Genomic DNA, 71,014 nt, shown 5'->3' with positions numbered 1-71,014 from the left:
AGGCACCCACTCTACCAACTGCACTGCATCTCTGAGATGATAGCTTTTACATAATATTCTTACTTATACTTTGAGAATTTTATACATACATACTAATAAGTTATTTCTCCACCAATGACATGAGCTAATTCAAGGCAGGTTTATTGGGAAACTGCCCTCAGGTGAGTTCACTGATCCCAAGGAACAAGGCCAGGGAAGTCTCCGTGGGGAGGAAGACAGAGAGGAGGGGGAAAGAAAGAGCGAAAAGCTCAAAAGCAAAGAGAGGTGGGGGGGGGAACCAAAATGTCTGAATTATATAGGAAAAAGCCCCTGAAAGAGGGGAAGCCCAGCCCCTGGGATGGAAATTTTAGGGTACAGGGTCAGGTATGCCAGGTAAGGACTGGTTGCTGGGAGAACCTGGAGGCCAGGTCCACTTTGGGATGTTAAATATGGACCTCGGCTGTTTGTCTGGTGTCTAGAATCCAACACATACAATGTATTGTGATCATATTCGCCTCTTCCATTCCTTCCCTTACTTCCCAGGTCCTCCCACCTCCCTACTCCCTCCCATTGTCATGGCCGCTGGACCTTAACAATCTTTCTGGTCCCTGTTTATGGTGGTTTGAGTGTGCTTGGCCCAGGGAGTGGCATTATTAGGAGCTGCTTGTTGGAAAAGGTGTGGTCTTGTTGGAGAAAGTGTGTCATTGTGAACAAGCTCCACCCAGTTTGGAATGAGAGCCTTCTCCTGGCTACTTTTAGATCAAGATGTAGAACTCTCAGCTCCTCCAGCACTGTGTCTTCCTCATGATAACGGACTGAACCTCTGAAACTGTAAGCCAGCCCCAATTAAATGTTTGCTTTTATGAGTTGACTTGGTCATGGTGTCTCTTCACAGTAATGAAACCCAAAATAAGAGACTCTTCTAAAATGGTTCTGCACCTTGCAGAGAATGAATGTGGCAAAAATGCTCCCTTTGTGGCTGCACTCCACAGACACTTATTGCTCACACTTTTATCGATTGTGAGCTTCTGTGTTAGCTGCCATCCAGTGTAGTGGAAGAAACCCTTCAGATGAGGTCTGAGAGCTACACCTATCTATGGTGTCTTAGGGTTTCACCATTGCAAGCAGATGCCATGACCAAGGCAACTCTTATAAGGACAGCATTTAATTGGGGCTGGCTTAGAGATTCTGAGGTTCAGTCCATTATCATCAAGGTGGGAGCATGGCAGTGTCCAGGCAGGCATGGTGCAGGAAGAAGTGAGAGTTCTGCATCTTGTTCCAAAGGCAAATAGATGAAGACTGACTTCCAGGCAGCTAGGATGAGGGTCTTAAAGCCTATGCCCACAGTGACACACCTACTACAACAAAGCCACATCTCCTAATAGTGCCACTCCCTGGGCCAAGCATATTCAAATCACATATTGGTATAGAAATATGAATTTAGACAGCAGTTTGACACTATGCTCGTTTAGCAAAATAATAGTAAGTTTGCCCTTGTAGGGGGCTTATGAACTCCCTACCACTGGGTTCTTGGGTAGATATACAGTACCAGGCATATGTGTCTTGTGAGATAGGCCTTAAATCCAATCAGAAAGCAGTTGGTTACCCCTACAGGTCTTGTCATGACAGTCATTATTGTGACTCACAGTATTCACCCTGGGGCTAGACTGCTGATTACTCCCTCACTCCTGAAACTTGAAGGGCTATAAAATCTAGCCAGCAAGGAGGAAGCCTCCTGGTTGGTACCAACTTGATTTCCCAATGGCCTGTGACCAAAGTGTGTGGTGTCTTTAGCAAGAGGGTCCTACTATCAAGTGAGAAAAAAATATGTTTTAAAGTCATTTACTTATACTATAAGACTATTAAAACAATGATCTTCAAAGAGTTAAAATTTCCATAAAAATCTCATGCTGGAAGAAAGGAAAGCTGAAACTTTGGTGCCAGCCAGAGGAGAAATTAGTGATGGTCTTAGACATTGTTTTATTGCTCTGAAGAGACACCACGACCTAGGTAACTCCTGTTTAAAAAACATTTGCTTGGGAACTTGTGTAGGGTTTCAGAGACTTAGTCCATTGTCATCACGGCAGAGAGCATGATGGCATGAAGGCAAGCGTTGGAGCCGTAGCTGAGAGCTACATCTTGATCTGTAGGCAGAGAGTGGTAAACAGTGAACCTAGCATGGGCTTTTGAAACCCCAAAGCCAGTAACACACTTCCTCCAACAAGGTCACATCTCCTAATCCTTTAATCCTGTCAAATAGTGTCTCTTCCTGATGGTAACACATTCAAGTATGTGAGCCTATGGGGGCTTTTCGCACAGTAAGTAAACAAGACAGGAACTTTCAGGGACACATTCTTTGCTGATACAACCTTTAAATCCCTCTATTTTCAACTAAGACTTTATGGAACAGACTGAGCACACTCAGGAATATACTTGTGACATTGTCCCATCCCACGTGAATATGCTGAGACCACCAAAACAAAACCCCACCCCTCATTTCTTCTAAGAAAATACTGCTTTAGAAATGCCTTCCATGTTCTTCTTGCCTGTTTTCTTCACTCTTTTGTGTCTCGACTGTGCTTGTTTTAGCTGTGCACCCACCAAGATATGAAGCCACTGTGTGGTTATAGGACTTTTCCTGGGAAGAGGTTTCACACTGTTCTGTCAACTCCTCAGACCACCTTATAGGACAGATTGGAACTAACACATTGACCAGTGATGTGTAAAGACCACACCTGATCAGGAGTGTTTGATTATGTTTGTCCCTCACTCTCTATTTAAAGCCACTCCTCATATCAGTACCCAAAGATGGTGGACTTATGTGGGGGCATCACTGGGTCTCCATTTGTCCTTCATCCCAACATGACCGTGCTGAATAAAGCTTTCTCTGCTTGTCACTGTTATTTATCTTTATAATTGACACAATAGGGGCAGTTGGCTTGTAGGGGCTGATAAAACCCAGGCTTTGACCCTAAAAACTCACAGAATCAACTGTGTTTCTTGAATGGCTACATTGTTGTTGCCCTAGGGATCCTGTATCCTGGATGAAAAATCCTTTTAGTTAGCTCTGACTTTGGCTAAGACTAGTCAGATGCTGTGGTTTGGTGTTGCAAGTTATTTGATCACATTGTGAACTCTGAGGTTATGAACTGGAAAAAAACCTGTTTCTTGTTGTGGTGTGGCTCAGCCCTAGCACACAACTTTAACTCAAAAGCTTTCTGTAAACAAGAGCTAAATAAAGTCAATGATGGGTCAAGAGGTGGAGCAAGCAAACAGTTGACAGAGAGTGAACATAAGAAAATCCAGGAAAGAGAAAGGAGGATCTTTGAGTTGAAGGGTATTTAAGACAGTGTGGAGGAGAAGGACCTCTTTCCTTCTAGGATGTCAGTGGAGTAGGAAGGTCAACTCGGTGCTTTCTCAACCTCTCTGAGGTAGCAGGCTTTCACCTCAGCATCTGGCTCCTGAATCTTCATTGGTAAATCAAGTATTTGGGATTTTATTTTCTAATACAAGTTTGCTTTCAAGCCAACTTTGCCTTGTTGGACTCCATTCAAATTTGGGTTAAGATTTGTACATATGCCAGACTGGGAATGTAACAATGCCAGATCATGTTAGCAGTTACAGAGCAGTGTCCACGGGAAGTCTTATTCTCTGGTGGCAAACGTCTCCCTAATGGGGTTACCTTGAAGGGTGTAGAAGGGAGGGGGCTGCACGTTTCCTCTGTGCAGTTATGGTTTCACAGATGCATTTAACAGATATTCACGGAAGTTTCCATTGCATGCTTGGGCTGTTGAGACATCTCAGATGTCGTCTGGTTAGCTCTCAAACTCTTCACATAATTCTAGCCTGTTTGTTTATATATATGCTGGGACTCAACATCAACAGTGGAGGCATTGGCCCCTTCTGCAGAGGCTGTGTCCTGCAGTGTCCCCACCTCCTCCTTATGTCCTACTTCTTTGCTCTTTAGAACTATGAGCCTGAGAGTTGTTTGTAGCTGCTTCTCAATCTGCTATGTATTCAATATTGGCTATAGTTTGTGTTTCATAAATATGGATTTTGTTGTATTTTCAGCATTTAAAATCACTAGCTAGAACCTCCTATAGAAGTACTTAATAAGTTTCTGTTGAAAGAAGGCATGTGGGATTATCAGAATTTTAAAATGTATTGACCAGCAGCCCTACCTTTACAAGTCCTTCACATCTCTTTTAAATTACGGGTGTGCATGAGTATGCCTGACTACATCACAGCTGTGGAAGTCAGAGGACAGTTGTTAGGTTAGCTGTTAGGTTCTTCTCTTCCAACTTGTGGGTTCCAGGGATCAAACTCTGGTCATTAGGCTTGGAGGCAAGCTCCTTTATGCACTGAGCCATCTCACCAGCCCCCAAATCTAATTTTTTAAAAAGAGATTCATTTACTTTATTTGTGTAAGTACACTGTAGCTGTCTTCAGACACACTAGAAGAGGGCATTGGATCCAATTACAGATGGTTGTGGGATCCAATTACCATGTGGTTGCTGGGAATTGAACTCAGAACTTCTGGAAGAGCAGTCAGTGCTCTTAACCTCTGAGCCATCTTTCCAGGCTCAGTTTAGATTTCATCAGTTTTCTCTCAGATGTCCCTTTCCTGTGTCAGGATCTATTCTAGCATACCACACAGATACCACACTGCCTTTAGTCACCATGACTTCCATCTGGGACACTATCTAGAGCTGGCTTTGGTTCTTAAGATTGGGATAGTTTTCAAGAATGCCCATCAAGTATTCTCTAACTGTCCCTCAGGTGGCTCTTCTGATGTTCTCAAGACTAAAGTGCAACATTTTCCCTTTTCCTTTGGTGGTAAGAGGGAATGTGTATAAATGCTCATTCCTTTGGTCATAGCAAGGCTACATAATATCTTCCTAGCTGATGGTGTTAACCTTGGTCATTTGCCTAAAGGTACACCTTGCCAGGTTTAGGCACTCTAAAGCCCTTCCTCATTTCCTCTTCTGGTGTGTCTGAAGAGAGCAATAGTGTACTCATGTACATAAAATAAATAAATAAATCTTAAAAAAAAAAGATGGGCCAGAGTTGGTTCCACTTTTGACAAGGACATGATACAGGATGTCACTCTCAGGGAAACTGGGTAAGCGGTATACGGGGACCTGTCTCTGCAATCTTCCTTCTTTTCTTCCCCTCCTTTCCTTTCTTCCTTCGTAGTGATGTTTGTTTGTTGTTTTATTGTTTGTTTGTTTTTGAGGTACAATCTCCGGAATGACAGGCTGGTCTTAAGTCAAAGTCAGCCAAGTGTGATCTTCCCTTCTCCCTAGGACCCTTGGCCCAAGAGGACAAAGGGAACAGAATCAACCAACAGAGTTTCAGGCGGCTGATGACTATGACAGAGATGACAGACTTATCTCCAGGATCATCTTCAGAGAGGCAGCTCAACTTTTTTCAAGGTGAATCAAGGGTTATATAGTTTTGGGGGAGTGGGTAGGGATTTCTAAGGTGCATAAGTGGCATTGGCTACAGCTTAGGGTACCAAATGCCTCATTTGCATGGAGCAGCATTCCAGGAATTCCAGGTGCTTGCTGGAGAGGAAGCAGAACCTATAATCTCACCAAGGCTATGTGACATTCCCCAGGTAGAGGGTGTAGGGTTTTTGAGCTTCCCAGACAAGGTCAGAGAAGGAGATGCCCTGCTGGTAAGGGGAGTCCTTCATTTTTCCCAGAATTCTTCATATTGCGCTGAATCCAAAAGAGATGTCTGGACATAGGTAGACTACGACCTTAATTAGCAGGGTTTTTCTACAGCCAAGGATAGCCTTCAACTTCTAATACTCTTCCCTTCCCCTCCCAAGTACCTGAGTTACAGGCGTATGCCACCATGAGGGACTTTATGCAGCATTAGGGATAGAGGCAGAAGGGTTTCATGTACGGTTGGCAAGCACGTCACCAACTAGGTCTCATCCCTAGCCACTTTCTTTGTAACTTTCCTACAAATATTATAAGATTATTTCAAAGTAAAAGCCTCTTGAAAGAATAAAAGAGAGGACAGAAGTTTGGCTCTGCAGTAGATCACATGCTTAGTATGTCTGAGGCCAAGCACCAGTAATATTTTTTAAACCATAAGTAGTAATATAATACATAATAAATAATATAACATTTATATCACAGTCACTTTATTCAAAGATAATAGCTGCTGGGGGTTTGGTGCCTAATGTTCCTCATCTTTTTTGTGTTTAAAAATCTTATCATTTTTGATATTATATCTTTTTTTTTTTCTTAGGACTAAAAATAAAATTTAAAAATAAAATTTTGCCTGGCCTACATGAAGCCCTGAGTTTGTTCCCCAGCACTGCCAAAATAAAATAAAATATTTTAAAAATTAAAAAAATATATCATTTTAACAGCCACAGTGTAGTGCCCCTCCACAACCACTATTCTGCAGCTTGTGATGTTTTCCCATACAGTGTACCTGGGTGGTGGTGGGGGGCTTTCCTTGTCTCTATGCTCCTTTGATTTCTCTTTCCGATGGCTACACCGTGCTCCATGGTGTACATCTTATAGTCAGGACTTGTAGCAGGATATTTATTCTGCTACCTTGTATTCGCAGTGGAGCTTGGTGATTAGGCAGTAGAAGAGGAGGTGGAGCTGGGAGAAGAAGAGAGGAAGAGGAGGGGAGAAAAAGAGGAAGGGGAGGGGAGACAGGGGAGAAGGGGAGGGGAGAAAGAGAGGAAAGAGAGGAAGGGGAGGAGAAGAAGGAGATGATGGACCATGGAGAACCACGAATGAGTCGAAAGCTGTCCTGGGTAGCTAGTTCTATCAAAAGGTTAGACATTGGGAAACCACTGATTGTATGGGAATCTTGTTGATTGAGCATTTCTAAATATATAAATCCTTTAGACAAACATTAAGCTTTAAGAGTCTTCATTCTACTGGGTACCGTGAGGATGGCAGATATTGTCTGGGGTTTAGCCGAGCTTTGTGGATGCAGCATGGTGGATGGCAGAGCCATTGCTACGCTGGCGTCTCATAGATGCCAGGACCTGCACATCTAGCTAGCTAGAGCCCTGGTCAGAGCCGAGGAGCAGCGAGAACAAGGCAGCTGCCCGGGAACAAGCAGGACCAGGCTCCGTTTTCTAAATATCTCCCCCTACAAGGACTTGTTTGGTAGTAAGAAACTCAATGCCAGCTAGAATTAGTCTAGACAAGAAGGAGGTCTGGGTATAAAAATGAATGGGAAGGCAGCTGGCTGGGCCTGGGGGTCAACTGAGGCAGGGCGGGATTCCCATGTTGTTTATCTGCAGGTCTCCTCTGCCTCTTGGCCTCACCGCTATCTGTTCTGCGGGCAGCTCGGCCAGCTGTTTGTCTGAGTCCACAGGGCAGACATCGTGGCCTCTGGACCCACGTTACCCCTTTAGATCGACTCTCTCAATTCTAGTTGCAAATTTTGAGAAAGGCTCTGAGTATCCCACTGTGGCACCAGTGGGCACACTGACTCGATCAACTGTGTGTCAGGAAGGTCGCTTCCAACAAGAGCCATGCGAAGAGGGTTTCGAGCTGGATAGAGCTTTGGCTACGTGGAAGATGTGCACCCCGCCCACCCATTTTTAAAACGATCCATCATGGTAACTGAGTGTACTTGTCTTTCAGCTCTCAGCCACTCATACCTCCTTTTTGTGATTTCTCTACCCCATGTGTAATGGTTTTCAATGAGATCCCTTTTCTTCTCATCGCTCGTACGTAGAATCCTCAACTTCTGGGGATCTTTTTTAATCCCTTCTCTTTTTTTATAAGTTGCAAATGTTTTTTTCCTAGCCAGTGATTTGATACAAAAGTTTAAAATTGTGTGTGTGTGTGTGTCTGTGTGTGTGTTGCTGGGTGTCAAACCTGGGGCCTCTCTGTATGTATAGGTGTGTGTAGCCATGGACATGTCTGTTGCAGGGTAGTGAGGATCCAGGACTTTATTCTCATCAGTCAGGAAGCAGAGGCAGGAGGATCTCTCTGAGTTTAAGGCCAAACTGATCTACAGAGTGAGTTCCAGGCCAGCCAGGGCTACACAGGGGAACCCTGTCTCAAACAACAACAAATATGTAAGTACCTATATAGGCCAGAGGTTGTTACCAATTGTCTTGCTCTATCATTCTTTAGCTTATTTTGTGTATGTGTGTATGTGTGTTGTGTGCGAGTGTGTACACTTGGGTGTATAAGGAGTGTGCAGTGGAGCCCAGAGGAGGATGTCCAGAGGAGGATGCTGGGTATTGCTCTCTCCTGCATTCCTTTGCGGCAGGGTCTCCCACTGAACCTGAAACGTACCGTCTCCCCCGTCTCCCGCTAGGCTGTCACCTGCTTCTCCTTCCGCCCCTGATTAATTTTGCTTGTTTTCTCCTTTGGAATCAACTGGTCAAGTTTTTCTTCCTTATCTTCTTTCTTCCATGTTGTACTGAATTCTAGATAAATAGAGTGGAGGAAATCTATCTTTTATAATTTTGGCTTTCTTTCTAGGCTAGCATATCACCTTAATCATGCTTTCCGAGAAAAGAGAGCTTTCTTTATAACGACTCTATATTTAATTTATTTACTTATTTATTTGGGGTTTTGTTTGCTTTTTTTGACAGCTGAAGAATGATAGAGCAAGAAAATTGGTATCAACCTACACAGGTACGTACATGTTTGGTGGTGCTGGAGGGTTTTTGAGGCAGGGTTCCCCTGTGTAGCCCTGGCTGTCTTGGACTCACTCTGTAGACCAGTTTGGCCTTAAACTCAGAGGTCCACCTGCCTCTGCGCCCCAGTTGTTGGGACTACAGGAGTGCATCGCCACCCACCGGCCCTACATTTTACTTTATCATTTAGTTTTTAATTTATAATAATAAACTTAACTCTGCAATCCAGATAGACTTGGAGCCCTCCCGAGCTCCTGTAGGAAGGGTCTGCTGATGGTGACACACACGCAGAGGCACTAGAGCTGCCCACAGTCAGCGGTGGTGGCCTTCGTGCTGGTCTTGCTGTTCCTGTGTTTCACGGCTTCCACAAAGCTGCTGCCGTGGTTCATCTTCCCAAAAGACCCAGGATTGTCATCCAACCACTCAGGCTTGGCAGAGTGGACAAAAAGCTAGGAAGCGTTTGTGTTTGGTCCAGCTTTTAATGTGGACAAGATACCAGAACCTGGATGCTTCAGGATGAAGGTCTCATCCTTCTATTTCTCCCTGCAGATGGACTTGCCACCACACTCATCAGACTCTCTGGTCTCTATCGGCTCCTCTAGTTTGAGCACTGGCCTGGGCTGCAGCCTCCTTCCAGCTGTCAGCTGGCATCCACTTCCTGAGTCAGGGCATTTTAAAGTGATTTGTCTTTGTCCAAGTTGCAAGCCTCCTTCAGAGCTGCGGGAGAGGAAGTCTCAACAGCCACCCTCTGATGATCTGGCCCTGCCCTCTTCTCTTTGTTCCTCTGCAGTGCTGGTTGCGGTGAGGGGCCGTGGGGGGCGGGGCTGGACCAGGCGGTTGGATGTGTGGAGTTGAGGGGAGGGCGTTTGGTGAGTAGAAAAAAGAGAGGAAGAGGAAAGTGTTGTGTTTTATAAAAAGACACGAAGAAGGAATATGTTTGATGGCTGTGTAGTCAGGTGTCGGGGAAGGGGGAGCCTCCACAGGCCCATGCTGAGGCATCCTTTCCTCCTGAGGGACACTCATGGGGAGGGGATTTGAGGGAGTAGAGACAGAGAAAGGCAGAGGGAGAGGGAAAAGGACAGGGAGAGGGAGAGGGAGAGGGAGAGGGGAGAGACGGAGAGGAGTAGAGACAGGCCTTGAGCACGTGGAGAGAGAGGGGGGAGGCGATGGGGAGAAAGGGTAAGGGGCACGTGGGAGCAAGAGCAGAAGAGCAAGAGAGAGAGGAGGGGCAAGCAGCCCCCTTTACAGTGAGTCAGGGACACCTGGCTGTTGCCAGGTAACTGTGGGGCGGAGCCTAGACTAATGCCAACAGAAAGAACTTCTGAGTAAAATGACGGATGCAGAGCTGATGATGAAAGAGAGAGGACACTAAAACAAGCATTCTTTTTCTTTGAGATTGTCTTTCCCTCTTTATGCGAGTTAATATATTGGAGTCTGGGGGATGCTTGGGACACAGTTCAAAACGTCTCATCCGTGGCTGAGACCTGACTTTTTGAGACCACCTGGCATCTTAAACTTTTAGGTATTTATTTTAATTTATGTGTTTAGGTGTTTGCAAATGTGACCTTTGTGGGGTCTGAGGAGACAGCTCAGTCAGTGAGGTGCCTTCCATGTCCTGCATTTGATCCCCAGCAGCCATATGAGAAAGTATGTACCGTGTGGTGATACACACTTGTCATCTCAGCCCTGAGACAGGTGGATCCCAGGGTTCACTGGACAGCCCGACTAGCCTACTTGGTGAGTTCCAGGCTAGTGAGAGGCTCTGTCTCAAAACACAAGGTAGAAAGTGAGACGAACAATACCCAAGGTTGTATTCTGGTGTACACACACATGTACTCTGGTGTACACACACATGTACTCTGGTGTACACACACGTGTACGTAAACAACTTTTTAAATGCAAGTTAGGAATGTGCTTTACCACAAAGCTATATCACCCACTTAAACTTTTTTCAAAATAATGAGTTGGAGGAAGAATAACCCCCTCATGTCTACATTTGAGCCCTAAGGCGACCGCTGTTTCTGTTAAGGCCGCTCCTTGATCTCAACCTGAAGGAACGTTCCCTTTCCCTTCGTCCCGTTACTGATGACATGGGGCTCTCTGGCAGGTTACTGGCCTTGTAGATAAAAGAATATTAAATGATCTCAGAAGGAAATTCAGGGACAGTGTTATTGGTACTTGACAGTGAAGACAGCAGGATTGGACAGTTGTCAGGGGAGTGAGATGGTTAGGAGAAAGAGAAGTTAGATACTCTGAGGGAGAGCCAAGGAAAGGGCTCAGACTTAGCAGTGGAAGTCTGTGAGCAGCTGCATGGGGGTAGAAGGAAAGAGAGGAACAGGACCAGGAAGGGGGAAGGGAGAGGGAGGGAGAGGGAGGAGAGAAAGTCCAGAGGGTTAGGGCAAGAGGCTTAGGATTTTAGCAGTGTGGTGAAAGGGGAGATGGAAAAAAAAGAGGAAAAGTTGCATTTTATGAGTTACAACACAGAGAGCATGCAAGCTTCACAGCAAGAGTGTGTCATCAACTGTCATGGGGGGGGCTTCTGAGGAGGTGTAAGTACATACTAAGAGGACAGTTATTATTCCTGTTGGTTTTGGTTTTTGTTTTTGAGATGGGGTCTCTCTACATAGCCCAGGCTGGCCTGGAACTCACAGAGATCTGACTGCCTCTGCTTCCTGAGCACTGGCATTAAAGATGTGCGCTACCATGCCCAGCAACGGCCGTATCCTTACATATTCAGACATAGTATGCCCTTTTCCCGTGCTCTGGATCTATGCTGATCCTCTTCGGATTGTAAAGCTTGATTTTCTTTTTTTCCATAGTAGGACTCTGTCCTTGCCTGCACATAGGAAACTCTTACTGTCTACAGCAAAGGGTACCATTGATCAAACCATTTATAAAGGGATTACTGACCATCAACCTTGCTCTTTGCATCAGAGGCTGTGATCGAGGTGGTATTCATGTATCTATCTCAAAGGGATGTCCAACATGCTGTCCATATAGGAAAGAATACTTTCGGCCGTGGACCATGGATCGTGCCCGCAGAAGCTGACATAGATAATGTATTATGTCTCAAATGGTACCTGGCAAGCAGCTGGCTGCAAGTGGTCCTTTATATTTTCTTCCCTGGTCCAGGATTCCCTGCCTGCCCTGGCCCCACCTCATCACATCTTCTGGTATCACCTGGCCCAGGTTGTCCTACAGCAGTGTGAACTGTCCCCTCTACAGGCAGGGCCTGTCCCCTCCACAGGCAGTGAACACCTCAAGGGCAGTGACTGCAGACGCTTCAGGGCATAAAGTAAGCAATGCCACGGCCAGGGTTGGCTTGAGGCCAATGCTCCTACCTTTGGCCTGTCCTCCAGGCCCCAGGATAAGGTCCCTCACTGCCACTCTCAAAAAGAAAGAGTGACCATTCCAGAGAAGAATCTGTTTCAAGTTTGTCCCAGGGTTCAACTGGGAGTTCAGCTCACTTTGAGTGGGTATTTTAGTACAGATGTCCATTTATTTAAAACATATACTATGCATATACATATACTATTACAAATATATACTATGAATATACATATATTACAAAGTTCATCAAACTATCAGTGTTATGAATGGTTTTCCCATGCATTCCACCCTCTAAAAGACAAGTATTAAGGCTTGAAGGTAAAATGGCCCATACAGGGGAGAAATTTAAACATTTATTTGTGAGTGTGTGTCTGTGTGTATATGTAAGTGTGTGTATGTGTGTGCATATGTGTCGGGAGCCAAACCCAGGAAACTACCTGCTGTCCTAAGAGAACCTAGGAAGTTACCTGCTGTTCTAGAAAGCCTAGTCAGTGCAAGGTTAAGAAAGGACGTTCATGGGTCTCAGGCCCCAGGAACTTAAGAATGTCTGGCATTTCCTGGGAGCTGGTTATGACAATGGGATGGTCTAGGGCAATAGGGATATGACAGTGGGAGGGTCTAGGGCAATAAGCATTCAACAGTGGGATAGCCCTAAGCAATGACCCTCACCCAAACTTCCTGGTTTGCTGTGTCTTTACAACCTGCACCCGAAATGAAAGTTTCAGAGCTTGATCAGAACCTCAGACTTGGGTTGGAGAGATGGCTCAGCGGTTAAGAGCACTGACTGCTCTTCCAGAGGTCCTGAGTTCAATTCCCAGCAACCACATGGTGGCTCACAACCATCTGTAATGAAATTGGATGCTCTATTCTGGTGTGTCCAAAGACAGCGACAGTGTACTCATAAATAAAATAAATAAATCTTTAAAAAAAAAAAAAGAACCCAGACTTGCTCTCATTCCTTGTGTCTCTTGTCCCTTCATTCTTTCGTCCCTTCCCTAAGGTCTTGTCGAATCCCCGTGGGCGGGCGGGGCACATATGTATGTGCATATGTGAGTATTTATGTGTATATCTGTGTGTATATGTGTGTGTACGTGTGTGTGTGTATCTGTGTGTATGAATATGTATGTGTGTGTGTATGCATGCACATTCACTCATGTACTTATTTGAGGTCAGACAACAGTTTGTGGGAGTCGATTCTCTCACTGTGTGGGTTCCAGGGACTGAATTCAGGTTACTGTGTTTGGTGGCAAGCACCCTTACCTGCTGAGCCATCTCACTGAGCTCAAAAATGCTACTTTTTTCCATTGCTGGAGACTGAGCGCGACCTCAGCTATTCTTGGTCAGCTCTCTAACAACTGAACCACAGCCTCAGCCCAGCGGAGACATTTTAAAGGATTTGGCTCACATGTCTAGCATCTCAAAAGTTCATTCTGTAGAGGAGGCCAGCTGGCAATATTAGGAAACTAAAATTTTAATTAATTTTATTTATTTATTATTAATTTATTATTAATTTATTTAAATATTAGGAGACAGATTTTTCTAAGCTTTTAAATTTTTCTTATTTATTTATTTATTTATTTATTTATTTATTTATGTCTTTTGAGACAGACTGTCACTGGTCTAGAACTCATAAAGATCTGAATGCCTTTGCCTTCTGAGTTTGGGGATTAAACATTTGTACTACCACACCTGGCTCTATTTGTGTGTGTGTGTGTGTGTGTGTGTGTGTGTATGCATGTGTATATATGTGTGTATGTATGGTGTATATGTGGATGTATATGTGTGTGTATGTGTGTGCATGTGTGTATGTGTGTGGTGTGTATGAGTGTGTGGTGTGTATGAGTGTGTGCATGTGTGTTTGTGTGTGGTGTGTATGAGTGTGTGCATGTGTGTATATGTGTGGTGTATATGAGTGTGTGCATGTGTGTATGTGTGTGGTGTGTATGAGTGTGTGCATGTGTGTGGTGTGTGGTGTGTATGAGTGTGTGCATGTGTGTTTGTGTGTGGTGTGTATGAGTGTGTATATGTGTGTGGTGTGTATGAGTGTGTGCATGTGTGTATGTGTGTGGTGTGTATGAGTGTGTGCATGTGTTTGTGTGTGGTGTGTATGAGTGTGTGCATGTGTGTATATGTGTGGTGTGTATGAGTGTGTGCATGTGTGTATGTGTGTGGTGTGTATGAGTGTGTGCATGTGTGTATGTGTGTGGTGTGTATGAGTGTGTGCATGTGTGTTTGTGTGTGGTGTGTATGAGTGTGTGCATGTGTGTATGGGTAGCGGTGTGCACATGAGTGAAAGTGCTCTCGCAGGTCAGTAGACAGTGTCAGATCCTCTGAAGCTTACAGACAGTTCTGAGTTGCCTGACATCCACGCTAGGAACCAAGCTCTAGTGGTCCTCTGCAGGAGTACTGTGCACTCTTAAACAGTGTCTCTCCAGTCCCCAACTCAGCACATCTTATGTTACATGACAGAAAGACAAGAAACGAAGGAGGGGCTGGAGAGATGGCACAGTGGTTAAGAGCAATGGCTGCTCTTCCAGAGGATCTAGGTTCAATTCCTAGCACCTATGTGGCAACTCATAGCTGTTTGTGACTCCAGTTCTTGGGAACCTGTTATTTTCATATAGACATACATGCAGGCAAAACACCAATGCACATGAAATAAAAATCAATAAATGTAAAAAAAGAAACAGAAGGAAGCATAGGTATTGTTATACACACACAGCCATGGTCATAAGGAAACAAGGACTAAATTCTCAAAACAGACTTAGTGACTGGTCACATGGTGGCAGCTGCCATTTATGACTGTCATCTACTACTGTGTCCCCTCGGCCTCAGGAATTGCCTCAGCTGCCTCAGCTTGTTACTGGTGAGGTGACCAATCCCCCTTTCTGAAAAGATCAACCTCGGTCACCACTGTAACCCAGCTCCATTTTTCACTGTGCTTAGTCCCTTTCAGCTTCCTGTGGCAATTCTAAGGGATGCCCTTGAGGGATCCCAGCACGCCAGGCACCTCGGGCTTTCCCCAACACTCAAAGGTATGAAGTTTGTCCCAGTCTCCTTGCAAGTGACTGTACAAGTTACTGAAGCATTTGAAATGCTACCTCAGGTTGTGCATCCTGGCCATGCTCAGGGTTCTCTGGCTAGTCCCCACCCTGTTCAGGCTAGTGTGGACCTGTGTCCACACATGCCTGGCAGGGAGCTCCAGGGTGTGTGTGTGTTGTGTGTGTGTGTCCCTTAGCTGCAGCTTCTACCCTTGATCTTCGGCTTGCCAGAGGGTCAAATTCACAGACAGTTTAAGCTTAAAACAAACAGTAGCAAAGCTGAACTTCGCCCAGTCAATGACAAACACGTGGACACCCAGAAGCTCAATACTGTAATCAGTAGGTGGCTTTTCTGTCAGACTTGTATGGGAATTTTCAGTCCCAGGTAAAGCATTGGAAGGAAACACATCAAGCCTGGAGAGATTTCCCTGGGCGGTTACTACACCCTGCTGAGGAGTAAGAGGGTTCTGGGGCATCTGGCTGGTCGCTGTCTGGAGGGGGCTGCTGGTAGGTGCTGCAGACGCCGCTTCACTGCACTGGCTAAGGTAAGAGAAAGCTTAGAGCTGGGCAGTTTTGGTGCATGCCCTTAATCCCAGAACTTGGGAGGCAGAGGCAAATGGCTCTCTCTGAGTTCAAGGCCAGCCTGGTCTACAATGAGTGAGTTCCAGGTCAGCTAGGGTTACACAGAGAAACCTGTTTGTAAAACCAAAAGGGAAACAAACAGACAAACAAACAAAAAGCCCAAAAGGAAAAAAAAAAGAAACCTAAAACCCAAACAGAAAGACTAAGTAGCTTTGCAAATGAAAAAGCCAGGTTTTAACTCTGGTCCCAACAGGCAGAAATGAAAGGGAAAAAATGTGAAATAAACATGTAACTGTGTCTCTTGTTTTTAAAACTTAAAAAAAAATACACTTAGAAGTATAGAAAATGAAATCAGATTTAAGCATTGAGAGTTGTGTCCCATGTACACTTAAGGTTTCTATGGGCCAGGTACGGTGGTATACACCTAGAGTTCCCAAAATCAGAAGGCTGAGGTAGGAGGATTGTGAGTTCAAGGGCAGCTTGAATTACACAGCTTGTCTCATAAAAACAATAAAGGTAATATGCTCATGAGGTCAGTTAATAGTAAGATGACTTCTTGAGAGTATCAGAAGCTGGCTACTATGTCAGAACCACTGTGAAGCATTTCCATATAACCTGGATGCTACGGAGACAGTGCTGAGCCTGCTATAGAAAGAGTCTCTACTCCAAATACCTCATAAATTGGGATTATAAGTCTGGGGGAGGGGTCAGTAGTAGTGTGTGCTCAGCAGGCACAAGGCCCTGAGTTCAATACCCAGAAGCTTCCTTCCTCTTTCCCCGAAAAACCCTATCTATCTATCTATCTATCTATCTATCTATCTATCTATCTAATCTAACCTGGGTGATAGATAAATAGATAGATAGATAGATGATAGATAGATAGATAGATAGATGATGGATGGATGATAGATAGATAGATAGATAGATAGATAGATAGATATATGGATACTATAGATGACAGATGACGCTCGGCTGTAAAGTACAAAAGGTCTCAGACTGCTTTCAGGATGGTGGCAGAATTGAGGGGTGTGAGGCAGATAGGCACTTAGCACAGTGATTGGTACAGTGCTAACCCACTAAGTGCTACTGTTTATTGAAAGCAGGCTCTCCTCAGTGGTTTATTGAATTTCTGAAACAGCACAGTTCTGAGGACAGAAGAGTTCAGTGTCTGAAGCTGAAGGAATTTTACAGTTGCTGTTGCTTGGGGTGTGGCAGAGTGGCTCAGATGCATGGCTTTTATTATCTGCTTGTCCTCAATCCTTTTCAAGGATTCCAGTAAAGACTGGGATGATGGCACACACCCGTAATCCCTGCACTCACAAGACTAGGAAAAAAGGAAGGCTGGTTCCAGGCTAGCCTGGGCTCAAGAATGAGTCAGAACTAAACAAACAAACAAACAAACCCCAATGACCCAAATGAGCTTTGCTTAGATTTAAAGACTATTCACCCCCACTGTAAAAATGCTAGTCAGGAGACAGGGAAGGGCTGGCGAGTTATCTCAGTGGTAGAACATCTTGTGTGTACAAGGCCTTGGGCTCTATTCCCAGAACTGAAATTCTTTTAAAAGCCCAGATCCCCAAACCTGAGACAGAAAGGAGGTGGGTGGGTGTGTACCTTCCCTGATTCCTGCCCCACCCCCACCCCACCTCTGCTCCTTTGGGCTCTCTTGCCTGCTCACCGAAGGGGATGGGAAGCCCCCTCCACTTCTCTTTGATCTGCAGATTTCAGTTTAACAGTCACATTAGGGTCAACTGTCAAAGTCTTTCCCCAACACACCACCTGGAGTCCCACAATTTGATTTAGAAACTTTTATTGGCTTTTTGTCTTCACTACCAATTGTAAAATAAGCTACTTGATACTTGTAAAATCCATACGATTAAGAATGTTTTCTATTAAGTCTCTCTCTCTCTCTCTCTCTCTCTCTCTCTCTCTCTCTCTCTGTGTGTGTGTGTGTGTGTGCAGGTATTCACATACTTCTACACTTGTGTGGAGGTCAGAAATCAACTTTAGGGAGTCTGTTCTCCCTTCCATCATGAGGCAGGGTCTGTTTTGTTTCTGGGCAGCATATTCCAGCCTGGCTGGTCCATGAGCTTCTGGAAAACTCTCCTGTCTCTGCCTTCCCTCTTGATATAGAAGTACTGAAATTAGCCGGGCAGTGGTGGTGCATGCCTTTAATCTGCACTTGGGAGGCAGAGGCAGGCAGATTTCTGAGTTCGAGGCCAGCCTGGTCTACAGAGTGAGTTCCAGGACAGCCAGGGCTATACAGAAGAAACCCTGTCTCGAAAAAGAAAAAAAAAAACCCACAAACAAACAAAAAAGAAGTACTGAAATTACAGATGTGCAAACACACTTGTCTTTTTCTGTGTGTTGGGGGTTTAGACTCAGTCATGGCTTTGGCTCCACCCCCACCTCACCCCACCACCAACATCTGGTGCCATCTCCCCAGGCCTCCAGTTTAAAAGAAAAACTCAATTGCATCAAAACAGAAAATCTGTGGAGTCTGGGGTAGCAGATAGAACCACTGATTTCTCGCCCCATCGATATCCTCCCAGAGGACCACACACCCGGCTCGGTGAGGGCTTGGAGGTGGCTAACGGCATGGTTTAGTCTGCAGCAAGCAAATGCTGCTCTCTCTACTACCAGCAGGGAGCAGAGGTACACAGGGCCAGAGTCCAGAAAGGAGAAAGATATTAACTAAGGGCTGGCATTGGCCGAAGTGTGAGCTAGGAGGTGATGAGGATTCCATTTAGCAGGGGGACTTGGGTGTGGCGGTTTCTGAGACTCTTTCAGAAGGCTGATTCTTCTGTGAAACTTCGCCTGAGGGCCCCACTCCCCACTCTCACTGCATGTCTCTGTCCCCCCCCCCCTTTTTTAGAAAACTTACACAGTAGGACTCCTGCTGACTCACTTAGCTCATGCATGCATATCCGTTCATAGCAAAGATCATTTCCCTGCCAAACCTACGTTGGATATTTGCAACAGCGCCCTCTGGCTGTTCAGGTGAAATGCACAGGTGCTAAAGAGCCTGGCCCCAGGTCTTCTGTCTGGGCAGTGAGGTGCAGGAAGGCACATCTTGGCACATCTTGCTTAGAGTGACCTGGTTACCACGGGTTTCTGTTTCATGTGTTCAGATTCAAGACCAAGCCTTTTCTCTAGTTCCCAAATTAGCAGACAGAACTGTACTAGGGAGAGAATGAGCTGAGATTCGGCCGGGGCCCAGTTGTGTCTGACTGACCCTCAGTCCTGCCTGACTCTCACCCAGTCAAAACCTTTCTCCTGGGCGTGGCCACTTCCTGCTTGTTTCCACGGTGTTAGTGGTGCCCTCGAGGGTAGGGCATTTGGGAAATGAAAGCATGAAGTCTCAAACCCAACAAACCAGTTCTTCATTAGCAGGGTTGGAAGAGCCTGAAGTAAAGGCTGGAATGCCTCTTTGAAGCAACCACTGGCTTCATCTGGGTCCCCCTGCCTCCCAAAGTGGCAAAAGAGGAGGGCATGTATATTGATAGCTTATTTGGGATGTGAATCTCCTTTACATGGATAACGGGGTGATGAAAGAACATTTTCACCAATCACACGGCTTACTGGCATACAGAGAAGTTTGCTTTTTATAATGCTTAAAAGTGGGAAAAGAGCCAGGTGTGGTGGTGCTTGCCTTTAAATCTGCCTATAACAATAATGATAATAATAATAATATGTATTTAAAGTGAGGAGAAAAATCTCACAGGGAATACACTCCATAGACAAAAATACATTAACCACACCTAATTTCTGTTTAATTTAGATGCTAGTTTTGAGAGTCAAGTGGTTCCCTGTTCCCTCTGTGCATAGAAAGTCTAGCAAGCACCCAAGGCATACCTTTCTATAAGTTCTTAGGAGAGATGGTTTGGCCACCCAGATATTACAAAAGGCACTGGGGAAGGGGTGTTGCTTACTAGAAGGCAGTGTCCTGGTGGATGAGGCTGCTCTGGGTGGCCTTGTGATCTCTCTGAGGGTACAACTCTTGGGGGTGCTCTGTGGTTTGGAATCCAGTAGTCGAGGTTGATATCTATCTCATGGTAGAACATTCTCTCTGGGAAGAGGACTGCTACTCACCTAGTCAACCATTAGGACTCCAAAGCTGCAGAGTAAATCTCCAGGAACAGGAGTGTCTCCCTGTAGTCAAATGGGGAGGGTGGCCTGAAAAAGGATGTGCAGCTGAGTTGGTCACATTGTTCACTACCACAGATCCCATGGGTATTATCATCACAGGAAGTACACTAGACTTACCTCAGAACAGTCAAGGGGCGTAATGAGTGGCAGATTTGGGTCTCGAGGGGGCAATATTGGTCAGAGAGTCTTGGTGCAGTTGTCTCTCGGCTTAGCCAGTGTCAGAGGGCAGTGGGTTGTTGCAGGCATCCTAGAGGGCTGCAACAGGGACACTCTGAAGCCAGAAAGCACAGGTACAGGTGGGGCAGGGGCTTCTCAGGTTACACCAGAAAAGCTGGGCTGGAAAGATTCTGAAGCAAGAGTTGTCTAAAGTAAAGTCAAATAGTTCAACTAATTATCACAGTCTTTTATAAATCTTTACACACAATTCTTAGACCAAAGTTAGAATCTACGGTTTTCCTAGGTGGGAAGATTAACTCTTCTAGCATGGTATAATCCTTAAAGTGTAACCTGGTGACACAGTATACTCTAGCGAGTAGGCAGTTTGGGGGGGGGGGGGGTGGATGATGATATTATTTTGTTATTCTGTGTTTGAGACAGGATTTCTCTGTGTAGTACCGGCTGTGCCAGAACTCACTCTGTAGATCAGACTAGTCTTGAACTCAGAGATCTGCCTCTGTCTCCCAAATGAATGCAGATATTAAAGCCATGCGCTAGTTTACAGGATAGAGATTTATTGTTATGGATTACGGCACCATCTACTGAGTGACTTGAGTCTGGCTTGAAACGGGCTCAGAGAACTAAGGCGTTCTCTTTTCAGGATTCTCCCGGTCTTCAGCGCTCTGGGTACCAGAAGAGGGGCGTAAAAAGGGAACACGCAGCCTCAGTCCTCATCTGGCTGGCAGATTTCTTTAAAGCCTCGTTCCCCCATTGTCCCCATACTTCCCCGGGGCGTTCATCTTTCCAGTCCCTTTCTACGCAGTCCTTATGTCATTTATCTAAACATAGCTCATCGCTAATAGATCCTGGTGTCTTCCCTCATCTTGTTTCTCATCTTGGAAACAAGTGTCTCGAGGTAGTGGGATTTGAGGAGAGTTCATTTATGGCTGACTGACCCTGAAGACCACACGCACAGTCCTATTGGTTAAGCCTTGGGAAACTGCGATATGTTAAAGACCCTCAGAAGAAAAAAATTAAGTGTCATTTCGTTAAATGACATTCAAAAGTCAACCAACTAACCATTTAGCCCCGATGAGTTTTAAAGACAGCAAACACAAAAGGCCAGGAAGAAGTTTCTTCACTTCCTGGAACGGCACCGGCTCCCTGGTTTTGGGGGTGAGCTGGGGCCTGAAACCTTCTCGCACCTTTTGCTTCCCCCTCCCCTCCCCCCAGGATCCAGAAAGCGAAGATCAGATGACAGAGAGGATCCATACCAGGCTTGGATCAAGATGAACCTGTATGAGCAGGTTTACCTAGAGAGAGACTAGAGATTAGGGGCACCCTTGACTGGAGCAGAGCCAGGCCGGGCAAAGGAGGGCTAAGGAGGCTGCGCCTGAACTCTCCCCGCCTCCGCGCTGTATGCCGTCGGGCCCCGCCCGGCGCAGCCCTAACGCACGCACCGGAGTGTGTAAGGAACATCCGGGTGTCAGAAGCAGGACGCCGCGGGTTTAGGGGTCGGGAGAGGGTCTTGGGAAACCTAGGCAACGCCCCAACTCCAAGCCAGAAGCTCGAGCACCTGCACAGCACCGAGTTCAGACGAGCGCACCAGTCCAGCCGCGGAGCCCCCTGCCGGCTCGCTTTGGGGTAAGAGGGAGGGTCTTCATCGCGGTAGCTCGGGTGCTGCACACCAGCTCAATCTGCTTGGTTTGGGTTAGCCCGGCGCGACTACTGAGCCGGGTCCTTGGAAGGCGGGTAGGGCAGGGACATCGTGTCCTCTAGACAGCCCTGTGGCGAAGAGGAAGCAGAGATGGACCGATTGATCCCTCTGCCTCGACCCGAGGTGGTCTGCACCCGCCACCCTCTGCTGGCCTCTCGCTTCCTCCGTGCGCGCCTCCAGGAACAAGGTCCTTTATTATCGCTACCGGAGGCCCAGGGTTGATCACGCGGCCGCGTGGCCCCAGGTGAAACCTTCGGCACTCCTCGTTCACGGCCGGCACGATTTCACAGAAGGGAACCGAGGCCCCAGGAGTGGAGGGAACTGACCCAAGGTCACTTCGTAGTCTAAGGCCGAGCCTGGGTCGAAGCCACTGAGGCAGCCTTCGGAAGGCACTGCGCGGTCCTGACCCATCTCCCGACCTTTCTCTACGTCCGTCCCCCTCCTCCCGTGGCCTCTCCTAGGCTCTGTTCTCTGAGTTTTGGCAGCGCCTCTTCTGCGCCTGCTCTGCTCGGAAAGGATGCTGGACAGCGGTGAGGCCACGGGTCCAGTCGCGTGAGCGCTAGCAGAGCCAGGGTTGGTGGAGACTTGGGTGGGCCTCGGTGCTGGGGAAAGAGGAGAAGGTTCGGGCACGGTGGCGGCGCCGCGAGGGTCGTCTGGGATGCTCGAGTGGCGGGGGCCCTTGGGATCGCCAGGCCAGCAGTCACCCCAGCGCAACGGCTGGAGGACAGTGCGGCTTTGTCTAGGCGGTGCCGCCTCAGCCAATGGGAGCGCGGCCTTGGCCGAGCCCCCTTGGTCCCCGCCCTGTAGCCTGCAGGAAGGGACCGCAGCGCTGGGATTGGCTGCGCGTCTAGAGCGACGTTTGGCGCGGCGTGGAGGAGGAGGCGCCTGTGCGACTCTATCCTACCCCTTGCCTGCTGGAAGGCGCCAGGATTGCTTGGATCCGCGCATCTGGGTGGGGCTCCGACGTCCTTTTCCCTAACCCTGTGGCTGCTCCTTCCAGAAAGAGGCGGCATATCATCCATCGCATGTTTTTCCAGCCAGTGAGCCAAAGTCGGCCCATAGTCAGCAGATGCAGAGTCACTGTCTAGCCCAGAGGTTCTCATTTGGACGAGATGCAAAGACTTCCTCTTGCCAGGATATTTTGTGACGCAGCAGATGCCTGTCTTTCGATATCAGATTCGTCCTGAAGCGCTGGGTATAGACAGCCTAGCAGGCCAGGAAGCTGAACGGAGACATTTATGTCTTGTTCATGATTTCTAAACAATAAATCTATAGAGAAAACCTAGAAATCAGGGACTCACCACCTGAGTCCTATTGGTAGGGTGCTCACAGCGTACGTGTGACAGACGGTTAGGACTCGTGGGTAGTTATGAACTCCAATATACAACGACTAGGTGATTGTAATTACATAGATCCAGAGGGGGAGGGTGTCTTTGTTTGTTATTTGTTTGTTTTTTTCCCTGTGCAAAGGGTTGAAACTAAGGCGTCATGAATGATAAGTAAGTGCTTACCACTGAGTTATATCCTCAACCTGATTTTTATTATTTTGGATTGATGTTCCACTAAGTTACCTAGGCTGATCTTGGACTTATAGCCCAGGAAGGCTTTAACCCCCTGCCTCAGCTTCCTGAGTAGCTGGGATTACAGTCCCTGTTGAGAGACTGTTTTTTTGGTGTAGGCAATTAGAAAAGGTAGCCTGGGGTTAGAGAGATGGCTCATTGGTTAAGAGTACTGACTGCTGTTCCAGAGGTCCTGAGTTCAATTCCCAGCAACCACATGGTGGAGGAGTTGTTATTTGTACCAGTTAGGTGTGAAGTAGAAGTAAGAAGAAAGAAGTAGAAGTTGTATACCTAAGGCTGGAATTTGGGGCAAAGGCTGAGCTGGAAATAAACCATTAGCATGTTGATGTAACAACATAAATAATAAATGTTGATAACAATATATTAATATTACAATAATGATAATAACATGTAGATTAATAACAAAGATGGCATGTAAATAATAAATAATACAGCTATGAAAGCTCATCATATGGTAAGAACAGACCACGAATGGACCCCTGAGACAGCGTCCATGGTTGGCCTTGCCCTTGGCAGGCGAGCCCTGTTCTCCTAAGCATGGAATGTTCTCTTAGTCTGGCCATTGTAATTATAGTGATTTGATGGCTCTGGTAACATTTTCTCTTTGGGGAAGCACCAATGAGTGGGAGAGGGAGGCACACCTCCTCTTGTCATTATAAGGTCAACAGTGAGCCATTCTCCAAATGAAAGGCAGATGACTTAATGACAGCATTCAGCAGGCTCTACCTCCAGCTCCTTCCCCTCAGCAGGTCTTAGGTTTCCAGCTCACAGAGTCTAAGCAAAACTCCTCTCCCTCATGTCTTTCCTAGGGGTCGTCTTGGGTCATCTAACTCGTCAAGGGTCAGGGGACAGGCCCCTGTGCAGCTAGCGCTGTGGAGAGTAGATCCTGAGGGCTTGGAGGAGCCTGAGAAGAGGGAGTTAACAGACTCAGTGACACATTGATAACCATACAGTACTTCTTCTGTGCCCGGTGTCCCTTGGGCAGATCCAGGTGCCAGCATTAGGTGTGTCTCTGCCCAACGGGGGTGTGCAGCTGAATCCTTGGCTTTATGGACTCCACTGAGATTAGTTGTGACTTATATCTGCATTTGTGATCCCAGTACGGTGAGGATGACGCTCCTGTGTAATCCCCTTAGGCTTTCTGTCCAGATGATTTTCTCTCAGAGGGCTGGCAGGCATCTCCGTTCTATTTAAGATAGAAGTTGTGAAATGTTTTTATTTGGTTCAAGAATAGCTCCCCTGCCTCACTGTATTAACTCGGAGTGCTAAGCTGGGGTGGAGGTGGGGTTCAGTGGTAGAGCATGAACAGGGCACTGGCTTCAGTCTCCGATACCCAAAACAAAATGAAGCAAACCGCAACTGACCACTGGAATGAAGCAAATAATTATTGGAAATGTAAGGTGGCCAAATTTAGCCATGGGCTATCAGTTTGGGACTTTGGTTTTGTCTTGGGTACTTCCCTGTGGGATACCTGGAGAGAGGATGCAGCTTACCCCCTTGGTGGGGCAGCGTTCTCTCCCATGTTACAGTGTCCAAGGCTCATTTAGACATCCCACCCAAATTCCCACCTCCAATATTCCTGTCCTGCAGATGCCCTTCCTCTTCTGAGAATGAGTTACCCTAACGGGATTAGGGGAGACCTATCTACTGACACACTGGAAAGCTGGCAGCTATGCCCTCTCCGGGGTACTCACTTTACAGTGCAGGATGCCCAGTAGCCGACAAGGATACATGCATATGTGTCAGAGCCGGCTATTGCTTAGCTGTCCGCATCTAATGGTCATGGCACAGGTCACCACCAATCGAGGTTGACTTGTACTCCTTTGAAATGAGAGGAGAAATGAGGTTCATCTTGGGTTTCCCACAGATTTTGTATTGATCTCGGAGTGGGTGCTCTTAGCATCTTTATTTTGTGACAATATCCTATGCCTTTGGTCTCTCTAAGTCAGACTCTAGTGCCCTTTTGATTCTGGGACTTGAGTTTTAAGGTTAAAGGAACCATCAGCCCTTAGGAGCTCTTCCTTTCTCTGGCACCCGCCTACTTCCTGTAACCATTTCTGTTCCCAAACCTGAAGGTAGAGCCAAGAACTTCCTGTTCTACAGAGAGTGAAATCCAGCCTGGGGCATTAAGATAGCAACAGTACCTGGGAGAGTCGTCTGGTACTCCACAGTAACAGTGTGTTCCATAAACCTAGTCCAGCCTGGAGGTGCAGCTCAGTGGCAAAGCAGTAGCTCAGAATGAAGCCCTGTCCTCAGATTTAGATGTTGACCATTCTGTGTCTGAGAGGCCATATTGTAAGTTGGCATAATTCAAAGGCCTGTGCGTTTATGTGCTTTAAGCTATTTTGACTAAAGCACTTTACATTCTGCTGAATCTAAGGAAAACTAAGATGAAAGCAACCCTCTGTTTGGAGATTATACTGAAGCATTTTCTTCCACAGGCAGTGAGCCAAGGGCTGGGAAAGGTCTTTAATTACCGACTGCATTTGAAATCAGCCAGCAGCAGAGTGACCAGGCTTCAGTTGTGGTGGGAGGAGGTGAAGTTGTGTGTGTTCAGTTGGGTATTCAGCACATGGAAAGAGTGAGGCCAGCTCTGGCCTGAGTCTTCTACAGGGGCCAAGTCAGGCTCTCCCTGCAGGGACCTGCCATGGGAACTTCAGTCTGGGTCACATGGTGCGTTCCTACCCTCAAGGTGCCAAGATGGGCCAGGCCTCTGGTGTCACAAGGCTTTGTCTCAATTGAAGAAGGTTAAGTAAACTAAGAGTAGTGTGGGGATTAAGGGCCATGGACCTACAGAGTCATGCTGTGTGTTGCTCGGGAGCACCTGGAAAGGGGAAGTGACTTTGCATGGTTCTGTTGCTGTAACAGAATACCTGAGACTGACAACTTTGAAAGAAAAGAGGTTTAGTTTGACTCGTGGTTCTGGAGCCCTGGAAGTCCAAAGTACAGCTTCTGATGAGGGCTTTATGCTGTTCAGGGCCCCATGCTGTTCATAGCACAGCAGGAAGTGGGCACTTGTTTGAATGCGGTGAATGTTAGTATTCTGTCTAAACTCCACCTCCACAGTTATCTGGCAACACCCAGGTATGCTCCGCCCCACAGTTACCTGGCAACAGCCAGGTAGGCGTGCCCACTATAAAAGGGGCTGCTTGCCTCCTCCTCTCTCTCTTACTCTCTTACTCTCTTGCCTCTAGCTTCTCCTCGCCCTTCCCCCCTTTCCTTCTCCCTCTCTCCACGTGGTCATGGCTGGCCTCCACTTCTCTCCTCTCTCTCTCTCTTCTTTCTCCACCATCTTCTCCCATTTCTCTCCCTACTTTTGCCCTCTGCCCTGAATAAACCCCCTCCTCTTTGGAACCGTTTGGTCGGTGTTGTCTGTTCCAAGCTGCGTGCGGAGTCTTAACAGTGAATGCAGCAGATGGATTGCTTCATAAGGACCTTTTCTGAAAGAAACTCATGCAGCCCTGGGGGAATTACATCTCCCCCAGGAAGGCACTAATTCCTCCTAATTACTAAATCACTTCTTTGTTGTTTAAAAATGGAGAGCTTCATATGTAGTCCATGCTGGTTGGTCTCAAATGTGTGTTCCTCCTGCCCCAGCCTCCCAGTGTCGAGATTACGGGTACTACCAACCTGGCTGCCGATTGCCTCTGTTTGTTTGCTTGTTTCAGTTTTGGTCTTATTTGCTTATGTGTTCTCATGGAAGTCAAGCTAGCCTTGAGTTTTCTCTGTAGCTGAAGATGATTTTGAACTCGAGATCCTCCTGCCTAATTACCCCATGTCCCAACACTGCCACAATGACAGTCAGATCTTAGTCTGATGGACTTGGGAGGACAGCGCAGTTGAAGAACATTTGCTTACAAGTCTGAAGCCCTAGATTCCGTCCCTAGCCCCCTCCTCTCTACAGTTCAACACGGAGTTTTCTAGGAAACAACCGTATTCAAACCACAACAGGTAATGAATATTGGCCACTCCAAAAACTGAAGAGACAGAAGACCCCCTCCCAGCCTCAGCCATGGCCGAGGCCCTGAAGCTGAAGAGAGCAGTCTTATCAGACATGTGTGAGACACTGCTGGAAAGTGAGCAAAGTGAGAAAGTGATGCAGAGAACAGGGCAGCGGTGGCACGGGCCTTTAATCCCAGTGTTCAGGAGGCAGAGCAGCAGATCTTTGTGAGTTCAAGGCCAGCCTGGTCTACTACAAGTTTCAGGACAGCCAGGGTTACAGGAAGAGAACCTTGTCTCTGAAAACAAAACAAACAAAAGAGAAGGTATGGAATGGGAGTGGCCCAGGAGCAGGAGTACAAAAGAGACCAAGTTCAAGAACAGAAGTAACACATGTCAGAGGCCTGTCTGCCTGTCCTGGGAATTCAACAGGCCTCTGCCTGCTTCCTTCGGTCAGCATTGTCTAGGCTGGCTTGTTGACTAGCCTAAGGCTACCATGATCTAGATACGGTTTGAGCCTTAAATCCCAGTTTGAAGTTTGAAAGATACAGATTTAATTGGCTGTCCTCTTTCACTGTAGAAATTAGTAAATTTTTGTTTAATTTTTGACTTTATGTGTATGAGTGTTTTGCCTTTGTGCATGTCTTTGCACCACACCCATGCGTGGTACCTGAAGAGGTCAGAAGAGGGAGGGTGTTGGATTCTCTGGAACTGGAATTCTAACCACTGAGCCGCCTCTCCAATCCTAAGTGAACTATTTTTCACCTGCAGAGGAGGGAACTTTGGGAATGTCATCGGGTAGAGCACCTAGGCTGAATCTTGGTGGCTTTATAAGAAGTCTGTATACCAGGTGTGCTGACAAATTCTTTGATTCCCGCATCATAGATGTAGGATAAGATCCAGTTGGGATCTTATCATTAACAAGATGGGTGTGAGGAGTTAGCCAGTTAGGCAAAGAAGGAGCCAGCAAGAGACCAATACCCTTCGTTCCAGGCGTGAACTCTTTTTTTTTTTTTTTTTTTTTTCTTTTTTTTTTTTAATGATACATTTTTTTTTTAATTTCTTTTTTTTTTTTGAACATGAAATGCTTTTTTTATAGCATGTTTTACAAGGGGAGGGGGTAAGAGGGTCCAGGTGGTGGAAAAGTACAAAATCTTCTTGGCCTGTGCCTTGAAACATGTCATGGTCTATATGGTACACTGCCTTGAATTATGATCTACCTGCAGTTCTTCAGAAGATATGGTACACTGCTTGAGTTATGGTCTCCCTGCTATTCTTAAGAAGACATGGTACTCTGCTTTGAGTCTATCTGCAGTTGCTAAGCAGGATCTTGCAGTTGCCAAGCTTCAGAGGACATTGTGCAGGTGGGGAAAGGTAGGGGGTAAGGGTAAGGGCGAGGGTCCTGGCTTCTGGCATCTCCCCCTTCTCTGTTTAGTTAGAGAAGGCGTCTTATGTTCAATCCCAACTATGTGAGTTTTGAATTTGGATGTCTAATTATGGGGGGTCTTAGACAAGTTCACAACCCCAAAACACTGATGTGAGACGAGTCACATCGATGGTCGAAGGTTTTAGGCTGTCGACGATGGGCAACGTTAAGGGACTTCGATGTGGGTGAAAGGAGGGTGAGAGCCCTGTCTTAGGCCATGTAGGCTGCACCCACTCCCAGCACCACACACTCCTTTTCGGCTGCATTGGGTGGGCCCCTGGGAAGTGGACCTACAATAATCCCATCATTGGGCTAACTCACAGCCATCCTAGTCTCTTGTAAATGTTCAAGTTACCAACCATTTGTCAGTTTGGGGTGTAATATTGTCATAAAGGAAGGCTCCCCAATGTTAGCGGCCATATCAAGGGTGGCCTTGGTTTAGGAAAAAGCCAATTTTTGTTGTGGTGATCAAGAGGCCAAGCTCTCTAGCGAGAGAAATGAGGGCAAAGCCAGGCATACCAGGAACCCTTCTGGAGGGCGTGGAAGTCTAGGGGTCGACCGTAGGGGGAGGCAGGGGAGCTGACAGCTGTGTCAGTCTCCTGCGGAGTCACTTCTGGATCCTCTGCAATTTTCAGCTGATGGTAATGAACTTCAACTGCCTTCTTGATGGCAGCATCAACCTGGTTCCGTGGACGACAGGTCACGGGCGATGATCTCTGTCTTGCTCAATCTTGATGTTGTGCGCACATCCTCTCAATGAGGGTCCGTCCGGATGGGTCCGTGCCTCGAGCCCCATGTCTGGGTGCCACTTGACCCGACTGGCGGGTCCTGGTTATTCGTGGGGGAGAGGAGGACTGCAACCTGCTATTCTTCAGAAGATATGGTACACTGCTTGAGTTATGGTCTCCCTGCTATTCTTCAGATGATATGGTACACTGCTTTGAGTCTATCTGCAGTTGCCAAGCAGGATCTTGCAGTTGCCCAGCTTCAGGGGACCTTGTGCAGGTGGGAAAAGGTAGGGGGTGAGGGTAAGGGCGAGGCTCCTGGCTTCTGGTCCATCTGGGTTAGAACTTCTAATAGCAGGCATCACGGGTGATTCAATTTTACCTGGAAAGAAAAAAGAAGGGGATTCTCAGGGAGATTTCTCTTCCCTGGATGTAAATTGTTATTCATCGTATTTATGATTGGCAGGCGTGAACTCTTTATGAGTTCATGGCACCCCAGTCTACCCTGTCTCAGAAAGAGAGAGAGAGAGGGAGGAAGAAGAAGGAAGGAAAGAAGGGAAGGAAGAAAGTGGAAGAAAGGAAGGAGAGAGAAGAAAGTATAGTTCCTGTCTCTGATTCCTGGCTTATGATGTCTCATAACAACTTGGTACTCCACCAGCAGGAACTCCATAACTATATGCGCACCTTTAACTTTAGAACAGAAATGTGGGCCAAACCCCAACCAGTGTCGAGTACCTATTAATAGTCATAGAAAACTGACTAATATACTGGCCTCACGGCCTAGATGGCTGGTTGTCAGTTCTGCTTGAGGTGGGCTAGGGCGAGATTCCTCCAGGCTGGGATCTTATCATTAACAAGATGGGTGTGTCAAATTACAACCAGTTATGCAAAGGAGGTGTTAGATTTCCACGTGCAGCTTAGAACAGACAAGACCAGACCAAATGGTTGGGGTGGTGGCGGTTATTCAGGGCAGAGGGCAAAGGTGAGGGGAGAGAAATGGGAGAAGATGGTGGAGAGAGAGAGAGAGAGAGAGAGAGAGAGAGAGAGAGAGAGAGAGAGAGGGAGGGAGGGAGAGAGAGAGAGAGAGAGAGAGGAGAGAGAGAAGAGAGAGAAAGAGGAGGGAGAGAGAGGAGAGAGAGAAGTGGAGGCCGGCCATGACCATGTGGAGAGAGGGAGAAGGGAAGGGGGAAGGGGAGAGGGGACAGAGAGAAGCTAGAGGCAAGAGATCAAGAGAGCAAGAGAGAGAGGAGGGGACAAGCATCCCCTTTTATAGTGGGCAGGTCTACCTGGCTGTTGCCAGGTAACTGTGGGGAGGAGCATACCTGGCTGTTGCCAGGTAACTGTGGAGGTGGAGTTTAGACAGAATACTAACAGGAGGGGCCAGCAAAAGACCAAGAGACCCCGAGCTCCAGCCATGTGGGTCACCTTCTCCCAGTCTTCCCTCTTAGCCCTTCAGCCAGAAGGTGTCACTGTTAACTAGAGCAGGGAGGGGCCAACATACATGCTGACCAGCAGTTACTAATGGAAACATAACACAAGCTGAGGAGACCTCCACTTCTCTTCCTTTCCTGAAGATTACAGGAGGGAAATACCTGGAGCTCCCTCCTGTGATGAGCATTGGTCTGGCTGATTAGTCCGCCATCTTATTACTACTAGTCTTGTCTGGGTTTGATCAGTGGATGTGATATTTAATCACCATGGTGCTGAGTAGGACCTTAGGTGGCACCAAGTGACGTAGGACGTAGTTGAAGTAGGTCAATTTAAATTTAACCTTAAATGGATAAGGATGAGGGGTGTACGTGTGGTCTTCGTTTTCTCATTGCGTGCAGGTTTTGGTTTTGTTATTGTTTTGCTTTGTTTTGGTTTTGGGAGTTTGTTGTTTTGGGCAGTCTTTTTTTTTTAAAGATTTATTTATCTTATTTATATGAGTACACTGTAACTGTCTTTAAACACATCAGAAGAGGGCATCGGATTTCATTACGGATGGTTGTGAGTCACCATGTGGTTGCTGGGACTTGAACTCAGGACCTGAAGAGCAGTCAGTGCTCTTAACTGCTGAGCCATCTCTCCAGCCCATTGGCAGAGTCTTATAGCCCAGGCTACTGAGGAACTTGCTGTATAGTCTAGGCTGACTTCCAACTTAAAATTCTCCTGCCTCAGCCACCCATGTGCTAGGATTGCAAGCACGGACTACCCTGCCTGGAGTGTGTGTGCGTGTGTGTGTGTGTGCGCGTGTGTGTTTAATGTTTTAAATGTTGTAATGCGGAGTCTCTGCTGTCATCTTGTAGGTACGGTCTCTGCTCTAGGGCCTAGCTTCTAGGGATTACTGACTAATTCAATCTCACAGCCTCACACTGGCTGGGGGAGAGGAAGTGGCGTACTGAGCCGAGTGGTGTGCGGTGTGGGACTGCAGAAGCCACCGGCAGAGGATGGGGATACGCTGAGTGAAGGTTGGTGTCCTGATCACCTCAGATGGGTGGTGTGATAGATGTCAGGAACCTTGATGACAGAACAGCACTGAGTGAGAAACCACCCTCCAGCCCCCCACCCCCAGCTCAGTGGTTAAGAGCTTGTAAAATGATTACACGCTGCTCTCACAGAGGACTCCCCACCAGGTGCGTCAGACCTGTGGCCTGTAGGTCACGTAAAGCTGAGGACGGCCACAAATATGGGCCAACACAGAATTATAAACTTCCTTAAAGCATTCTAGTTTCGTGACTTTGAAAACAGCCATGCAGTTCTTGGGAATGAGTTTTAACAGATGATGTCGCAAAGCTAGATATGCCTTCCCCTCGTAATGTCCCCAAGTCAGCTCCTCCATAGTTGCTATATAGCCCAGTTTGAGGATCACTGGCCTAGTTCAATGTTGCCTGTCACACATGGGTGACCCCTAATCCATGGTTGTCCTGTGACTGTTGGTACACCTTGTGTTTCGATTTTCCATCCCATGAGGCTATACCTTGAGCAGGGCCTAGTTGTAGCAGGATAATTTCCTGCAACTGCTACATTGTATATGCAGTGGGGCTTGGTTACTGTGCAGTATGAGAGGTAGGCAGAGTGAGGAGGAGAGGAAGGGGAGGAGAAAACAGGAGGCTGGCAACGATGGAGGAGGACGCACGGTTCGAGAGCAGTCCTGGGTAGCTACTTATCAAAAGGTTAGATATTGGGTAACAACTCTGGGTGGGCATCTTGTTGATTGAGCATTTCTAAACATATAAATCCTTTAGATAATCATTAAGCTTTTAGACTCTTCATTCTACCTGGTACTGTGAGGGATTGGCAGAGCCATCCCCCACACTGGCATCTCGTGGGTGCCAGGGTCTGCGGATCAAGCTAGCTGGAGCCCTGGTCAGATCCGAGGAGCAGTGGGAACGTGGCTGCTGCCTGGGAACAAGCAGGACCCGGTGCCATGTTCTAAATATCTCCCCTATGCCTAGTCAGTTAACTTTAATAACTTGAAGAAGAAGATGGCCATTCCTGACTAAACTCCCAAGTAGAAGACACTGAGCGTGCATTTTGTGTTTCAGAACCACCAGAAGGAAGCAGATCTTCTTACATCTCAGTGCCATGATGCTGGCTGCACGTCTCTCCAGACCCCTGTCACAGCTCCCAGGAAAAACCCTAAGTGTCTGTGACAGAAAAAGTGGGACAAGGTAAGCAACCAAAGGAAGAGCTGGCCTTGAAGACCCCCTTTTCACAGGCAGGTCCTAAACATCCTCACTACCTGCCAGACTTCAGTGCTCAGGAGACAGGCCTTCCCTGGGCTCACAGGGCAAAAAGGAATAGCTTCCCGACGACTTTCTAAACCCCTTTGTCCACTCAGGGGCTGTAGCTCAGGGAAAGAGCACTTGCCTAGTGTACACATGGTTGCCAGTGACTGCGAAAATGAACCCTTTCCTCTTTTATCTGAAAGAAATTTTGTTTTTCAGAGACAGGGTTTCTCTGTGTACCCTGACTGTCCTGGAACACACTCTGTAGACTGATCGAGCCAGCTCAGTCAGTCAACGGGGTCTGGGGGAATGAGGATTGCAAACAAAAAGACAATTAGACAACACTATAACATGACTCCAGCCAGTGCCAAGACTGAAGCAGGTTTATTTTTTTTTCCAGTCAGCTTTTATATCAATCTAGGCACATGAAAAGAATAGAGTCAATTCTTAGATCAAAGACAAAGTAACCAGACAAGGCAATAAACAAAGCCCCTGGTCACTTTTTCTAAGGCTAATGAAAAGGAATGCCACACATTCCTCAGCTGAGTTTACCTTGAGCTTTGCATTAGCCCAAATGTAAATATTCTTATCTGAGCCTACTTCCTTGTCCAAGCCCAGTGACAAATGCTTACCAAATTTCTAGAAGAAGCACCAAGAGCTCTCCACAGTAGACCAGGCTAGCCTCAGACTCATAGATCTGCCTGCCTCTGCCTCCCAAGTGCTGGGATTAGAGGCGTGCGCCACCATTGCCCGGCTCTAAAATCCTCTTAGAATTATATAAAAATTGCAAAAACGAAGAACACCCAGATCCTCCTCTGTATAGGAAAATGGTGCCTGGTCCTGCTTGTTCCTGGACAGCTGCCATGTTCCTGCTGCTTTTTGGCCCTGACCGGGGCTCTGGCTAGCTACATCCGCTGGTCCTGGCTCCCAGGAGACACAAGCATGGGGGATGGCTCTGCCAATCCCCCATGCTGCATCCACAAAGCTCGGTTGAACCCCAGACAGTGTCTGCCATCCTCACAGTATGGTAGAAATAAGACTCTTAAAGCTTAATGATTATCTAAAGGATTTATATATTTAGAAATGCTCAATCAACAAGATGCCCACACAATTAGAGTTGTTACCCAATATCTAACCTTTTGATAGAAGTTGCTACCCAGGACAGCTTTGACCCATTCGTGGTTCTCCATAGCTTCCTTCCTCTCCTCCCCTTCCACTCTTTCTCTCCCAGCTCCACCTCCTCTTCTACTGCCTAATCACCAAGCTCCACTGCCAATACAGTGTAGCAGAATAAATATCCTGCTACACTCTTCACTCAGCCTCCTTAGCCATCGTCAAATCATGTCATCATATGCATCATATCAAATCATACTGTAGCGATGAGCATCAGGACATTGCCGCATATATGCTGCCGATAACCAAGCTTCAGACCTCACCCAGCCTCCACCAAAGGCCCCTCGGACCTGTTACACAGCACACAATGTAGCCCCAGCCACCACCCTTACATCTAGTTGATGTGTTTCCTTAGCCTCTTCCCATCAGCAACAACTCCTTCCTCACCTTCAGTCACAGTCTTGACACTGAAGAGTGTTTCCTGGCTTGGGGTCTCGGTGTGTGCCATTGTGGTTATATACAGATTAGCATGTAGGCAAGGAGCTTGCAGGATCAAGGTGTGCCCTTCTTTTCACCAGTGTCTGTGTGACTCATTTCCTTGGCCTTTTCCCATTTACAGTCTTAAGTAAATGCCCTGGACATCCCTGAACTGCTGGGATTTAGAAGGATTAGTAAGTAAGTTCAGACTAAACACGTGCATCTTTGGTATTTTGGAGACACCATCTTCCCATGTTGCCCAGGCTGGTTTCCAACTCCTTGCTTCAAGGGTCCTCCTCCGTTAGCCTGTAAATGCTGGGTCTAGGTGTGTGTGTAGGGATTTAAACTGTGCCTCCATGCACAGCAGTGTCCATGGCAGGCAGGAGACAAGGATCCTGGATGCTAAAGGGCTTTGAAAAGCAGTGACTTTCTGCCTTTTTCTTTTTGTTTGTTTGTTTGTTTGTTTTGTTTTTCGAGACAGGGTTTCTCTGTGTAGTCCTGGCTGTCCTGGAACTCACTCTGTAGACCAGGCTGGCCTCGAACTCAGAAATCCGCCTGCCTCTGCCTCCCAAGTGCTGGGATTAAAGGCGTGTGCCACCACCACCCGGCTGCCTTTTTCTTTTTAATCCATCCATATTTACTTTTTATTTGTTCAAATCCTTGAAAGTTACAACATCAGAAATTCCATGTCCGGTGACTTAACCAAGAAGGTTGCCTGGGAATTTGGCAGGAATCATGCCACAGTCTTCACGGGCACAAATTGCCCTTCTTAGATCACGCTGCCTTTGTCCAGCTTGTTGCAAGACTTCATGTTTTCTGCTTTGTTGCACATAAGTACAACCCTTCCTCAGGGAGAATTCCCCTCATCTTCAGTATAAGCACTGTGCATTTAGGAAGAACTGTACTCCCTCTGCCAACCTTGCACGCTGCCCGGGAGAATGAATTGTGCCACAGGCTTCTTGACCTTCGTAACTTTAGATGCTCAGTTCCCAGCAGGCCAGGATACCCCATTCCTCAGGCACCAGGGACCCGGCACTTTCTGTCCTGTGGTTCTTCCCTCCTGTCCTCTTTTACTCTGGAATCTATAGAAATCAGTGTCCAAGCTGTACTGGTGCCTTGCTGAGGAATATAGTGAAACTACCCACATCTGTTTTTTTAAGGCAAGTGATTCATAAAAACAGAAAAACCTGTGCCTAGAGAGATGGCTCAACGATGAAGAGAACCCTCTGCTCTACCAGAGACCCCCTGGGAGCATCCACATGGCAGTGCACAACTGGTCTAATTCCAGTTGGAAGGGAATCTGGTGCCCTCTTCTGGCCTCTGCAGGTACTGCACACACAAGTGGTGCACATACATATGTGCAGGCATTCATACACATAAAATGAAAAATAGAAAAACCTGACTCCAAAGTGGCTTTTAGAGGTTTCTGAGATTTTCTTATATGGGAGATAACCACACCTGGGCAGTAGAGGCACACACCTTTAATCCCAGCTCTTGGGAAACTGAGGCAGCTGGGACTACAAAGTGAGTTCCAGGATGGCCAGGGCTCCCAGAGAAACCCTGTCTCCAAAAATCAAGACAAAACAAAACAACAAAAGAAATTAAAGTACTTCTACCAAAGATTTATCCTTAAAGGGAAGTGGGGCAGGTTGCATTTCTGGCTCATTTGAGGGAAAGAAACCTGTTATAGGGACATTCCTGACTATCTGACTGGATGAAGAGATTCCTGATAATTGCAAGGGGCACAGTGTGTATTGGGGGTGGGAGAGACCAGTTGAACCAGAATGAATTAAATGTCCCTAGGGCAGTGGAGGACATGTAATCAGTAGAGGCTGAGAGGGACAGCAGGTGCGAAGAGAGGCTGGCATATGGGGTAACCTGTGCAAGATCTGTATGGGGAAAATCTTTGCCCTGGTCAGTTTACCCGAGTCTCAGTTGCCCAGGGTTTCATGCTCTAGTTGTCCCTGCCAGTGACTACTACTGGTTTAGCAGCCTTGACCAGTGCCCTCCAGCCCTGATGCATGTGAATGCGTCCATTGGCCGGAAGCCTTGTGTCTTTGGACAGTTCTCTATACAGTCTTTCTTTTTTTTTTTTTTTTTCGAGACAGGGTTTCTCTGTGTAGCCCTGGCTGTCCTGGAACTCATGCTGTAGACCAGGCTAGCCTCGAACTCTCGAACTCAGAAATCTGCCTGCCGCTGCCTCCTAAGTACTGGGATTAAAGGAGTGTGCCACCACCAACCGGCCAGTCTTTCTTTACAGTAATTAGAAACGATTCTCCTGTGAATGGTACCCTTTGTTCCTGCGTCCATCTCCGTCACAGTCACGTCTCTCTTTGGAGGCCGTGCCATGCGTTCCCCCTCTGCTTGTCGTTTTTATTCCATCTATATGGCTCCTCCTGAGTGGCCTTTTCTTGCCCTGTGCTCCTTCTTAAGAGTGAAATGCCTCGGCAGCACAGCCACTGCTGGTCACCGGCCTCAGAGTGGTGTCATGGGATACATACAGATGAGAACTTCCCCAGGAGTGGCTGGAGATTATTACTGAATTTTTTCCTCTAGAGGCCATTGCGAGACTCTACTTCACCCAAGCTGCACTTGGGTCAGTCTTCTAACCCAATCTTAACTAGATTGAGCCCACTTCACTTGTGGCTCCTCTGGTGGAAACCAGTTCAGTTACTGGTTACTGATGCTGGTCAGTGATGGAAGCAATACCAGATAGAAGCCTGACTGGTAAGAAAGGGCTGAAGCCAGCATGGATGTCTCTGTCATCCTGGAAGGCCTGTCCTATGTGGCCTCGAGTTGCAAGTGTTCAAATCAGCTGTGGTGTCTGCCATGGGTCCTTGGTATAGAGTGGCTCTGTTTCCGTCTGCCTCACCCTGCTTTAATTGTTTATGAGCAATGGCCCCTCCACACCGAGAAGCAGCCCCCGGCCCGGGATCTCACACAGGTGTGGGCAGCCTAGCAAGACTGAGAACATTGAAATCAGAGCAGATGAAGCATGGCTTTCAGTGGTGAGAGATGGCCGACAGCCAGGCAGAGCCTAGCAGGACACTCATGCCAGCTGGAGCTGTCCTGTGCCCGACAGGGGCTGAATCACCCCTCTGTAGGGCTCTGCCTCTCCGGGTTGGGCGCAGAGGGTTTGGGGCTCTGAGTTCTCTGGAAACGTAAAACTGTACCACTGGACAGTTAGATGATGATGGTAGAGCCCAGTGCCACCACATTCTGGACAGGACACTGAAGAGTTTGACCAAGCTCCAGTGAGCACATAGATAGCATAAATTGGATTTGCTTTGTTGTTGTTTTGTTTTGCTTTTTAATTTTAATTTTTTATTTTCTTTTTGGAGTGGACACAGAAGGACTGGGAAATTGAGTGTGATCAGAGTGCACGATGTGAAATTCCCAAAGAGTCAATACAAATATTATGCTGGAAAAAACAGAAAGGAGGATGGATGTTCTAGGCGGGCAGAAAAGATTTCTAGGCTACCTGGGTAGCAAAAGCTTCTAAAGCATCTGAAGGATTTTCAAAATTCAGCAGTGCAAGAAGAAAGTATCCGCACAGAACGTGGACAGACACAGGATGGATGTGCCCCGGGCTGTGGTCTGAATGCTTGTGTAACTAATGTGTATGCTGAAATCCTGCTCCCCGTGGCACTGGTGTATTGTGGTTCTCTAGAGGAATTGAGAAGGAGGGCTTTTAAAGGGGTGCATTAGATTGGCTTAAACAGTAGAGGCTGGCCGGTCCCAACAAAGCCTGTGTACACGCCGGAGAGCCAGGGACCCCAGCAGATGCTCCAAAGTATCAAACCAGTGCCAGGGGCCTGGAAGATCCCGGGATCGTCACTGGAAGGCAGAGGGAGCTGGAGTCGGAGAGCAGTAGTGCACACAGCTCAGGAAGAAGCAAGGGTAGGCGAGCAGCTCTCCCTTGGGCTTCTTTGCATATGAGCCCTCCTTTAGGTGTTGCAGCCAGTGAGGGTGGCTCTCCCACCCTAAGTGAATCCTTCCGGAAGTGCCTTCACAGACGGAGCATCTCCAAATCCTTTCAAGTTGACAATTCAAAGCAACCATACCAAGCTGGTCTTAGGTGTTAGGTCATGAAGCCACCTTCATCAGTGGGTTAGGGGCTTTGTGACAGAGGTCTAAGACACCCCCACCATCCTCTCCTGCTAAGTAAAGTCACAGTAAAAATTGTCAGCCTAGGAGGTAGGCCCCCACGCCTGCCACCACCTTGAAGTTCAGCTTCCCAGCTTGTAGAACTGTTAGTTTTTCCCCCTTCCTAAACCTCTGTGTTGCTTATCAGTCACCCCTACTGTGTTATTTATTAGCCATCTGGCCTGAGATGGGTGATAAACATCAGTAGCTCTTAGAGAATTGAAAAGTAAAACCATGGCGAGATGGTCACGAATGGTTTCCAACATGGCCAAAAAAAAAGCAGGGGCCAGGCGTGAAATCATATGCTTGTAATCACACCACTTGGGATGCTGAGACAGGAGGATGCTAGGCAGTTTGGTCTATATAAAAAGTTCCATGCTACCCTGCCTTACATGAGGCTCTGTCTGAAAAATCCATAATAACAAATAAATAAAAATTTTAAAGTAGGGGGCTGGAGAAATGGCTCAGTGGTTAAGAACATTGGCTGTTCTTCCTTCCAAAGGACCGGGGTTCAATTTCCAGTACCCACATGGCAGCTCACAACTGTAACTCCAGTTCCAGGGGATCGGACTCCCTCTCGCTACTAAAAGTATCAGATTCTGGGAAGCGTGTGGAGATGCTGGGACCTCATACATCTCTGCTGGGCATGCAGCATGCATCCCGTACTCTAGAGCTGTAAACAGCTCCCCAGTTTCTTTACAAACAAAATAGGCACCTACCATACGACCCAATGATTGTATTCCTGGGAGTTTATCCAAGAGAAATATGTTTATACAAAATCCTGCCCAGGAATCTTCATAGCAGCTTTGTTCATAATAAATCCAAACTGGAAACAACCCAGATGACCTTCAGAAAGTAAACAGTTATACAATAGCCTAAGTTAGAGAGCCTGACTTAGACACAAAAAAGGAAAGCTTGTATCCAACTATTTGGATGAGTTTCCAGAGAGCAAAGCTGGGTGTAGAAAGCCAGGTGCAGCCGGCTATGCACTGTATGATCCATTTTATAACATTCTCTTTGTGGTTTCTGTTTTGTAGTTTTTGAGACAGAATTTTACTTTGTGGTCCAAGTTGGCTTAGAACTTCCAGTGGTCGTCCTGCAGCAGCCCCCCGAGTGCTGGGATTACAGATTAAGCCGCCATGCCTGGCCTCACATTGTTGAAATGATGGTGGTAGTGGTAGGGTGTGGGTAGCTCTGAGAAGGGTAAAGAGAAAGACGGATGAAGTGGCTCTGCGCTGTAGCTGACTCTTCGTCAGTGTCCTGGCTATGGTGCTGCACACTGGGCAATGCTGCCATTAATGGACATTGGGCAAGTGATAGCCAATGTGTCCTGCTTACTTGCTTTTTTCCCCTTTTCTCTTCTCTTCCCTTTCTCCAACCCTCCACTCTCCTCTTTCGTCCCCTCTCCTCTCCCTGCCCTCTCCCCTCTTTTTCTAGTACTGGGGACTGAACCTAGGATTTTGCCTGTGATAGGAAAGCATGTGACCACTGAACTGTATCCACAACCCTATTTTTACTTTTTATGATAAGGTATGCTCTCACCAAGTCGCCCAGGATGACCTTGAACTCGTGATCCTCCTGATGCAGCTTCCCAGGGCAGATGCCTCCATGAGGCAGGGCTCTGTGCATTATTTCCTCCTCCTCCTCCTCCTCTTCTTCTTCTTCTAGATTTATTTATTTATTATATGTGTGCACATACACTGTCACTGTTTTCAGACAACAGAAGAGGGCATCAGATCCCATTACAGATGGTTGTGAGCCACCATGTGGTTGCTGGGAATTGAACTCAGGACCTCTGGAAGAGCAGTCAGTGCTCTTAACCTCTGAGCCATCTCTCCAGCCCCTATGTGTTGTTTTTTAACAGTGTGTATATCTGTAATTATCCCTAAATACAAAGCTTAAAAACAATTATCAGGAAGCTTAGGGAGAGTTAAAACACTGAAATTACAGAAGGCTTTACTTTTAGTGTGTGTGTGTGTGTGTGTCTGTGTGTCTATGTGTGTCTGTACCTGTGGAGGTCAGAGGACAACCTGCAGGAATCAGAGCTCTCTCCTAACATCCCCTGGGTTCCAGTGATGACTCTCAGGCTGGCAGGCTTGGCAGCAATAACCTTTACTTACTAAGTCATCTCAGCATCCTGCAGAAGGTTGTTTTCTGAAAGCGTATGCACACTTTGATTACCCTGGAGCGCTGGCCATCTGTGTACCCTGGAAAGCAGAAAGTGAACCTTTCTGGGGCAGGCCAAGAGCCAGTCAGGTTTTGGCACAGCCTCTAAGAAAAGTAGCCTTTGGGTTGGCTTTCTTCTCAGGAAAGTATCTTCCTATAGTGGCCGAGATGGCTGCTGTAATCGCTGGTGGCCTGCCTGGCTCATTGTGGAAGAGGGGAGGGGTCTATATGCAGCAGGAGCAGTCTCCTGGGTGGGGAGAAAGTCAGAGCTACCTTAGCCTAGATGGCGGTTGAAGGCGTTCCAAGGTATTTCTACCCAGGAGTGGGGTCTGGGGAGGGACCAGGGCCTTGCATTCATGGCTTCCTGTTTTCTTACAGACACACACTGTTGTTTTACCCAGCATCCTTCAGCCCTGACACCCGTCGGACATACGCCAGTCAGGCTGATGCGGTGAGTGGCAGCTAGCTCCCTGGGAGCCTTTGGGGCCTTAGGTGGTCAGGACATTCTGAACCACATCTCCTTAACTCTTTGAGGCTCTCCATCAGTAGGGAGACCCTGTCCCCATGCATAGGGGAGCAATAGTGAAATACTCTATCCCTCCCAGCCAGGGAGCTTGGGAAAAGCCTGCCGGGAAGGAGAGAGCTGGGGGTTCAGAGTGAGACTCTGGGGATTCTCAGCCCCACCCGGGTTCTAGCCCTATCATTAATTGCATTGGGCATTTCAAAAGCATCTCTATTTCCTCACTGGTGACATGAAATAATCACACTTGCTCTTAAGGCAGTGGTTCTCAACCTGTGGGTCACGACCCCTTGGAGGGGCAGGGTTGAACAACCCTTTCACAGGAGTCTCCTAAGACCATCAGAAAACACAGATATTTACATTACCATTCATAACACTCGCAAAATTATAGTTATGAAGTAGCAATGAAAATAGTTTTATGGTTAGGGATCGCCACAACAGGAGGAACTGTGTTGTTAAAGGGTCATAGCATTCGGAAGGTTGAGAACCACGATCTGTGGGTTATGGTTTGGGGTGGGGGTGAGGTGAACAGAGCACCTTACACTCAGGAAGTGTGCTGCATGAGCCTGGCTTGGATGAAGATGACAGGGACAGCGAGCACTGTGGAAGCTGTAGATGGGAACACTGAGCCAAGGGCAGGAGTCTTCCCCAGCCAGTCTTGTTGGCAGCAGACTCTAGGTTGGGGTCTCAGTATACCTTGGTGCTTATAGTTCTCTAGACTGTTAGAGCCAGCTAGGAAGGTGAGGCTTGGCCGCCCAGAGCGCTGGGGAGGGCTGGCTGCTCTACTGAAGGAGCCTGGTTCCTAACGTGGGTCTAAACCTCTAAAACAGGCTAGCGGCAAAGCCATCCTGATTACAGGCTGTGACTCTGGATTTGGGTTCTCATTGGCCAAGCATCTGCACTCGAAAGGTTTCCTTGTATTTGCTGGCTGTTTGATGAAGGTAAGACTGGGCTGTTTTCTTTACCCTTGTCCAAGCAGTCTGTCTGTCTGTCTGTCTGTCCCCCCCCCAAATTTGTGTGTTGTTAAAACAGCCTACACTTTCCCATTTCCCACTTTAGTTTCATTTGCTCTACATAGCTTTTTGCTGCGTGCACACATGCATCCATCCACCCATCCATCCATCTACCCATCCATCTATCCATCTATCCACCCACCCACTCATCCATCCATCCATCCACCCATCCATCTATCCATCTATCCACCCACCTACTCACCCACTCATCCATCCATCCATCCATCCATCCATCCATCCATCCATCCACCTATCCATCCATCCATCCATCCATCCACCCATCTGTGGGGCAGTAGGCTATGAGAAAGCCAGAAAGCTTGGTAGAAATCTTTGAAGCCCCGGAGACCTCAGCCTGAAAAGGGTCAGCAGGACGGGAGGTTGCTTCAGATTTCCCAGGCCATATGGCCCTCTTAGCTTCCGCTTCCCACAAAGAGGCCCATCCCATAGCCCTTATCACATAGGATAACACCTCCATGCAAATAAGGCATCCCCAAGCCCTCAAGCCAAACCAATAGAGGTTACCTGTTCTCTCCCCACCCCCCAAACGGTATATATAACCCCAGAGCTAAAAGTAAAAAGCGGCTGCTGCTGTGTGGTGTAAGATCTCCCGCTGTCAGAGTGCTTTCCTGAGTCGCCCGGCTATCTTGCGCATTTCAAAGGACAACTCTCCTCTTCTCTCAGCGGGAAGAGCAAACTGAGAGCTGTAACACTTTTCTTCCGTGGGCTCTCACGAGCTATCCCCAGAAAGAGAGAACTGAAAGAGCCGGTAACATTCTCCTGCATTTGGAGGCTGGGGTGGAGGTCCTACTCCGTGCAACTGGAAAAACGACAGCTGCGCTCTCCTTCATCACTGTTGCTCCCACCCCCGCCTTTGGGCTGCCGAAGGCCCCCAGCCGGCTCAGCCGGCGTCTTCCACGCCCCAACCCCAGAGTCCATCCGCCCGCCCCTGCGGCCCGGCCTGGAATGGATGCCCACCGCAGCGCCTCTTCCTGCCGGGGCAGCCCGTGACAGCCTCTGCCGCCCCACCAGCCCCCGCCCCCGCGGGCCCCCCCCCCCCCCCCCGTGCCCTGCGGTGGTCCCTCCCGCCTCTCTCCCGGGTCTTGTGGCTCTTCTGCTCACGCTAGCACGCCTGCCTGCAATCCCTAGGCACAAGCAGTGTCCGACACCCATCCATCCATCCACCCACCCATCTACCCATCCATCCACCCACCCATCCATCCATCCATCCATCCACCCATCCATCCATCCATCCATCCATCCATCCATCCATCCGTCCATCCATCCACCAGTCCTCATGCCCATCCATCCATTCCTCTGCCATTTATCCACTTGTCAAATGATATTGATGGGCCTGGCACTTTGCTAGATGCTACGGAATAAGACTGGTCCCAGTGTCTTAGTTAGGGTTACCATTGCTGTGATAAAAACTGTGACCAAAAGCAAGTTATGAAGCAAAGCATTTATTTTGCTTACACTTCTGTATCACAGCTCTGTAGAAGGCCAGAAAGGCAGGAACTCAAAGAGGGTAGGAACCAGGAGGCAGGAGCTGATGCAGAGGCCATGGAGGAGTGCTGTTTACTGGCTTGCTCCCCCTGGCTTGCTCAGCCTGCTTTTTATTATTGTTATTGTTATTATTATTATTATTATTATTATAAAACCCAAGGCCACCAGCCCAGGAGTGGTATCACCCCTGATGGGTGGGCCTTCCCATATCAATCACTAATTTTAAAAATGCCCTATAAACTTGCCTATAGCTTAACCTTTTGGAGACATTTTCTCAGTTGGGATTCCCTCTTCTCAGATGACTCTAGCTTGGGTCAAGTTGACATAAAACTAGCCAGCACACCCAAGGCGATCTCTATCCAGTGGTGAGAGGACTCCATGCTTAGACACAGCTGAAGAACTGGGATAAAATTCTCAAACATGTTAAGGATGCTCAGGGGGAGTCCAGAGAAGAGATTGACTTGACAGAGGAGACATTTGTTCAGAGCTGTGGAATAAGTTATGCTGTCTTAGATGGAGACTGGGAGAGATGACCTGACAGACAGAAGGGACAGCCCAAGCATAGCCTGGGAAGTGTAGAGCTAGCTGCCTCGGGACATCGAGTGGCATTTAGGGCACATGAAAGGAGGAAGTAGTAGGGCATGAAACTGCATGTAACTAGGGGACCGTCCCCAGTTCAGAGACTGACACAGCCTCTACCGTTTACTTTTAGAAACTTTCTGTGTCTCAGAGTTTTCCCTTTTGGGTCTTCTCAGTTACTGCCCCATCCCCACCCGCACACACCCGTCAAGCTCCGGGCAGCCACTTATTTCCATCCCCCTAAACTAGCCTTCTCTGGATGTTGCTCACATTAAACTCAGGGATGCTGGGTCTTTTTACTGTATCTTTCACAAAGCACAGTGTTTGTTTGTTTTTAGACAGAGTCTCACTGTGCAGCTCTGGCTGGCCTGGAACTCACAGAGATCCATTTGTTTCTGCCTTCCAAGTGCTGGGATTAAGGCACGCCCCACCACACCTGGCCTTAGCATGTTTTTGAGAGTCCTCTAGATTGCAGTACATGCCATAACTCATTTTTCTGATTATTACTTGATCATATGGATATAGTACAGTAATTTGCTCATGTGTGCCCTAGATAAACTAGGTAAAATCTTTAGTTTTTTATGTATATGAATGTTTTGCCTGCATATATGTATATCATATGTGTGCCTGCTTCCTCCAGAGGCCAGAAGAGGGCGTCAGATCCCCTGGAACTGGAGTTACAGAAATGGTTGTGAGCCACTATGTAAGTGAAGGGAACTGAGTGCCAGTCCTCCGCAGGAGGAGCAAGCACGTTTAACTGCTGAGCCATCTTTCCAGCCAAACTGCATTTTAAAAACTTTCATAAAAATGAAGATAAGCTTTCATTCAGGATATTTATTTAAAAAAAAACTGGTTAGCTTATGGCTATTTTGAATATGTTACTGTGAACAACCACATGCATGTATCGGTGCAAGCCTCAGGCTTTGCAAGGGATTGGAGTCAGTCCCTATTGGGCTGGATTCTAAATCCAGAGCCTGGGGAGGGACAGACAGAGGTGACTGCAGCCCTGTCTCCCCCCAGGACAAAGGTGATGCCGGGGTCAAGGAACTGGACAGCTTGAAGAGTGACCGATTGAGAACCATCCAGCTCAACGTCTGCAACAATGAAGAGATAGAGAAAGCGGTGGAGACCATCCGCTCCAGCCTGAAGGATCCTGAGAAGGGTAAGGGCACCGTGAGACTGCGGGCTTCATCTGTGAGCCTATTGTACAGTTCCTGCTCAATGCTGCCCTCCACTTCCTGGCAACCTGGCAAAAGGCTCCTTTCTTCATTGTTAAACTCTTCCTCCTGCTCAGTGAGAGGAAGTGGATTAAGTTAAACATGCCTGTGCAATAGGGCAGTAAAATATGGCTGGAAGCAAGTCTGAAATCTGTAGAGTGACAGATGGACATACTGGTTCAGGCCAGTTCATCCAGTGCTCTTTGGATGCCCACTCTGGGCCAGGCACTGGACACTGGTGGGAACACAATGACAGTCGAGGCACTCTCTGTCCCCGAGGACCTTACAGTTCAGTAAGTGAGTTAATTTCACCATCTGGGAGCAGGGCACAGATAGAGGCTGAGCAGAGGGGAGAGGCTGAGTCCAGTGCTGGGGTGTGGCAGGGATGGTGCTAGGAGGAGAGCTAGGGAGGTCATGCCGGAAGGAGGGCAGAGCTTGAGCAATGACAGGAAGCAGCCCGTGGTGTGCTGGGGTGAGGCCAACGGTTGATTTGGTGGCCAGAGCCAATGAGGCAGGGGACTGTCGCTTTGTGGAAGGCACTGGAGAATGAAGGGGCTGTCCTGAGGCCCGACTGGATTTATGAAGCTCTTTCTGAAGCCTGCAGTGGGGAAAGGCAGATTAAAGGAGAATGTGGGTGGTGTGCCATGAACATGGCCGTTGGCAGAGTTCGCTAGCAGTGCTGAGAGGACAAAACTGAGTGTCTTGATGTGGAGATGAAGAAGAGGCAAGAGGTGCCTGTCTTACATAACTGGTGCCCTCAACTTTAAGAGCAAGGTGAGGGGTGAGAAGACATGGGGGGAATGTCCAGAGGGGATACAAGCAGTTAGGACCCAGGGAGGATGGAGACAGACCCACAGGAGTTGGATAGAATGCCTCAAAGCTAAAGGCTCAGAAAGTTTGGAGAGCCTATAGTCAAAAGGTCAACATTGCAGAGGCTCCCTGAGGCCTAAGCATCTATGTCCTCCCAGTTTAGCCTGTGTGCAGGACCTCAGTTTGAGGGGTGCCACTTAAGTGGAACCCAGAAGCATGGAGTTGGGCCACACAGCAGGCTCTGTGGAAGAGCCCGTCTGTGTTGTTGATCTTAGAGCTTCTTGGTAGGCCAGGGAAAAGGGGGCTTGCCTCAGCTGCACAGCTGCAGGATGGAGTCCCGTGAAGAAGCCAAGGGACCAGCACCTGTGTGGTGTGACTGACCAAAACTGCCAGGCTGAAAAAATGCTGCCGTCTCCAGGAAGGGCTTTTGCTGTGGGGCTAGCTAGCTGTGAAGAGCTGTTCAGTGGCACCACCTGCCCTCCTAGAGACCATGCTAGGGTCCCGTGTTTTCCAGGAGCAGCCTGTGTGTTGTAGACCCACTGAGCATCTGCTAAACAGGGATAGTTGGTGTTCCTGGTCCATCAAGAAAAGGCGGGCCAGGTCCCAATGGGATGATTACCAGCCACATAGCCTGTCACCCTTTCTCCCAACAGCCTCTGGGGCAGCTAGGGTGTTGTCTTCACATAGCAGAGAAGGCAGAGGCACAAAAAAGCCTGGAATCACAGCTGTGGCACTTATGATGGACAGAATGGAGCCCAGCTGGGATCCATGGTCCCCGTTCCTCCACCCACCGTAACCCCCCTTCACCATTCTGCAGTTTGGGGGGGCTGGAGATTTGGAATTTTCAGGTTCCAAAATAGAAGATAAAACAATCAGAAAGCATGGTCACTTCTCTGCAGTCTTTCCCTACCTCCCTTCTGGCCCTGGATGTCTTTTTCCAGGCAAAAGAGCAACGCCTCCTGCTGAGCAGTTCTGACTCTGACCTCCAGGTGGCGCCCTTCCAGAGCTCCCCACAGCAGTTTTGTTTTGTTTTGTTTTGTTTTGTTTTGTTTTGTTTTGTTTTGTTTTGGTCTGGCCTGGTCTGGTATGGTTTGGTTTGGTCTGGTTTTTCAAGACAGGGTTTCTCTGTGTAGCCCTGGCTGTCCTGGAACTCACTTTGTAGACCAGGCTGGCCTCGAACTCAGAAATCCACCTGCCTCTGCCTCCCAAGTGCTGGGATTAAAGGCGTGCACCACCACTGCCTGGCTTAACATCCTACCAAGACAGGGTTATGACGAGTGTGCTTCTATCTTGGGTCCTTGTGGGCACATTTTGGTGCTGATTGTTACTCTGGGTTCATAGAACAGTCACAACCAAAGTGTGGGAAGCCACCCTGAGGTGCTGATGTCAGGGGGACTCTGCTTAGAGTGTCCAGCCGTATTCCATTAGTCTCCCCCCAACCCCGCCCCGCTTTGAAGGATTCTTAGGGACTGGACATCTGAAGTCTATGACCAGCCCTCCCCACTCCAGGAAAACCAGCACACACATGCAGACCGGCTGTGGGTGTGGCCTGACCTTGTACCATTATTTACCCATCAGTAAGCACTTATTGAGTCCCTGCTGTATGCTTGAGACTGGGCTTGGTGCTTGTTAGGCTCTGACCTTGCAGGAGGAGCTTGGAATCAAACACCAACCTAGTGTCACCTAAAGCAGTTAGACAACCCAGGGGCACTGGGCTGTGGGAAGCTAATATCAGGGACATCCGTCGACCTGGGTGCAGGAAGACTAGATTTAACCCAGGGTTAGATCTCTCCAGAGAAGTGTGATTTGGGTGTTGGTCTCAGCTTGCCTATTTGTGAAATGGAAAAGTACTTGTAGCTATCCCTGGACCTTACCACTGTCAAGACAGGGGGACATCGAAATGGGAGGGACTGGAAGGAGAAAGATTAGCCTGGCTTCAGGTGCAGAGACTTGAGGCAGGGAGACCTGGGGGGGTCTTCTCTGACAGCACAGGAGAGGTAAACCAGGACCCAAGTTAATACAGGAGGAAACAGAACTGGTTCTTTACCACAGCAAAGGAAACCGACAACTCTGTGGGCCTAAGCATGACGGCTTGTTCTCGGAGCTGGATCCAAATCACTTCCTCACCTGGTCGCTAGTGACAGGAGCACAGGCTTATCCACTCTGAGCCTCAGCTGGCCTATTCAGTTATGGCCTGGATTAGCATCTACTGTGTGAATTAGTTATGAGAGTCAGATGACATCAACAAATGCCACCCCAGGACCTGGTAGCAGTCACTCTGACCACCAGTCATCTTTCTAGCCCTGGGTGACACACTGGATCGGAAGAAGTGACGGAGTTGGATGAGATGCCTCTAAGAGAACAGACCAAACTCGGAGGCTCAATGTGTTAGCTGTGGTTAGGGTTAGGACTGTGAAACTCAGATGGAAGGGACTGTAGGAGAAGGTGTTGTGGGTCCATGTCTCCCAAGGGTACATGGAGTTGTCTGGACATGGAGGTAAGGCTGAGGCCATTCTGGGAAAGTGGCTGCCTTCTAGGCCGGCGGGAGTGCGCTTGGAGTTTGTCTAGAACAGCAACTGGCTGAGGATTCTGGAGAGCGACTAGGTCAGTCCCCACAACTTGTCAGGCCAGCAGGCCTATCATGCCATGTACTCACACAGGTCACTCGTAATTAATCTTTATTGAATCGCACTGCCGGATAAAACTGTCTGATTTTTAGGCAGGGCGTGCACACAGACGTTTTAGGTCGTGTGAGACTGTCCCACCTGAGTCAAACAGAGCCAAGGGAAAATTCCACAAACATGAAGAGGAGATGGTGGTAACATTCAGGGGAGCCAGGACAAGGACAGGACGTTGGGTGTGTCTGCTAGGGGTGAAGGCGGGTAGAACAAAGTGTTAAGTCGGCACTGGGGATGCTGGTGCCGCTAACACCTGGGGAAGCTGGTGTCCATGGGACATTAGTGGGTGATGTCTAAGAAGAGAGTGGAAATGTTGCAGGGCTTAGTTGGTGGCCTCATGGAAGCCATAGGAGAACATGGTGAGCATTTGGGTGGAGATTGCAGTCCACGGTGGTAGTGGGGAGACGGGAGTTGGGGGCTGGGAGCATGGTCTCAGAGGCTTGGGGATGGTCTCAGAGGGTAGAAAGGTACAGGGCAATGGTCTCGGAGCCCAGCCACAAGCTGCAGGAGCACAGGGCATGGTTGAAAGAAGGCTCTTTTGTTGTTGTTCTTTTGTTTTTTGTTTTGTTTTTTTAAGACAGGGTTTCTCTGTGTATCCCTGACCTACCTGGAACTGACTCACTTTGTAGATCAGGCTGGCCTCAAACTCAGAGATCCATCGGTCTCTGCCTCCTGAGTGCTGGGATTAAAGGTGTGGACCACCACTGCCCAGCTCAAAGAAGGCTCTTAAGGACACAGAGGTGTGATGTTTCAGTCATTCTCCACCCAATGCACATACATTGAGTTCCTAATGCAGACAGGGTTGACAGGTGGCCTGTCACAGGAGAGGTTGCATTGTCTTAAAAGGAGGGAAGGAAGGACTGATAGCTATGGTTGGAAAGGCACAGATTGAAAGGTTAGCCAAGGTGGCTAAAGAGGCTTTAGGCTCCAGGAGGGAAGTCAGGAGACAGACTTGGGAGCAGTGGAGTTTCTCGGATGCTTCTGATTGCGTGGATTGTGTCTGAGGGTCACAGCCTGAGCTGAGGACAGGAAGCTCCAACAGGCAGCTGGTGGGAGGAGGGTACTCTTTGGATGCATAGTCAACTAACAACTTCCTTTCCTTCATAAATGCCCTTAATTCCCCATAATTGAAGAAGCCACCAGAGGTCAGCTGACCAAGCTTTAATTTGGGCAAGACTAAAGGAAAGCAACTGGAGACCAATCGCTCTGTCATTTATACAAACTCATTCCCATGATGCACTGGGAAAGTGAGACCAGGGCCTCCATTCTCACAGGCGGCAAGCAGATATCATGTCTGAAGTCCCTGCAAGGAGCACAGGGCTTTTAGTGACAGGAGACAAAGCCCTACAGAGATCAAAGTCTGAGGAGCCCCTGCTGTGCCCTAAGGCTCTGGCCCATCCAGGCCAATGCACCAATGTTAGACTTCGGAGTGCAGCTTAGAACAGACAACACCAGACCAAACAGTTCGGGGGGGGGGGCGTTATTTTGGGCAAAGGGCAAAGGGCAAAGGTGGGGGGAGAGAGATAGAGGAAGATGGCGGAGAAAAGAGGAGAAGTAGAGGCAGGCCATGACCACGTAGAGAGAGGGGGAAGGGAAGGGGGGAAGGGCGAGGGGACAGAGAGAAGCTAGAGGCAAGAGAGTAAGAGAGTAAGAAAGAGAGGAGGAGGCAAGCAGCCCCTTTTATAGTGGGCAGGCCTACCTGGCCGTTGCCAGGTAACTGTGGGGAGGAGCATACCTGGGTGTTGCCAGATAACTGTGGGGGTTGAGTTTAGACAGAATACTAACACTTCTTACACCCCAAAACTGAACTCAAAACAAACCCTGAAAAAAGACTAGTGTTCTCTTGGCTCGGGTTCAGCTCTGCCTCTAACCTAATGATGAGACTTAAATCTGTCTTCTCCCTTGATGACTTTGGTTTCCCTTGCTGCACTGTTAACAGACAAAATAAACTCCAAGAAGTTTCCAGAGCCAATGTTGTCTGAGCCTACAAAAGCCAGCTGTCCCTTAGTTGCTCTTGTTATAAAACAGTCAACTGGACCATGCTCTGAGAATAGGCATCTCCTCATCTCCTCGGAGCCTGTATCTTTACACAGTCCCCCAGAGAGGGGAAGAAGAGAGACACTGAGGCTCCTGAGTCATGGGCCCTTAAACACGTGACCATCAGCAAACAGCAACATGCTCAGAGTAGGGACATGGGAGAAGAGAGAATTGGTAAGAGTTCCAAGGTGGAGTGAGGTGGGGCCTGATTATGAACGAGGCTTGGCAGCAGAGGCTGTAACTTAGTGGGTGACCTTGAAGTTTTGTGGCCGCCTGTGACCCTGGCTTGGAAAATTCCTGAGGTTTTCCCTGGCTGCTGGCAAGAGGGCCGATGGAAACAATAGCTGAATTGAGTGGATAGGTGCAGGCTGTGGACTTTTGGTCGTGTGGAGGAAGGGGGAAGCCTGTCTTCATTACTCTTCTGTTGCTGTGATAAACACCATGACTAAGAGCACATTGGGAAGAAAGGGTTTATTTGGTTTACACTTCCATATTACTGTTCATCACTCAAGGAGGTCAGGGTAGAAACTCAAAGCAGGATCAGAAACTCAAAGGCAAGAACAGAAGCAGAAGCCATGGAGGAATGCTGCTTACTGGCTTGCTCAATTTGTTTCCTTAGACACCTGAGATCCACCTGGCAAGACACTGTATCATCCATGATGGTCTGGGCCCCTCCAAATAGAAAATGCCCTATAGATTTGCCTACTGGCCTTATGAAGACGCTATTCCAATTAATATCACCAGATATGTTTAGGTTTGACAACAACCAACCAGAATAGTGCTGGAGTGAAGTAAGACATAGGCAGAGATCTACAAGGCTCGGTCATGAAAGGCTGAGAACCGATGGATGCAGGCACTGATAACATGAAACCTGGATATTCCATCTAAGGAATCGTATCAGCCAGGGTGTGGGGGTCTCTCTCTTTTTGTCCTTGGTTGACTCTAGAAATGTTTCCTGAGAGCCTTGGGTAAGAGGCTGGAAGTCATGGAAGAAAGAGATCACGGTAGAGGGAGGCAGGCTGGCGTTTGGGATTTGAGCCCACATGGTGACTGGTTGTGTCCTCTCCTGTCCAGGAATGTGGGGCCTGGTTAACAATGCAGGCATCTCAACGTTTGGGGAGGTGGAGTTCACCAGCATGGAGACGTATAAGGAGGTGGCCGAAGTGAACCTCTGGGGAACGGTGCGCACGACAAAATCCTTCCTTCCCCTTCTCCGAAGAGCCAAAGGTGAGTTGGGAAGACAGATTCTTTGTGCCCACGCCCCTCCCTGTGCCTGCCAACATCTATAGTAGTGAGTCTCAGAGTCATAGGTAGGAAAGGGGACCGCAGCTTTCAGAAGCAGAGCGGATGAGCTGGGCATGGTGGTGCACATCTGTAAACCCAGCACTCAGGAGACAAAGAAGATCTTGAAGTTAAGGCCAGTCTGAGTTACATAGTAAGACCCTGTCTCACAAACACACAAAAAGGATTGGGCAAAGGTCTGTGCACCCAGGGCTTACAGATGGACCGTAGTGACTTGATGTTAGCATATTCATTTCGTAGCTAAAAAATGAGACGTTGTGCTATTCAGTTCAAACATGAGACTAGAAATTTGGAGAACTGACATAATGCCCAAATCATACCAAATAGCCACATGTGAGCAAAGCCACCTCTAATGAGGTGAGATCTGATTTTCCTCCTGGAACAGCAAGAGGGACCACATCCCCAGAGCTGTCCCAAGGTCTTGGCAGCACAGGAATGAACAGGGTGCAGCTTGTAGCACCTTTGGCCTTAGAGTGAATATACAGGGCCACACGGACATGGCCATTCATCTCCCACACGCTCCCAGTGTTTTTACCCCGTGGTATTATCACCAGACAGGCTCTGGCTGGTTATCAGTTAGTTGTACCTAATCCACTGTGCCCTGCCGGTACCCTGGCTTGTTTCTCACTTGTACACCCGTCCCTAGTCCTGTTGGGCACAGCAGAATCCCTGAGGAAGACTGGAAATACTAACTAGCTGGGTGGTCCAAGGCCCCGGACTCTGGATGATTCTAAAGCTGTCCCTGCCAGGCCTCCATGTCACAAGGCCCCGTTTGCTGTCTTCTACAGGCCGCGTGGTTAACATCAGCAGCATGCTGGGCCGCATGGCCAACCCAGCCCGCTCACCCTACTGCATCACCAAGTTTGGGGTGGAGGCTTTCTCAGACTGCCTGCGCTATGAGATGCACCCTCTGGGTGTGAAGGTCAGTGTGGTGGAGCCTGGCAACTTCATAGCTGCCACCAGTCTCTACAGCCCCGAGCGCATCCAGGCCATTGCCAAGAAGATGTGGGATGATCTGCCTGAGATCGTCCGCAAGGACTATGGCAAGAAGTACTTCGATGAAAAGATTGCCAAGATGGAGACCTACTGCAACAGTGGTTCCACAGATACGTCCTCTGTCATCAACGCTGTCACACACGCCCTGACCGCCACCACCCCTTATACCCGCTATCATCCCATGGACTACTACTGGTGGCTGCGAATGCAGATCATGACCCATTTTCCCGGAGCCATCTCTGACAAGATCTACATTCACTGAAGAGCTGAAGAGGTCCCTGCGGCCTCCACCAGGGAACCTGGTGGGAGGGAGAAGGATGCGGGGAGGGAGTTCATACAGTTACCTTTTGACTAGCCATTGTGGGTTATCCACTGTCTTAGGAAGACCTAGTTTAACCTTACGTGTTCAATGTGGTGAATGGTTTGGGCCTTCACAAATATGGGGGCACAGGTGGGTGGCTCTAAACCTCAGGGCCAATATGGTGCTTCTATCTATCGCCAGTTGATTTTATATGAATATTTGTGGGGAAATATCTTTATATTAAAGACAGATTACTAACTAGAATCCAAAATCATTTTCAAGTCAAAACATCTATTCAAACTATGTATCCCATTTGATCCTTAAGTAAGTCTCATCAGTAAACAGAACAGAATTTTTTTTTTCTTGTGTGCTTCAAAGAATTTGAAGATCACAGAGGACGTACGAGACACCTCTTTCACTGCGTCCAAGGGGTCCCACTAGTGTTATGGCAAAAGTGAATCACATTTGTGTTCCACAGACACTTGGACCCATCAGTTCCAGAACCAACCCTCTGACCAACTCTGTATCTTCTGAGCCAGTCACACCAGAGACCACTGTGTGCTGTGTCTCTGCATACATGGCGCTGTGTGACTGGTGGCCGGCAGCCAGTGACTCTCAGCTGGCTGTGGGTGGGTGGGAGACCTAGAGATTTTCAGCTTAGATATCAACACTCTCTTTAAAGTCTCGGGTTAGGTCTGGGTGGACATGCTGGTTGGCTAAGAGTGTAGCATGGTTTTGCCTAGGACAGGATTGGTGCTATGCTCGGTGCTGCAGACAGATCAGTGGTGCTGAGGCTGGGCACCGAGGTACTTCCCCAGCAACGGGTCTAGATGCCTGGTTGTTTTATGCGCACGAGCGCGCACGCACACACACACACACACACACACACACACCTGCTCCACAGACTTCAGGGTGGTCACCTCTTCTTCATATTGGGAACTTCTTTTTAATTAAGCTGAGACGCTGCTAGGTAGCCTGTGTTGCCAATCAAGGAAGGAACCTTCGAATTTGAAGGCTGCTTGTCCCTGAGGTTTCCCAGGGTCTGGGTATTAGGATCCAAACCAAATACCACCGTGTTCCAGGTGGCAGCAAGTCTTGGGCTGGGTATTTAAGGCCCAGCTTTACGTTTGTGCATCTTGTTGCAAAGTGTAGGACTGCCACTAGAGGGAGCCCTGCCTCCTCAGCTAGAGCCTACTCAGGGTTTGAGGTCTTTCCAAGAGTATTTGACCACCTACTTGGACACTGCCTGGGAACAAAGAGAGAAGCAAAGTCAGGAGAAAGCAAAGGAACCTGGACAGCCAAAGCAGGGTGCAGGCAGTGCTGAGACAAGGAGGGTCCCACAGAGCAAATTCAGTCTGCCTGTTTGGGCTTTTAACCCTCTGGGTTCAAACAGAGGTGCACTGTTCTAGCTCCTGCCTTCAGAGCAAGGCAGATAGGGCCTGGGAGGGGAGGAGAGAGGGAGCCAGGGCCCACAGTTTACCTATTAGCGGGGATGCATTTGTACTGCAGAGCCTGCCTCCTGCTGGAGCCTTTCAGTGGCCTTTTACACCTTGGGAGAATTTGTATTCACATTTAATAAAGAGATTGGGTGTAAGTGGCTTGGAGTTAAACTCAGTCCATCCGGCATCCGGCTGTCACTGGGAATCAGAAGGGGGTTGGAGGTGACACATACTTGAGTCCTGCTTGGCAATAACCTGAGTGCCAGAAAGTCTACCTTGAGATTTTAAACTGTAAAAGAGGACTTCCTGGTCAGGATTTATTTACAACTATGTTGACTGTCTTGCTGGCCTTAATTGTTAGTCTTTATTCTAGTAACTGAAAAGCCCAAGGTTGCCAGGCATGTTAGCACACTTGTTTAACCCCAGCACCTCCTACGCAGAGGCAGTCAGATCTCTGTGAGTTCAAGGTCAGCCTGATCTACATAGTGAGTTCCAAGCCTGCCTGGTCTTACTGTGTAGTAAGACCCTGTCTCAGAAAAGAGAGGCCCAGGGTACTTTCTTTCCAAATAATCTCAATGGTGATTCAAAACCTCGTACTTAACCCTCACTTGCTGCAACTACCAGCCTGCTTGTCCACAGAACTACCTTTGATCTTTATGAGATAGGTGAGGTGGGCAGATCACAGGTTGCTCCCATTTTATAGGTCATATAACTGAGGCCCAGTAGAGGAAAGTGACTCACCTAGCATCAGTGGGTGGGGACAGAATGTCTATCCTCCAGAATTATGTGAGCATGTATTTTGTATTTTGTTGCTTAATCCTCCACCGATGGCATGTTGTTATAACTGCCAAGCTGACCAGTATAGCCAGGAGCCTAGCATTCTTTGTCTTACTGATTGCTTTCCTGTGGCCTCTCAGGTAGGGAGAGGGTCTAGGAGTATGTATCAGCTCCCATCTGCCAAAACCTTTGTACGAAGGGTGGCCAGGGGTAGGGGTGGGGGTGCTGTATGACTCAGGCTGGGCTCTGGGTCCCCTGGTCTGCCGCAGCAGGCATGAACCCATTCTTTGATGGCTAGAAATAAACAGGTTTTTTGCAAGACTATTATACTCAACATGTGCTGAGCTTAGCATTCCACACCAAGGCCACAGGGCTGTGTGAGAAGGTGACAGTACAGCCAGGCCCTGCCTGTCACAAGCTGCTAGGGATGCCACTCCCACCCCCACCCCTGACACCTATGGCAGGGAGTCTTGAGACTCCTATTGTGAGGCCTGCCCACTTCCTGTATTTCAACCCTGCTTTGCAAACCTGTGAGCGATCTCCTTAGGACAGGTGAGCAAGCAGGCTCTCCCAGCGTGGGAGCCAGGTAACGACTGCTGTGTACCACACACACGTAGTTACATAGCCAGTTACCAGTTATGCCTTCTCTCACCTGATCTTCCCAGTGGCCCTGGCAGGCAGGCAAGCAGGGTGGGGTCAAGATCTATTTTACAGATAAGAAACAGGCTTTCCCAAGTCTCTCATCACCTGAGGGACAGAGCTGACTGGCCAAGCCTGAGCTCACCTCCAGCCCAGAGCCAACGATGCGTGAAAAGCAGGGCAGATGGTACCAGGATCTAAAATAAGGAGGGGAAAAAATACCTCGATTATGTAACAGTGAGAGGAATCTTTAAGCTCATGCATAGTAACAATCACAGAGTAAGGCCACCCGAACCAGCTCTCCCACCCCCACCCCACCCCCACCCCCTTGGTATTCTGAGCATGGCTCCCAGGGAGACTGAGTTCTGGGAGGAATGCACCTTGTGGCCAGCAGCCTGCTTTTGTAGGGCCGATACTGTGGCCAGTGGGCATTTCAGAGGACAGATTTTAGAAACACTAGGGCCCACACCTCCAGGAGCTCGAGAGGCACAGGAATAGAGATTGGGGCAGATAGTCTCAGTTTTACTTGAAGGGCTTGAACTAAGAGAGCCGGGAAGCCCTGGGAGTCTGGGACCTATTACCTAGTCATCCCTAGAGCACAGAGAGCCTTTCTGGTATGCACTGGCATTAAAGGATAGTGCAGCTTCAGAAGGCAGAGTGTGAGATCCGAGAATAGGGCCAGGGACCATAGTTTGGAGAGCTAAAAGATGCTTCTTCCAGCCTTGAACTCTGCTAGTGATGAGGAGCTTATTACCAGGGAAAGTCTTTCCTGGGCTCAAAAAGATTTTCCGAAGACTGAGTGAGCTAAAGCCACCTCCTCTGTCTAAGATCTTTCCTTTGGCACCTGGCTTTGACAGAGCAACAAATATCCTGACTATTCTTGATATTCAGAGGTGGCTGAGTCAGGTTTAAAAGCCCAGGTTCCTCTTTTGACAAGGTTTCCACACACCTCACTCTTTGAACAGGTGATTTCAGCCACTCATGTACCCGGATGACAGATTTTGGGCTGGATGACTGACTGAGTTCCCTTCAGGCAGCAAAGAACTTTTCACCTCTGGCGAGCTGCCACCGTCAGCTCATTCGCACGTGCTCTAACAATCGATCTGTCCCATTCATCTTCCACGGGAAGCAGGTTGTGTATGGTAGGGGAATGTTAAGTCCACTTTGCAGATAAGAAACCAGAGCCTCCGGGAGGTGGCATGATTTATGGGAGATCATAGCCAGGAAGATAGTGTCACGACAAACCCAACATTCTAGTTTCTGTCTCTAGGACTTCTTCCTAGTCCCTCAGACTTCCCACTAGGATGGCTGATTTGGGCTAGACTTAACTCCATTAAGAGAATGGACACAGTGGTAGCATTAAGGCCAACTTCTTTCCAGCTCAGAGTTTGAAGAAGGCGGAGTGGAGGTGCAACCTTCCCGTGGCACATTCATCTGCTGTGTCTAAAGTACTGTAGAATGGCCACGGCCGTGTAGTGAGGGCTGGGAGAACTGGGGCAGGAGGGCGTCTAAGGGGTCAGGGTCATTCTGCCTCCATATTAGTGGGTAGCATCAGAAGGGAGAAGGAAGGAGGGGGAAGAGAGAGAGAGAGAGAGAGAGAGAGAGAGAGAGAGAGAGAGAGAGAATATGTTGAATATGTTGATGAGAGTGAGAATTCTGGAGATGCTGGGGCCCAGGGATGCTTCCTGCTGCTCTTGGTGAGACTTAATTACTCTCTCACATGTCAGGCTAGTCTCACTTATCAAATTAGAGGTGAACTTAATTACAACTCCTGGGGTAAGCACACCGAGCGAGCGCGTCAGAAGCAGGGTAGACTGGCTGCCTTTCTCAGCTTCAGCTGCAGCCATCTTCGATGACCCCCTTCCTCCTCGGCTGTGTTCTGCAGGAAAGTTTTGGCACAGAATGTCTGGCCAAAGTTGTGCCAGAGGTGCAGACCCACCCAAGAAACAAAGACCTTGTTAGTACTGGGCGGGAGGAGGAGGAGGGAAAGTGGGGGCAGGGGGGCGGGGGTGGGAGATAACAAAGATGGAAGCCAGGCTCTAAGCTGTAAATCTGTAGTCACAGCAGGTAGAAGTCAGGAGTTCAAAGCCAGCCTGGGATACAAGACCCACAAGGGAAGAAAAAGAACAAGCATGAGGCTAAATGAGAAAAAAGGAGAACTGCCGAGATGCAAGGGCAGCTTCAAGGAGAGAGAGTAAAGAACAAGCCCCGCCCCGCCTCTTCTTCAACACTCAGTACTACTGAGAACTACTTGTCATCAGACTACAGCAGATTCTGGGTGAAATTTTACTCCCAGCCCAAGGATTTCCTAGCCATGAGGACTGAGGTGGTGGGGGATGGGGTGGAAAGATTACACCACTTTAGGAACTATTTGAAGCTCAGGACAGCCTGATGCTACCATGTAGCCAAGTGTGCAGCGGAAGTACCTGGGGAGGAGAAGGCAAATCAGGCCGGGCAGACTGCAGGTGCTCCCTATGGGAGGCCGGATTTCCAGAGGGCCCAACCTAATGGGTCAAGGGTTGGAACTTGTAGAGAGAGCATCTTTAAACGTGCAGTACAGTACTTTGGGGAGTCTTGAATTGCAACACCAGGGATAGGTGGAAGGAGCGGGTGACATATCCAAGGGCCGTTTGGTTTAAGTAAGATCTCAAAAACCATCCAGCCCCTGGTCCAAGGCTAGCTGCATACAGATCTCCCTGGAAACTGGTTTAAACAACAAAGAAACAAAAACAAAGCAACAGAGTCAGGGCTGGGGATGTGGCTCAGTGGTGGAGCCTAGAGAACTGGAAGCCTGAGGTCTCTCCACAACACCACAATACACAAAGAAAGAAACACCTAGAGCTGGTAGGTAGAATGGGTCCAGGACCTTAATTCTTCAAGGTAACATCAAAGCACAGCTAGAAACCAGAAGGCTGGAGAAGCGAAGGGATGCTGTGGTGTATCACTACAGTAAAGATGCAAGCAGTATTTGGGTGGGATGAGGGTGCCATTCAAGCTCAACCCTTGCTCCGCCCCTTTCTCCTCCCCCTCCCCCAGAGACCTCCTTCATGCTCTAGGATAGCCATGAAAATGCTCAGTGCCTATACTATGGAACATTCTGAGACTCCAGAGTCCCTAGGGTTTGGCAGTGCAGGGACAGAGTGCAGGGACAGAAGCTCTTGACTCCCAAGCCTTCCCAAACAGTTCCACCAACTAGGGTCCAAGCATTCAAATACATGAGCCATTCTCATCCAAACCCCCACATCTCTGAACAGAAAGAATGTGATACCTTGTCACCTGCCACCTGGGCTTGAAATTAAGGCCTCTATGAAGCTCTACTCTAAGAAGCTCTCAACAAGCTTCTTAGAATCATAATTGATACACACCCCCTACCCCCACTCCCCACCCCCCACCCCCGCCAATCCTGTATGTCTTCTATGTGAATAAAGTTTCTTGGTGAACAACAAACAAACAAGGAGATTGGGGCACAGAGTATTTTGCTCCTTAGGGTCAGATGGTACAACCTCAGGCTCGTCTCTGCTCACCCACAGAGCATCTCCCTAGCAGCTGGACCACATGGAACTAGCTGCAAGCAGGAGCCAAGGGAGAGCCAGAGGCTCACAGAGGCTTGCTCTGAGGAGATGTCCCTGCTCCTCTATGCCTCCCAACCATTGAGCCTCCCTGTCAAGCCTTTATTTTCAGTCCTACAAGTTATAGGGAGCCAGACAAACTGGAGGCAAGCTTGTCCTCCCAGCCTGGCACTTGTAAGGTGATGAGGTTCTTAGGGTTTCTATTGCCGCAATGAAATACCATGACCAAAAGCAAATTGGGAAGGTTTATTTGGCTTACACTTTGTAGTGATTTGAATTGGTATATAATAGACTCGTGAGTTTGAACGCTTAGCCAATGGGGAGTGGCACTATTAGGAGATGTAGCCTTATTGGAGGAAGCGTGTCACTGTTGGGGCAGGCTTTGAGGTTTCTTATATGTTCAGGCTCCGCCCAGTATGAAACACATAGTCCTACCTCTGCTGCCTACAGATCAAGATGTGAACTCTCAGCTCCTCTAGCACCATGTGTGCCTGCATGCTGCCATGTTTCCTGCCATGCTGATAATGGTTTAGTCCATTATTCTGTATGTAACCTGTAAGCCAGCCCCAATTAGATGTTGCCCTTCATAAGAGTTGCCATGGTCATGATGTCTTCACAGCAGTGAACCCCTAAGACACCTCCCACATTGTAGTCCATCACTGAAGGAAGTCAGGACAGGAACTCACACAGGTCAGGAACTGGAAGCAGGAGTAGATGCAGAGGCCATGAAGGGGTGCTGCTTACTGGCTTGCTCATCATGGTTTTCTTATAGAACTCAGGATACCAGCTATCTTAGCTAGAGTTTTTACTGCTGTGAACAGACACTATGACCAAGGCAAGTCTTATAAAGGACAACATTTAATTGGGGCTGGCTTACAGGTTCAGAAGTTCTGTCCATTATCATCAAGGCAGGAACATGATGGCATCCAGGCAGACATGGTGCGGGAGGAGCTGAGAGTTCTACATCTTTATCTGAAGGTTAATAGCAGAATACTGGCTTCCAGGAAGCTAGGAGAAAGTCCACGCCCACAGTGACTCACCTACTCCAGCAAGGCCACACCTTCTTCTTTTTTTTTTTTTAAAAAAAGAGGTTTTTTTTAAAGATTTATTTATTTATTATATGTAAGTACACTGTAGCTGTCTTCAGATACCTATATGAGGGCATCAGATCTCATTGTAGATGGTTGTGAGCCACCATGTGGTTGCTGGGATTTGAACTCATGACCTCTAGAAGAGCAGTCAGTGCTCTTAACCGCTGAGCCATCTCTCCAGCCCCAAGGCCACACCTTCTAATAGTGTCACTCCCCGGGCCAAGCATATACAAACCACCACACCAGTCCAGGGATGACACCACCCACAACGGTCTGAGTCCTCTTCTATCAATTACTGAGAATATGCCCTGTCGGCTTGCCTATAGCTTGATCCTACTGAAGCATGTTCTTAACTGAGGTTCTCTCCTCTGAGAATACTTTATGTCAACTTTAACTTGTATCAAGTTGACATAAAACTAGCCAGCTCAGTGACAAAGGAAGCCTCTGGTGCCTCTTGGCTCTTTTTTTCCCTTGTGTATACTGTAATAACATTCAGATGCCTGCTAGAACCCCCAAAAGTCTCTCTCTGGCTTAGGGCTCATGCGAGTGCCTGTGCCCATTGGTGAAAATCACCTGGAGCCCTCTGTGAGGATGGGCAGTCTCTCACTTGACTGCTATCGTCATCTGGCTGTGAGTGGTCTGAGGAGCCCTGGAGGAAGCCTGGGGCCCTACAGAGACAGGAGGAACGTCCAGGAATTTGGTTTCACCTCATCAACTTAATTCCATTTCTCAGGTAGTGTTTCCATGTCTGGAAAACACCTTGTCATTTCCCATTTACATCTCATTTCCAATGAAGCCTCTTGAGATTCAATAGTGTCATAAACTGTCCCCATTTCCTACCCTGTACTCCCACAGGGGGGAGCCTGTCCCCAGGGGTGTGCAAATGAGCACTATGTGAAGCAACCTCTCCCTTGGCTCTGAGGCGGGATTCTGTGCTCCCTGCTTTGAAGTGTGCTTTCTCATTTGTCTTAATCACTGATTCATTGTGTGACCTTGGTCACACTCCATCTGACTCCTCTTTGACCTTTGTTTGCCTCTGCATACAACAAATTAGTGGCTTTCTGTGGTTACTCAGAAGTTCCTGATACTATGTTCATCTATGTTGAAGAAAGAGCTCCACTTTAAAAAGGAGGAGGGGAGGAGGGAGAAGAGGAGGAGAAGAAAGAATAGGAGGAGGAAGAAGAGGAGGAGGAAGAGGAAGAAGAGGAAAAGAGAAGAAGAGGAGGAGGAAGAGGAGGGGAGGAGGGAGAAGAGGAAGAAGAGAAGGAGAAGGAAGAGAAGGAGGAGGAAGAGAAGGAGGAAGAAGAAACCATTGGCTTAGAAGACTTCACAACTTCATCAGAATTCTTATGAGTCTCCTACTAAAAACTCATCTTTAGGTTTAACCATTCAGTGCCCTGAGTCTGATGCTTCTTCTCTCCTCGGTCTGAACCTGAGGGAGGGAGATGGGGAATCTTGAGGCCAGGCATCTTCCTTGTACCAACCAGCTCTAGCTAGGGATTATGTCATTCCTCGGAGCTCTCCCTCCTCCTGGAGTTGGAATTATTTCTTCGATGCCCTCTCATCCTGACCTCCACAAGAAATTGTTAGGGAGTGTCCGAGGGTAACAAGTCCCCACGCCCATTCCATGCCCCTGTTTACTCAGCACAGCTAAACTACCATGGAGGAAGGGACAGGAATTATTCTCCCCACTTTGCAGAGGAGGGAACATGCTCAAGGAGATGAAGAGGCTTGGGCCAGGGGCTAGCACTTGTTTTTGACAGAATGACACAAGTAGCCAAGACAAGAGCGGCATATCTATCATTAGTTCTGGTATTCTGCCCTGTTAGGTTTAGGGCTAGGGGCTCATTGAGTCGCATGCCCCTGAGACAGTTTCTTTCCTACAACTGCTACAAAGGATGTAACAGAATGTACCTCCCCAACTCTCCACAAGAGCCTGTATGTGAATCTGGAACCTTCTGACAGAGTCCCCCTAGTGTAGCTTCCAGGACAATAGCTGGATCCCTAATTCTTTTCCCAACAAAGCCTACACGACCAGTCTTCCAGACTCTTAAGGCACTGGGTTTTAACCTCCCTGATACTGCACCCCTTTAACACAGAGCCCCAATCGTAAAACTATTTTTGTTGCCACTTCATAGCTATAATTTTGCTACTGTTATGAATAATGTTAATATCTGTGTTTTCCAATGGTCTTAGGTAACTCCTATGAAAATGTCGGTTGACGCCCAAAGGGGTCACTACCTCAAACCACTGCTCTAAGTCTTAAGAAGACTACCAATGGTTCTCATACTCTCTACCTGTACATTAGACACACACTGACTGAATGTGTCCCTCCTCTCTAGTTCCCCCACATCCTCTCAGTCATACAATAACAAGATTCCATCCTCTCTCTGGCAATGAAAGAGTCCCTTCCCCCTTCCCTGCCACCAGGAAATCAGAGACAGACTGCAAGCAATGCTATGAATGGCTCACTAATCCTATGGTTGAACCTATGAGAAGGTACCACCACTCTGCCATTTGAGCCTGAGCTCTCCTCAACGTCCCCACAATGCTTCTTATCTCTGGCACCCCTCTTTTCTTGACATTAATATCTCTCTCAGTAAAGCTTTTATCTCAAAGGGAAATTCTCCTCAGTATCCCACCTTGAACCCTGAATCCTAAACCTTTCAGGTCCCAAGATAATAAGTTGTCATTTTGTTCATTTCAAATCTGAGGGACCTTTGGTGAGGCAAGCGTCTTTTTACTCTCTGAACTGTCTTTGCTAGCTGAATTATTCCTTTTTTTCTTCCTTTTCGTTTCATGTGCTGTGTGTGTGCGTGCGTGCATGCGTGTATGTGTGTGTGTACATGCATGTGCACGCACACGTGTTCTCACACACACTCCTGTGGATGCTTCTGTAAGTGGGACTTAGGAAATCATCCTCCACTGATCTTCAGCTTCAATCATGCAAATTAATAACTTAAGGGGACACTCAAGCCAAACAAAACAAAACAAAACAAACCTAAACTATCTAGGAGAGGGATCCAAAGTTAAAACTCACAACCTCCCTCAAAACCGTGTCCCCTCTAGATTTGAGGTTGATCAGGAAGATGACACCTCCTTTTCATTTCCAGCCAAATCATACTTTGAGGCTGGCTGGTCCTTCTGGCTATTCTGTTATATGGAACTTAACTGCATCCCAGACTCAAGCCTCTACCTAAGGGCAGGCCAGGCCCCAATAAGCTCTCTGCCTTGCCTATAAAGCAAACTTAGCACATCTGCCTACAGCAAGCAGTCAGAGGACTCATTCCGGCATACAAACTATGAAGAGCCAGGAGACAGCTCAGGGGGTTACTTAATATGAGTCCCTCCGTGGGGACGGTAAGGGGATAAGGCACAGGCACTGAGCGTTCCTCTAACTCCAACCTCATTGCTGCCCAGACAAACCTCAGTCATCTTAGAGGCTTGCTTACTCTCATTCTCAACTTCTGCTCACCTCTGAGTACTGCCAATTTCACTCCCGAAATACGTTTTGAGTCTACTTTCTTGGTTCCATTATATGACAGCTAGTTGTTAGTGCAGGAAGGTATTATCACCTCTCACGTGGGTTCTTCATTAGCCCTCACCTACCTTCAGGCTCCAGCCCTTCCTTACAGGACTGTGGTTAACAGCTCCTTGCTGCTCTTTGGTAAAAGTTAAAACCTGTAACATGGGCCCAGTACTCTGTACACCAAACCCATGCCTGCCTCCCTAGCCTGGAACGTGGTGCAGTTCCCTTGAAACTCATGTTAGAAGTTATAGTCACTCTGCTCTCCTTGATTGCTTAGAGGAAATGGCTTCCTTCTGCCCCAGGATCCAATCACATACTGTTACATCTCCCAAGATGCATCTATTCTTCCTCTCTGGCTCTCTCTTTTCCTTCATCCCTTTCCCCTTCCTTCCTCCTTCCCTCCCTTCTTCCCTCCCTGCCTCCCTTCTCCCCTCCCTCCTTCCTTCCTTCCTTCCTGTCTCTCTTCCTTCCTGCCTCCTCCCCCTCCCTCCTTCCTCCTCCCTCCCTCCTCCCTCTCTCCTTCCTCCCACTTATTCATGTTCATATTTCATGTTTTAATCTAAACACCAACTTTCTAAGAAATCCTTTCAGACCCCATCACGACCCCTACTGCAGTGTTCAAGAATCTTTTACATCTTCCTCCACAGTATTGATCACAGTCAGCAACGAGACTGTTAGTTGTCTAATTCTTTGACTAATGCTGTAGGCAAACATTTTTCTCAACCTGCTTTAATAAGGGTTTGACTTCTCCTCCAGCTCACCACCCATCAGAGTGGAACAAAAAGAGTTACGAGGAAGCAGGGGACGTGGACCTGTTTTGAAATAGTTCTTTGTGGGCAATTCCAATCATCACTGTTCTCAGTGCAGTTCACTAGCAGACACTCAGTCAGCCTGAGTCCCCAGAAGCAGCAAGAAGCTGCAGGGTCCTCATGAGAAGTTCTTTGCTGAGTGTCTCTCTATGACATCACCACAAGTGACGCTCAGCAACTCAACGTAAGGCAAATCAATACTAGCATGTCTTCAGCAAAGAATATCAAGGCAGAGCAAAGCAAACCAATGCTCGAGCCCCCACTCTCTGTGGGGTCATATTTATATTCCTTTTAAGCATCACATGTCTTCTCATGTGTCTGCTATAGCAAGACATCCTTTTACCTGTGTTCCTCAGCAAAACATCATTTGACGTAACTGACTTTCCAAAGAAACCAGAAGTTTCCACTTCATAATGCTGTGTCCTGCACCATATTCTAAGCTCCAGGAAGGTGTTTTCCTGTCCCTTGGTACCCAGCATACTCACTGGTATATGGCAGTAGATATCTGGTAAATGATTTGTCAGTCAGCTGGATGAGGGAGAAAAGTGTCCAGAGAGTAAAATGCATTTCATTTCTGATGGATGATTTGAGTGTCCACTGCCCCGGGCTGGGGAAGCACAGGATAGAGTGTCCATGTGTGAGCAGTGTGTGGACTGGGGGATCGTGGGATAGAGTGTCCCTGTGTGAGCAGTGTGTGGACTGGAGGAACATGGGATAGAGTGCCCATGTGTGAGCAGTGTGTGGACTGGAGGAACGTGGGATAGAGTGTCCATGTGTGAGCAGTGTGTGGACTGGAGGTAGATGGGATAGAGTGCCCATGTGTGAGCAGTGTGTGGACTGGAGGTACATGGGATAGAGTGTCCCTGTGTGAGCAGTGTGTGGACTGGAGGAGCATGGGATAGAGTGTCCCTGTGTGAGCTGTGTGGACTGGGGAGCGTGGGATAGAGTGTCCCTGTGTGAGCTGTGTGTGGACTGGAGGTACATGGGATAGAGTGTCCATGTGAGCAGTGTGTGGACTGGAGGAGCATGGGATAGAGTGTCCATATGTGAGCAGAGGAGGGGTGCAGAGAGATAAAGGTGGATCTGGAATCAGTGGCAGAAGCTAAAGATCCACTGGCCAGATGTGGGAAGCACAACAGTGACCTTACGATGAGTAAGTGGGTGGAAAAAGAGAGGACCTCAGATGGGACACGCACACAATTGCAATTGGAGTTACTATGGAAGACCAGGGCAATGCAGTTGTGAGTGTCCGCCATTCCTGGATTTGCCAACATTTCCCTGGATGTAGAGTCTCTCTCATATTGACTTCTCTATGAGTCGACATTTATCATTTCACAAGATCTCCCACTTTGGTTTGGGGAATCCCTATGGCATGAAGGCATCCAAGAACTGAGTCTGTTTGTTTTCCAGTCCTGGTTCTAATCATTAATTCTAATGCTTCCCACTTTTCTCTAATAAATGACTTCCTTCTCTGCTTAAGTCAGCCAGAATTGGTTTCTGCTGTTTATAGCCAAGGACTGCTTTAATTTGGGAGTCATCAGACTCCATATGATCCAGGCAGGTGAGTATCAAGTGTGTAGGTACAGGCACAGAGGTGCCAAGCATGCAAGTACCCACAAATGGCCAAGACCACTCTGGACTCATGGAAGTTAAGGTCTCCCTTGAGACGGGAAGAGGAAGGTGACTGTTTTGGAGTTAGAGTTTGCAAATATGTGTGGGTAGTGGGTGGTGGCCCCACTAGATAAACCATCCTTTTGTTGAGATCTGTCCTAGCGTCATAGGTCACCAAATTCGTCCCAACTGTGGGCCTGGGAAATAGCTATCACATGGAAGCCTGAGAAGTTGGTTCATGACCTTGTGTCTCCTGGCACTTGTTGTGCTTTCCCTAAAGTATTTGCACACTGGTGATGCATCACCACTTCGAGGAGTGTACCCTACAGCATAAAGCATGAGAGGAAATCATGGAGTCAGAGTGCTCTCGCCACGCTTCCTGATGCCTCATACAGGATGTCAGAGCAGGAAAGACACTCAGGCCATCTTGCCTCCTGTCTTGTGGTACCAGACATCAACCGGCCACCAGGAAAAACTTAGCAGCGTGGTTCTCACGGTTTCTCAACGCCCGCAGAGCTGATCCCTGGGCCTGGGGTGAAGCCCCAGGATCTGGGTTTGTGCATATTCCCTGGTGATCCTAACCTGTGTTGTTCAAGAACAGTGGCTTCGAATTCTTCCTCACATCTCACTGAAGAGGAAACTGAGACTCCAAAAGAAATAGTCTCCTGACTAAAGACTCCCTGCCCTGCTCCACCCTCAGCAGAGAGGCAGCTGCCTGGCCAGACCCTAATGTAGGCTTCTTAGATTCCTGCTTCTCTTGAATGTCTGGAGAACCCTGGGTCCGGGAGGGGTGGGGAGCATAGAGAGTATTTCTTTCCCAAGCCATAGTGTGACTGTTTGTATCTGTGCTTATTGATTTGTTGTTTTAACTTGACACAAACTAGAGTGACCTGGAAGAAGGGACACTCAACTGAGAAATTGCCTCAGTCAGATTGGCCTATGAACTCGTCTGTGGTGCATTTGTTGCTGTTGTTGCTGTTGTTTTGTTTTAATGATTGAAATGAGAGGGCCCTGCCCACTATAGACAGTCCGTCCGTCCCTTGGCAGTTGTTTGTCCTGGGTGCTATACTCCTGTGAGTCGGGGCCTGGAGTGCTCTCTGACTTGACACGTTCTTTCTCTGCTCCTTGTGTATACCCAGTTCCTGCCCCTCAGCCACTCTTACTGCACTGCTCCCATTCCTAGGTTGTGCTCAAGTTCATGGCCTCTGAGACAGGTCAGGCATTTGGCTGACTCATATTCTGCTTTAAGCAGGCTGGAAGTTCTTTGTTGGTGGGTATAGAATTTTATAAGGCTATCTTAGCCAGTTAGGCCCTTGTTCATTGACAGACTTAGAGAGTGTTCTTTCTTTCCTTGTTGAGTTGTCCTAGCTTTGGTCTATTAGAAAAAGGCAGGAGGGTGAAGTAGGGATTGTAGGGTGTGGTACTTTGCATGAGAATGGCTCACATAGACTCCTTATAGGCTCATTTGAATGTTTATCTCCAGTCGGTAGAACTGTTTGGGAAGGATTAAGAGGTGTGGCCTCAGTGGGGGTGTGTCACTGGGGGGTGGAGCTTTGAGGTTTCAAAAACCCACATTATCCCCAGTGTCTGCCTCCTGCTTGTGGACCAAGATGTGAGCTCTCAGCTGTTCCTGCCCCCTGCCCCCCCACCCCGTGCCTTTGCTTTGCCATCATGGACGCTGATGCTCTAGAAACATAAATCCAGTTAAGCCTTTTCTTCTATAAGTTGCTTTGGTTATGGCGTTTTATCACAGCAAAAGAAAAGTAACAGATACCCAGGGGTCTAAACCCCACTCTACCCTGTACATATTTTTAATGGATCAGAGTGCTTTGTTTCAGCATTTAAAATACATGTTTCATTGTGCTAGCAATCTTGTCTCACACACATGATGTTCCAGGGTCGCTTTTTCAGCTTTATAGAGTTCTGAGGAAGGAAGGTCCCAGAACAATTATACAGTACACTTCCTACAAGCCGAGGATGTCTCTGAGCATTAAGCCTCATTATGGCAGTCTCACGCTGTTAGGGGTGATACAGCGATCTCCACAGCAGAACTCAGAATAGCAACAAATCAGTAGTTATTATAATCAAACTTCTGCCTATCGGCCAGGCTCTGTGTGAGACAGTAAAGACTTAGAATTAAAAGACATGGGCCCCTGTGTGCAAAAGATCTTGGGCTGAGACACTCTGTGCCAAAGCATTGAAATCACTGTTTGTGTGTGTGTGTGTGTGTGTGTGTGTAAGAGTGTGTGTGTGTGCATCTAAGAGTATGTATGTGAGATAGAGTGTGAAAATGTGTGTGTCTGAGAATGCATGTATGTGTGTCTGTGAGAGTGTGTGTGTGTGTTTGTATGAGTCTGAGAGAGTGTGTGTGTCTGTATGAGAGTGTGTTTATGTGTCTGTGTGTGTATGAAAGACACTGTGTCTGAGAGTGTGTGTGTCTGAAAATGTGTGTATGTGTGAGCGTGTGAGTGTGTGTGTGTAAGTCTGTGTGCCAGAGGTCAACCTCTGATTATTCCTCAGGCGTCTCCCTCGTTGCTTCTGACCCAAGGCCTCTCAGTTGGCCTGGAGTCATCCATTGCATTGGTAGGCTGCTGGCTAGTAAGTCCCAGGAAGGCTTTTTCTGCCTCCTCTGTGCTGGGATTTAAAGTGTGTGCCATCACACTTTATTTTATGTGGGTTCTGGGGCTGTACTCAGGTTCTTATGCTTAGCCAGCAAACATTACTGACTGAGCCGTTTCTCTCTGGCCCCTGAAATCACTCTTTCCATCTGAATGGCCCCAGGCAGCAATGAGCATCAGCACCATAAATGCGCCCAGAAGTGAGGACAGGTCAGGTACCCTCCCCTTCCATTACTTCCTGATGCTGTGTGCCAGGCTTCGTGTGCACGATGTGTATCTGCACAGCTTTTCATACTTCACCCACAGGAGTTCTGGGAGTTGCTACTCAGCTGATTTCCCAACGAAAAAGAGGAAATGTGTTTGTTCACTCCAATTGCTTCATGCAAGGATCTGCTCAGCTGAACACCTGGACTGGAGTTTGATATGATGATGTTGATGTGGAGAAAGCTTGGTAATTCAATGACGGTGTAATGCATCCTATTTTTAAAAGAAAACTTGGCTGGATCTCAGCTAAGCAAACAGAAGAGGTTTCGTTTAAGAAAATGGTAAAGGGAAAAGCTTTGCAAACCCACCAGACTAGAAGACAGCACTCCTCCTGGCAGTGTCATCTGTGTTTGGGGCTTTCCAGGTCACCTCCAGGGTGACACAATGTCTCCGTGGGCCTCATGCCATCTGCTGTCTGTCATGGCCTTGGGCCAATCACTCCTAAACCTCCCCCCCTGCCTCCCAGGCTGGCCTGGGCTTTTCCGTGTGAGCAGCCCCAAGGGTGGCCATGCTCAGTGCAGTGCTTTCCTGTCTTGGGATAACACATCACCCTGAGCCTCACTGTCCAACCAGAGGCTATAGAAGGAAACTGCCTGATGCGTTTCTGGACTTGATCCAAAGCTGCCCCGAGAAACAGCAGTGGAAGCTTGGGAAGAGAGCTGCTTCTGAAGCTGAAAGCTACCAGACAAACAGCCTGAAGCCTGTTGTTCACACTGGCATCAGCCTAACTGAGATAGCCCTGTAGCTTTCTGCAGTCACTGAGTTCAAGATATTTAGCCACTTAGCATGGTAAAGACAATTCCATCCTGCCTGTTTCCATGGGCCATCCCCCCTC

The 71,014-nt window shown here is 48.1% G+C and overlaps 1 protein-coding gene across 2 annotated transcripts; it reads left to right on the top strand.

The window, feature by feature from the left end:
• Positions 1–15,314: 15,314 nt before the first annotated feature.
• On the top strand, positions 15,315–54,190 carry Bdh1 (3-hydroxybutyrate dehydrogenase 1). Of its 2 annotated transcripts, none has more exons than XM_028753769.1 (7): positions 15,315–15,536; positions 32,793–32,918; positions 41,256–41,328; positions 42,228–42,338; positions 45,513–45,654; positions 52,309–52,461; positions 53,325–54,190. In XM_028753769.1, the coding sequence occupies exons 2-7, from the start codon at positions 32,833–32,835 to the stop codon at positions 53,792–53,794; spliced, it is 1,035 nt and encodes a 344-aa protein (XP_028609602.1). In that variant the 5' UTR covers positions 15,315–15,536; positions 32,793–32,832; the 3' UTR covers positions 53,795–54,190. The 2 variants fall into 2 exon arrangements, with proteins under 2 accessions (XP_028609602.1, XP_028609603.1); XM_028753770.1 differs by lacking the exon at positions 15,315–15,536 and adding an exon at positions 21,346–21,522.
• Positions 54,191–71,014: the final 16,824 nt, after the last annotated feature.

The sequence above is a fragment of the Grammomys surdaster genome, unplaced genomic scaffold (genome assembly GCF_004785775.1).
Source record: "Grammomys surdaster isolate TR1022 unplaced genomic scaffold, NIH_TR_1.0 125956, whole genome shotgun sequence".
Classification (NCBI taxonomy): domain Eukaryota; kingdom Metazoa; phylum Chordata; class Mammalia; order Rodentia; family Muridae; genus Grammomys; species Grammomys surdaster.
This window is presented reverse-complemented; position numbering and strand designations above follow the sequence as displayed.

Excerpts from the sequence above, each read along its gene's own strand:
- Bdh1 (XM_028753769.1), top strand. The coding sequence starts at position 32,833 with ATGATGCTGGCTGCACGTCTCTCCAGACCCCTGTCACAGCTCCCAGGA. Across the intron at positions 45,655-52,308 it reads CCTGAAGGATCCTGAGAAGG|GAATGTGGGGCCTGGTTAAC; the intron begins GTAAGGGCACCG and ends TCTCCTGTCCAG. Across the intron at positions 52,462-53,324 it reads CCTTCTCCGAAGAGCCAAAG|GCCGCGTGGTTAACATCAGC; the intron begins GTGAGTTGGGAA and ends TGTCTTCTACAG.